Source organism: Anolis carolinensis, chromosome 5, assembly GCF_035594765.1.
Source record: "Anolis carolinensis isolate JA03-04 chromosome 5, rAnoCar3.1.pri, whole genome shotgun sequence".
Lineage (NCBI taxonomy): Eukaryota > Metazoa > Chordata > Lepidosauria > Squamata > Dactyloidae > Anolis > Anolis carolinensis.
In genome coordinates, this window is record NC_085845.1 from 121,129,911 (window position 1) to 121,201,999 (window position 72,089).

Genomic DNA, 72,089 nt, shown 5'->3' on the forward strand with positions numbered 1-72,089 from the left:
TTTTAGTTTCTTTTTCTCTTTCCCTTCCACTCCTTCAGGAAATACTTCTAAAATATTATTATTAATCATAGTAATCCCAGAAAACAAAAAGAGCATAATAATAATAATAATAATAATAATAATAATAATAATAATAAAACTTTATTTATATCCCGCCATGGGTACTCGGGGTGGCTTACATGGGGCAAAGCCCGACGACATCATTAAATAGAATAAACAGCAATATAAACACAATTTACAGTACAAAAAGATAAAAACAATAATATAATACAATACAATATAAAACGAGGATATTATAACAATAGTTAATATCAGTCAATCACCAAGCACAGTTCTATCATCTCTATGGGTGGGGAAACAAGGCAGCGGTGCAAAATAAAATGATGATTAAAGTGCATAAAAGGCAAGGACCTAATAAAATACAGGATAGATTATTAAAACCATCTGGAGCTGGTTATCTAATGACTGTTTCACCAAAGGCCAACCGGAACATCTAGGTCTTTAGTTGTTTCCTGAAGGAGGATAGAGTCCCTGGGGAGAGAGTTCCAGAGCCGGGGGGCCATGGCCGAGAAGCCTACCTCTCCTATAGAGTAGAAACTAGAAACAGCTTTAAGAAAGCAAAACCCCAAGCAGAAAGGAGAAAGTAGCTTTGGGAGGCAATTGAGGGGATTTTTAAGGTAGTCCAGGGAGGATAGCTTGACTGACCTTCAGGTCATTGCTCTTCCTTCCCTGGGCCTCCTTAAAATGCCTTGGAAAGGTTCTGGTGCTGGGAAAGAAGAAAGCATGCAAGCCTGTGGCTCTTCTACAGTAGAACAGCTTTAAGAAGCAGTAAGCCCAGTCTCCTCCTCTACAAACAGACAAGAAAGGATCCAGAACCTTAAGAGTGGTAACTCTGATGCTTTCTAAAATCCAGATCTTAATGAAGGATATGGAAGGGCAGTGAGGGGAAGAAAGGAAAGTCTCCTAGGGGAAATGGGGAACCTCGTAAGTTCCCCATTGCTGTCAATAAACTAAAATGTCTGGTTTTTTGGATGCTGAATGAAAACACCCTTTTGGAAGTTTGCCTGTTTTCTGTAGGTGCTGGAAAATGAATATGGGGGGCTTCTGATATCCAGCAAGCAGAAACAGATAGTGATTCACCCGAAATGCACAAGCCTACTGGTTTCTGTTCTGAAATATCCCTTCCCATCTGGACTAAGACAAAGACTGCCTGATTGCAAGGCAACTTTCATTAGGAGCAAGCCACTATTGTCAACCTCAATCCACTTGCTGAAATGTCTCTTCAAAAATCTTTTTTGCTTGTATTGACCTCCAAAATGATGTTGAATGTTGGCAGTTCTACAAAGAAAGGCAAGGAAACTTCATCTGTAGATAAACTACTAAAACAGGAGTTGCAGTACTGACAGGAAAATAAGCTTTAATACAATGTAGAACTTAGTTGTGACATAGGGATCATGTTAGACGCTGAGTATTATGTAAAGGCAGTAATTGCATGCTATCCTTTTCTGTCTTGTAAACAACCATGATATTGTTAGATCTAAAGTCCTGAAATTACAAGGCAATTGTTCTGAGTGTTATTTAGTAACTTCTAAATATTTGTGACATGCAATTTGTGTCACTGCTCAACACTTGCCTTTTAACAATTATGAAGCACTGGGGAGATTACATGGATGAATGAGAAGCCTTTGAAAATAGTCTGATATTTGAATATGAAGCATTATTCTGAACAAATGTAACCTGTACCTTTCAACATCTGATTATCCAATTAATGGTCAGTTCCAGCAGTCCCTTTTGTCAAACTACTGCTAGGATCCAGAAGTCTCATGAAAGTCTACCAAGTCAACTGTGCCACATATTGATTTTGCACTAACTTTCCAGAAAGACCAGGGACTACATAAAAAACTAAGCTGTGTCTATATTGGCTGGTAAATCTGAAGAGAGTATGAGCAAATGCTCTGGATTAGCCCCAGCATTGGCCACATGTACCTTTCTGAACCAGATGTGGTGGTCAGTTGGAGTCCACATGATTCTGCCAGGCTGAGACTATGTCAACCTTGCTGGAACATCATCTCAGCATTCATATTGTCATTGCCACTCCCAGCCAGCTACAAATCTTCATGTGAGCCCCTGGCCATTACCTAATACTAACAGAGACACTGTGAAACCAGTTAGAAAAATAGGGCTGATCTCCTCACTTTCTTCCTGGTCATGTGGGCACCTTTGCTGATGTCAGAGCAGGACACTCATGACAACATCAAGAACTCACAGAGAGCTCTATGGCTGGCTGGGATCAGTGACAGCAGTGACATGAGCACAATACACCCCCTTTCCCTGGACTATCCTATATGGTTAGAGCCCTGGTTCCCAACATGGGGAATATGCCCCACAGGGAGGCAATGTAATTTTTTTGGGGGGGGGGGGCATTTGAGAATGAGTTAGTAACAGTAAATTTTTGGCATTTCTTATGGTTCTAAAGGCCTCATATACTTCTTCCTTCTATGCTATTTTCCCAATGGCGGGGTTAGTATTGTGACTGTCATTTCAACAGGGCTTTGTTTTGGGTATCCTTTGGTCTCAAGTTGGCAGCATGCATGTCTTCATTGATGGTGTCCATCCATCCTTTTTTTGGCCATCCATGTGGTTGTCATCTTTAAATCTCCAAATGTACTGCTGTTTGTGCTACTGAAGCTGGTTCTCTTCTCATTTTTTCATGTCAGGAGCGACTTGAGAAACTGCAAGTTGCTTCTTGTGTGAGAGAATTGGCTGTCAGCAAAGATGTTGCCCAGGGGACACCTGGATGTTTTTACAATCCTTGTGGGAGGTTTTTCTCATGTCCCCGCATGGAGCTAGAGCTGATAGAGAGAGCTCATCCATGTTCTCCCTGGGTTGGATTTGAACAGGCAACCTTCAGGTCAGCAACCCAACCTTCAAGTCATCAGTCCTGCTGGCATAACCCACTGTGACACCAGGGGTTCCTTCTCTTCTAATAACATAGCCGTACCACCATAGTCTTGCTTCCTGCATTTTCTTGCTAATTGCTTTTATTCCTAGTTTTGCCGGATGTCATCATTTGGCACATGATCAAGAAGTGTCAAGCCAAGTGTCTAACTCAGCATTTTCATTTCCATTTTGTTAAGGGCTTGTTCATGTTTCTTTGTTGCTGGCCAGCACTCTGCCTCGTAGAGGGCTACTGAGTGAACAACTGTGTAGCTCTTAGCCTTGAATTGTTCAGGCATTTTTGAGTCTCACAGAATATCAGTAGTTTGCCACCATTTCCACCAGGATGCATTTATTCATGACCGTATGTCTGGCATTGCGTCACCATCTATGGAGACCAGTGACCCTAGGTTTTTAAACTGGGTGGCTTGTCCATTGATTTCAATTCGTTCATCCAGTTTGAAGGCCACATTCCAGATACTCTGTTTTGGGTATGTTCCAATGAAGTCCATTTTCACTGAGTCTATCACTCCATGTCTGCAGCTGTAGTTGGAGGGCTGCACTTTTTGGTGGCCGAGTACTATGTCATCTGCATAGAGGACTGTCCATGGATGCATAGTCTGCAAATATGCTATAGCAGTGACCATGCAGAGTATGAATAGTAATGGCGAGAGTGCTGATCCCTGATGCATGCTAACAGTGAAGTTGAAGGGTGGTGAAATCCCTGTAGAGCAGCAGACCACACTTGTTCTGCTTTATCTATGTCATATAGACTTCTGTTATTCCATGTGACCATAGTGCTTGCTAGATCAGGTCATGGGGAACCCGATCAAATCCTTTTTTATGATCAAGGAATGCAAAGTGCTGTGGTTTCTTCTTTTCATGATGTTTTCCCATGAGTAACCAGACAGCTGTCAGCTGTCTTTAACATTAAAAACAATACAAAATATATAAAATGTGAATGTAGCAAGAAATCTGTGAAAAAATCCAAAGCACAATTATTACTTTTGGTCAATTTTTATTACCTATTTAAACTTTCTTCATGAACTGCAATAAACTCAAGGCAGGGAGGGGTTGAACTGTGGTTTGGGCTTTTCCCATTTGCCATCTTTTTCCACTTTCTATCATGTCCCTACATCAGTTAACATTTTAAGGCCTTATGAACATGTGTATGCATTTGTATTGAAACACTATTTAATTTGCACTTTTGCCTAACATACATAATTTGCAAAAAATTAAGAAATAATTGTATATATTTCTTCCATAAATATAAAAATTATATTCTTTGGCTTTAGTTTCTGTTTAAAGAACTGGATCACAAAATTCAAACAATCTCAGATACAAAAAGGTCAACTTATTTGAACTTATTTGGATTTTGTGAAGCAGTTCTTTAAATCTGATAAAGACATGTGTTCCAGTTTACAAATTTGGAAGGCAAGAGGCTGAGTGTCTCTAATCTGAAATGTTTGAGAACAGAAGAGTTTTGGATTTCAGATTTTTTGAATTTTGGAATACGTGTAATTGCATAAGATACCTTGAAAATAGAATGCATATCTAAACATGAGTTTAATTTATGTTTCATATACACCTTTACACATAGTTGGAAGATAAAACATATTTTAAATAATTTTGTGCATGAAGCAAAGTTTGTGTACTCTGGACCATTAGAGAGCAAAAGTCTCACTATCTCAATCACTCATGTGAAGAATTTTGGAGTGTTTTGGATTTCAGAATTATGGGTAAGTGATGCTCAAACTGTAACTATCAAAAGTTAAATGGAACAAAATTATTTTCCAACTACATTCTACTTTCTGGTGACTGTACATATTATTCAAATGTGACTATAAGTTTGCATATCAATGTGTACCTAATTATGTCAGGCTGAGAAGCAGTCAAGGAAGTGTTTCTGTGTGTGGGTGCTTATCCGAAATGAATCATTTCATGTTTCCTTATTTTTTTAATCATGTTTAGTCTTTCCCTAAAATAAATTTCCCCTTCTTCTGTAACTTTATTGAATGGAATTTGATGCAGTAGCTTTCACACTCTTCAGGATAAGAGGTCTGTGTGCTCTTGAGCTGCATTACCTTTAGTGCTCTGATCTGTAATGGATCTTTGAGAGCCTAAGAAATGTCAAGGCTGCTGTCACCAAAAGTGGTCAGAGTTCTTGTTCTCTTGAATAAAATGGAAGAAAGTATAACTCTGAAGAAATATCTCTAAAGATTTCAGGGATGGGCTAACAAATCTGATTTCTATAATTCCACAATGTTCATATATCTAAGGCAAAGACATTAACCAGTCTAGTGAGTGTGTTAAGAGTCTATCCTTCCATCAAAGTAAAATCCCATGTGGAAACCTAAACATAATAATTCCCATTTCATGTGTTATATTCTCTCTCTCTCTCTCTCTCTCTCTCTCTCTCTCTCTCTCTCTCTCTTTTTAAAAGGGGGAATCTCACAAATTGTATGTACTTCAGGCAAATAGGCAGAGTCCTTTCAATGTGTCATCTATGAACGAAGAGGAGATTCATACCATTCTCAGGTACATGAAGACTTTTTCCTTGAATACAATAAAATATACCTAAATGTTTCAGTCAGACCCACATTGCTACCAATATTCATCTAAAGTGGAAACTGCAGCACATTTAAAGATCAATTCAAAGTGATGAACTAAAAATCCAGTGTAATTTCATAAGTTTCTATATGGGTTAATATTTCCATACATTATTTTGAGATTAGTAGCTCTTATCACTCAAACTAAGTTGCTCATGCTAACACAATTCTAGGCTCCTGTCACCCACCTTGCCCCTCTTTTTATTATTTGGGAACCCTAACATTACTACAACATGGCACAAATGAATACATTGAACTTTGGGTTGAATCTGTGTATGCATGAATTTAACCTCACTTTGTAGCATTCTGAATGCTGTAATTGGTTGTCTGTACAAACACTATAAAGTAACCTTTTGTTCTGTTCCCCTTCATATAAGCTAAATGAAAGCCAAAGATTAAACCTTACTATTCTCTTAGCAATCCGTGTAGACGATTTTGGATTATAGATTTCATAATTCTGGATAAGAAGTGTTTAACATGTATTTCTGGAATGTGCATGAGCTTATACGGTTCTACAACAAGTCAGATGAGGGGAAAATTATTCCACAACCGCAGACAATTCCCTATACCTAAAGTATGACTGTTACTGTACCACTGTATACATGTACAATGAAATTACATTCCACTCAACACATGCAAACTTAATTTTTGCCATATTTTACTCCTATGGTTTAATGAAGAGACAATACTTCACCATTTAAGGTCAGGTCACAGTTAGTTAATTTCATCACACTTACTGTTGTGATGGAGTCTTCAAGTAGAGATCCTACTAGTTGCATTAGAAGAGACAGGAAAACTGCTCGTGAGCAAGAGTCTGATGAGGAGCAACAAAGGAAGAGAATCCGGGAAATACTTATGGAGCCCTCTAATGATGATACCTTTGAGGGTTTTGAAGGGGATTGTGGGACTGGGAGTCAGGAGGATGGGATGTCAGACTCTGGGAGTGAGGTGATGGATTGGACTAAGGTTCAGTAGATCCGGGAGATTCTTGAGGAGCCCACAAGCAGTGGTACATTTGAGGGATGGCACGGAGAAGATACAGATGGATCCTGGGGAGTTATGGGTTTGGATAGAAGGTGGTCTGGCTGGAGAGATCGTAGAAGGGCTGCAGCTGGAGGTGGGGCATTGGGTGACTCCAGCTCTGATGAGGATTTGCAGCAACCAGCTGTGGATGGGGCGTTGGCTGGCTCAAGTTCAGAGGAGGACTTGTAGATAAAAGTAAGTTTGTTGCTAATGTAACTTTGCAATCGGCAAGGTGTTTTGTTGGGCGCTTTTCGGGATCTCTGTTTCAGAAGACATGTTTGGAAGACTGCTTTGGGACCTAAGTGTTAACCCGGGTTTTTAGTGGCAATGGGGGCTGCCATTGTGTGGGTTTGCGCTGGATTGTCTTGTGTTGGTTTTATGCATTAACTGCCGACTTGCCTCCGTCGCTTTGGCTCTCTGTGTTTACCTTGGACTGGAATTCGGTGACTGTGACTTCTTCCTGATGACCTGGACTGGAATTCGGTGAGTGTGACTTCTCCCTGATGACTTGGACTGGAACTCCACGCCTGTGACTTCTCCCTAATGATGCAGACCGGACGTGTCAGCTGTGACTTCTCCTTTACAATGTAGTTTTGCTTTAGCAACGTTTTGGGGCATTGTGTGGCCGTTGGTCACTGTGGGTTACTGCTGGTAGCTTTCCTGTGTTTGTTTAGCTCCAACCAGCAGGTGGAGCGAGTTTCCAGCCTTTTCAACTAAGTTTGTTTTAATCTGGATTATTTCCCAGGATAATCCAGATTATATTCCAAGTTTGGGTCTTTTGAGTTCTTTTTGGACATTGTTACCTCACACTGAAGAGAAAGTGTTTTGAGCCTCCTTTTGGTTGTTTCTTAGGCTCTTTTGTGTTGTTTTTGCAATAAACTGATATTGGCTGGCGTCTGACTCATAACACTATCTGAATTGAAATGGGTTTTTGAACTTAATTTTGAGAGGTTTGAAAGCATGTGGATAATGCAAGAAAGTTTGTTTTAAACTAGAATTGATTTCTTCTGTTTTGAAAGAGATATTTTAAAAGCATGTTGTAATTCATATTTAATGTTTGACAGAATGTTATTGAATGTAACTTGTCTTTCAAGAAAGGACATTGTAAAGCCTTTGCAAAAAATAGACTGGTGTTGGAAAAATGTGACCACCCTCATCCCCTGCTAGATTCCCTAAATTACCCATGAAAGTTACCAACCTATGAAACAGAAGGACAGATAGGCTACTCTTTTGTGGATACCATTCAAGCTTTCATGGAAACAGAAATGTCCTAATTTAAACCATTGACAGAAAGGGGTCTGCAAGCTTTTAAACAGGTCTGATTTTTGTCTTGATTGCAGCTTCTATGTTAAGAGAACACCTGACCATTTAAAGGTAGATTTGCCAGTTATGACTGAAGGAAGGCACCAATCCTATAATCTGCTCTCTAATCCTAGGTGGCTTTTGTTCGTGCCTTTAAAAAGTAAAGTTGAGATCAGTTCTTGTTCTTTGTACATTTTGTGAGATACGTTCTTTTTTCATCTAATTTAGAGATCACGCTTTTCAATCGTTAATGTAACAGTGGGATATATTTGGCAGCATTCTATGGAACAGAACCTTTATTGAAGTACTATATAAAATAATGTTTCTTTATATGAAAAGAATATATATATATATATATATATATATATATATATAACCAAGAAAAAAGATTTCAATCATATAGACATTTTCAGAACATTGCATTAAGGCACAGTCGCCTCCTAAAATAGTTATAAATAAATTTCACATCCCGAAAATAAAGGCTCAGTGTAAACTTCTGACATCTGAAATAATTCTGTTAATATAAAGAAATATTATGTTGAATAGTATTTCAATGAAGGCTCTGTTCCAATAAAGCTGGGAATACCATGCCATGTATGCGCATGTGTATATCTAGAACAAGACCTAAAATGGTTTATTTTATTTATATCCATGCCTATAACCAGGAGGTAGGGAACATGGAGCATTTCTGAGGTCTGCAGTCTGCAATCACTATGAAATCTCATGGCTGGTTAGGGCTTATGATGTTATGTTTTAGAATATGATTGATAGCAGGACCTTGAACCAGATATAGGATGTCCAGGTGCACAGTCTTCACAACATGTACAGCATGGTGAAGATAAAGAGTTTGATGGTATCTGGTGGGTTGGGGAAGACCTAGGCTATGTTTGATAAGTCAGACTTGTTTCTTTAAACAATATAGAAATACTTTTGTACTTCCCCGTGATAACCCTTTCCAGGAATAATACAAAAAACCGAAAGTACAAATAAAAGGAAAAGGAAAAGGTTATGAAAGCAGAACAACTCAAAATTAGCAAAATTTTAATGGGCAGATAAAAGCAATCAGCAGGACTAAAAGTAGACAAGGGAACAGAACAAAAAGAGAAAGCTCTCAACTGAAAAAGGAAATAAACCATCCCTTGGATTTGTCTTATCACTCTTAGGCCTTTGAGGCAGATTGAAACTTAAAACCTATCTAGTACATCTGTTTCCATCTCCTGTTCACCAATAATTGGCTTCTAAAACTAATATGTTACTATATCCAGTATCTTAAAAGTAGTTTTGACTTCAATTCAGTTGTCTGTCCCAACAGAAGTAAATGTATTTATGTAATTCAGCAATTGATTCAGTCCCAATTATAGTTGTGACTATTCACTGAAGTTAGGACTTGGCATGCATTCTACTTATATTTGATAACATCATTTTCAAAACACTGACATACTACACACCACTGTCTTGCAGTAGAAAACATATTCTCCTGACATCCACCTTGCTGACCTTGCTCAGCACTCACAAAAAACATGAAGCACATGATATGAACAGCATGAACCAGCAGATGAAACATACATTTTCCCTCTAACATTTACTTAATTGGTGCATCATAAATGTCATTGCATTACCCTTATTCGTTCCCAGTTACAATCCATTGTATTTTACCTGTATTACAGAGTGAGAAAATAAATTATGACGAGTAACTAATTTCTTCTAAACATGGTTTGTGGTTAATAATAGGAACTGACAGACAAAGATGACTATTTGCAATTTATGTCATCTAAGTCTAGTTTACATGTTAGTAGAATCCATAGATAATCTTCTATATGAATTATAGTAATATTGTGTTGAATGTCTTTCTTCAAATTTTCCCTTCCTATGGAAGAAGTTGTGAGACCTGGAACAAGACTTGAAACAAGACTTGGTAGCCTCTTTCCTTGGATACAAAGGAAAAAATAAAAACATGAAGGTTTGAGTCAGGAAGGGACCAGTTCTTAGAAATCAGCATTGCTATGTAGAGATTAGATTTATGCAAGGAAAGTGTGAGTTCAAGGAAACAAAACATTCTTAAGCTAAAAGCTGATTTGTCACTCCACAACAATCAATGAGGACATTCTGTCTTGGGGTGAGAGAAAGGAACAAAGCACTTTAGCTAAGAGGTTTGTTTTCTGCAGATATGAAAGACAGATATGATTTTGATGATGTTCAATTTTCCTGGTATAAACAGCTAAAGGCTGCATTTCTGTTCCACGAGCATTTGTTGTAAATGGAATTAATTCAAGAAAAATCCCACAAATTCACCAGTTCTTGAAGGCTCATTTGAAATCATAGCTGTTTGTTTCCCAGACAATCTTCTTATTGGAAGGTATGTTCATTAAAACATAATTTGATTTCCCATGTTGTGTCATGCAGTCAAAATTGGTGGTCAAACTTGGATCACACAAATGTCCATTTGTCCAAACTCAATTAAGTAATACATTCACGTTATACAATTATAGTACTATGATCTCACTTTAATAGCAGCATGGGAATTGCAGTTTAATGAGACACAATTAGAACTCTTAGCCAGAGAATTTGTGCCTCCTCTAGTGCCTGCCTATGACTAAACTACAGGCCCCATAGGATGTTATCATTGCAGTTAAAATGAAGTTGCAATGCTATAATTGTATAGTGTGAAAGGAACTCAGGGTCTACACATAGAGTGGAATGAATTGCCCTACTTCAAGTTACACACTATTTGAAACCAGCACTTAGTCCCCTCTGTGTCTGAACTGAGAAATATATTCATCAAACAGTTATATTAGGTTGTAAAAACAGCCAGGAAATGCTAAGACGATAAACCTGCCACATAAAACATAGATCTGTAGACGGATAGTCATTGTCACACTATTTCTGGAGTGCAAACATGAGCAACAGAATCTTTTTTTGTAGTTTGTGAAGAGCTGAGCTGCAGAATAATGTCTCTTTATATTATGCAGCATAGTTAAACATCTTCTGCCCCTGTAATATAGAACACTTGAATCATATGCAGGCTTTGCATACCTAATGCAGAAAGTGGAAATCCAAAATCCAAAATAGTCCACATGGGTGGCTGAGATAGTAACAGCTTGTTGTTGTTTTTTTTACAGTTCAGTGTACATAATCTTTGTTTCATGTATAAAATTGGCTCTCATTGGCAAGAAAATTCATTATGTATGTGCAAGTATTCAAAAAAAATTTTTTAAAAAGTATCCAAACTCCAAAAAAACTTCTGGTTCCAAGCATTTAAGTGAGAAAACGATATTTCTCTAATATTTTGGATAGTTGATTTCCATAAGATGCCTTTAACTTAGACATCATTTAGATCGGTAGGACATTTAAGCAACCCTGAATCAAATTTTGCTTTATAATCTATGTAGAACTACATACACATGGTTTACACCAGTGTCAACTGAACAGTGGTAAACAATGACCCCCATCTGGCACATTATTTTAAAAGAAAACAAACAAAATTGTTGTGATAACGTGGTACTATAAAATCCCTTGTCTTTGTGTTGGTAACATACATGAATTGACTGACTGGATGAACTGACTGATTGTAAAAGGCGAGCTGACAACAACTGCAAACAAATGTTCTATTTTATGTAAACATGTATTTTCTTGCTCTAGGGAGAAATGGGAAACATGAATTCAGACAAGAGAGACATAGTACTGGCTTGGGGAAGGGCGGAGGAGAGATCATTAGTTTGGACTAAATTCTTGATTTCTGCGTGAATGTATATAAAAGAAGAATGTTTATGCAGAACCCAACCACTTGATCAAAAACTCTGGCTCACATTAGACTTCTCTAGAGCATCAGAAGTTATTCTTAAAAATAGTTTTAAATTATACCGAATGATCCTTGTATCTGCAGAGGATATTCTCAAACGTTGCATGGATATATCAAATCGTGGATAATACCAAGCCCTAATGAAATAAAGGATATCTGGCCCAAGAATATCAAAGAGTCATGCCTACAGATTATGTATTTTGTTAAAAAAAAAAAGCTACGGACAATGCGATTGCTGTTGCCCACTTTTGGTCTAAAACTATTTAGCTGTTTGTGATTCCTTTATTTTATCGCTTTTAAACTTACTTATTATGCAATGCTTTAGACACAAAATTTTTTAAAAATGTATTTTGTTGGATGTGGATAAAAAAAACCACAAATCCCAGTCCCTTGTATATGGGAATCATACAGTAATGCCAAAACTAACACCCTCAAAGTAATCATTTACCATTGTAGTGTTTCTTTTCAAAAGTATTTTTCCATTTCATAAAAAATAACTAAATTAATATTAATTAGTAACTTTTTCAAAGAAATTAAACCCTTAAAAGCTTCTGACCCATGAAAACAACAACAACAAAAAAACCAAACCCATCTATCTATATTACACAAATGACCCTGCCACTTGGACATATGCAACAGAACTTGAGACAGCAGCAGAAGGCACAAAATAAGATATCCCTGGAATTATGTGAGCTTTCTCCTGAACCTTTTAGTGAGGTCACATACCTTTAAAATAGCTAACAATTTTCAGTAAAATAACAAAACATTTTTCCTAATTAATTTACAGCCGCAATGTAACATAACTTCACTACAAGGATTTAATGGAAAATACTTCATCAACTGTAACTAGTTATTTCTAAGTGCTGGAACTTTCAGACACCGAGCTGTGGATGAGACCATGTTGTTTGATTCTTAACATTTAGTTGAAGCATTATTTATTCTTTTTTTAAAGCACACTCCTTTAATAAGCCCTCAATTTTATATCCATGTTTCAATTATAAGCTGATATAGAGTGTCACTGAAGTGGGAACAAGTGTCGTTTATATAAATGAGATTGGAATATAAGTGGATAAGAGCAATTGCTGAAAAACGTGGGTTAATTAATATAGCCTGATATTAAAATCTATTCTTTATGTGCAAGCTGCATGAAAGATATTTGACTGTTTTCTGTGTGAGTAACAGCATCATGTGGGATGTTCAGTGAAATACTCCAGTTTGGAAGAATGAGATTGCTTTATAATTATATCTTAATTGCATCCCATAAAAGACAACATTCATCTACCTGATTTGTTCACTGTTGATGACCAGTTCCTTTAGAAGTTACAAATTATGCAAGTGAAATGTTTTTAGTCTTTACTGTGGTTGGTGATTTCCACATTGATAAGGCAATTTATCTACATGGGATGTTACTTTAAACCATGAAATAACAATCTAAGTTTCTTAACCGTGTGTGTGTGTGTGTGTGTGCGTGCACACACTTACACAAACGTTTGAGGGTTCAGCACCTTGGATAGCTCCATTACAGGTCAAAGTAAAACTGGAATCAGATTCATCATCTTCCTGACATGGGAGCCACCAACTGCTGCTGATCTTACAAATATATTCTGATTTTCCTTGAAACTAATCTGATTAACCTGGAAAGAAAGCCCCTTATTTCCTCACAATACTAGTAGGTGTGGCTGAAATTAGAATGCTGAAGTCTCCCATGCCTTCCTTTTGAGTCAGCTACATAGTTCCATTTGTTCTAGTCTGTGTTATTATGACACCAATGGCAACCAGTGCTACAAACACCTTTAGAAACTTAGACATACCATGACATCAGATTTGCAGGCCTGCACAACCTGCAGGCCTTCGGGTGGTTGGATACATAAAGCTTGCCCAGAAACCCTAGCTTGCTTCTTCAATGGTCAGGAATTCTGGAAGTTGATGTCCAAAATATCTGGAGGGTCACAGGTTCTGCAGGTCTGCATCAGAGGAATCAGTCAATGGAATTGCGAGGTAGAATATTCTGCTCTCAACTCTAGAACAGAATCCAAAGTGCCAATCTGAAGTCCAGGAATCAGGACATATCCAAAATCATTAACATTCCCAGGGCCCTTCCAGACAGGTCCTATATTCCAGGATTATCTGGCAGTGCAGACTCATATAATTCAGTTAACCTGGGATCAGATCCTGGGATATCGGGCCTGTCTGGATGGGGGCCCAGACTCATAAATCCAAGGTTGATAAGAGCCCTGAGTTGTCAAGAAGTGAGCTGACATTGTATCAAGCAGTTTGCCTGAAGGAAATTCCTTGCTTAAAAAGACATTCAGCCAACAACTCATTCAAGGCATACGTTTCACAGCTGTATTCAAGAGTACGTTTCACAGCTGTATTCTTCTTCGTGCCTGGATTGTAGACTTTTGCCCCATCTGTGGGAAATTGTCTGTCAGGTGGCAAATTCTACAACTTTATTGGTAATGGGGAGGAGGAGCTCTCCTGCAGTTCCTCTTCCTGCTCTGAACCTTTGTGAATGGAAGGAGGACTAGGTTGGCTCTCAGATACAGTATCTGCACCAATTCTAATATTTGTTTAGTTTTCTGGGGAAGTGCTTTATATTCACATCTAAACATCTAAGGTGATCTTTTTGAACTACAGAGCCCAACCATAACATTGAACCTCACAGACCAGAAATAGTATGTACATAAAACATTTGTTTATTATGCAGCTTTCTTGCTTTTTATGGGTTAACCAAGGATGGTGATGGCACAGTGTGTTAAAGCACTGAGCTGCTGAACTTGCAGACCGAAAGGTCCCAGGTTCAAATCCTGGAAGCGGAATGAGCGCCCGCTGTTAACCCCAGCTCCTGCCAACCTAGCAGTTCAAAAACATGCAAATGTGAGTAGATCAATAGGTGGGAAGGTAACGGCACTCCATGCAGTCATGCCGCCCACATGACCTTGGAGGTGTCTACGGACAACGCTGGCTCTTGGGCTTAGAAATGGAGATGAGCACCAACCCCCAGAGTCGGTCACGACTGAACTTAACGTCAGGGGAAAACCTTTACCTAAGGATGGGTTCATAAAACTTGTATACTGTGTGGCCCCAAGGCCACTTCTACAACTCCCACAGAATTCAAAGAATGTGGAATTGTAGAATTAGATGGTATGAAACAAGAGCAACTCTCTGACATTTTCTAAGAATCCATTGAAGTATGAAAGAATTATAAAAAAAACCAAGAAGACTTTTAGAAACCAGAATGGATTTATTTTGAGAGTTGCTGTGACTCAAGAAGGCCCTAGTCCTTGAAAGAAGTATCCCTCAGAATGTCCCACTTTGCCCATTGCTGAATTACCATTCAGAAAAGAATGAGGAGAGCCTCTAAAGATGCCAGCCATAGATGCATGCAAAATGTTAGAAGAAAATGCTGCTGGATCATGGCCATAGAGCCTGAAAAACTCATAGCAACCCAATGAGCAATGGATTCAAAGCTCAATATGATAGCCAATCACTTGTCACATTACTTGGATCTGGCTATACAGAATAGTCATGAAAGTTACTTCTATGAGTTTTAAAAATATGCAACATTATCAGCAAATATTTCTCCCAATCAGAAGTTCTATCCTTCCTCTACTAATTCAGGCTTTGAACCTCAATTGTGTCTAGGAAAAAACACCTGACTTGGGCATATCTCAAAGGCCAATTGTTTCACCTTTTAGTGGACCGAGTTCAGGAAAGTAATTAGCAGATAATAAAATGCACAATTAATCTCTATTTGATAACACTTGGTCAACAAGAAGACAGTCTGGGAAGGAGTCCACTGGAGTATTTGCTATTAACATCAGACCTGCAGTTCACCACATGGCAAAAGTTTAATGAATGCCTTATTTTAAGAAATTGCTTTGAGGTGATGTCTTAGTTTACAAAAGCTTTTTAATCATCCAGACACACATTTGAAGAGGACATGGGTTGTAAGGTTTATCCATCAATCTTTACTTAAATCTTGCATTCGCTAGTTGCAAGAATAGTTTCTTCCCTGGAGCAAGAGAACATTTTGTCCTTTGCCAAATCTTTGTGAAGCAAATGCCATTGTCCACATCCACACCATCGGGATTACGGTGATGTATAGCCTCTTATAATCCTTAATGGCAGCTTGGATGCTAAGATGCATCTCACATCAACATTTGCAAGCATTAACCAATTGAATTCACTGCTTGGAATCTTTTTAAAAGAGTTTTTTCTCTGTGTTTTGAGTTTGATATTACTGTTCTCCACCCGCAGGTACCTCACTGTATTCAGGGATGAGTGCAACAATTAAATTCATTCTAATTCTCAGTATTTTCTTTTATGTTTTTTTCAGCTCTTTCAAATCTGACTTCAGCTGTTTTTCATCTACATCCACAAAACAATTTTGAATTTTTCAACCTTGTGCATTTTTATTTGAATATTTGAACCCTTTTTAGACTATTAAAATGTATCTCAAAATTATCAAAATGTAAAAAAAAAAAGAAACCTATAGGAGCTCTACCCCCTGCATAACCAAGCAATGTCCCTGGCTACTGAGTTGATCATAAAAGTCCTGGTTTGTGTTTAAATTCAGAAAAAAAGTAAATAATTTCTCATATAAAAACACATTTTGGTAATAAAGACATAGGCCAAATATATGCAGAATACAGAGCTATAATCTTAGACACGTATCCATTTGAAAATTCAAGATCCACAGATAAGTAATGTATGTCATGTGTCTTCAAGTCCTTTCTGACTTATGACAACCCAATGGAGGACCTGATATAGGATTTTCTTGTCAAAAATTGTGGGAGTTGTCTTTGCATTCTTTTGAGATTGAAAAAATATGACTTGTACAATCAATTCCTTTTATTAGATTAATTATACTAGATTTACAACTTTTTGTTGTTGTTTATTTGTTCAGTCTCTTCCAACTCTTTGTGACCTCATGAACTAGTCCATGCCAGAGCTTCCTGTCGGCTGTCACCACCCCCAGCTCCTTCAAGATCAAGCCAGTCACTTCAAGGATTCACCTTGCCCTTGGTCGGCCCCTCTTCCTTTTTCCTTCCATTTTTCCCAGCATCATTCTCTTCTCCAAGCTTTCCTGTCTTCTCATTATGTGGCCAAAGTACTTCATCTTTTGCCTCTAATATCCTTCCCTCCAGAGAGCAACCGGGCATTATTTCCAGGAGTATGGACTGGTTGGATCTTCTTGCGTTCCAAGGCACTCTTAGAATTTTCCTCCAACATCACAGTTCAAAAGTGTCTATCTTCCTTCGCTCAGCCTTCCTTATGGTCCAGCTCTCACATCTACAGGTTACTATGGGGAATACCATTGCTTTACCTATGCGGACCTTCGTTGCCAGTGTGATGTCTCTACTCTTCACTATTTTATCAAGGTTGATCATTACTCTCCTCCCAAGAAGTAAATGTCTTCTGATTTTCTGGCTGCAGTCTGCATCTGCAGTAATCTTTTTGCCTAGAAATATAAAGTTACAACTTTTAGATCAACTATAAATTCCTAAAATGCTCAGACATTCTAGGTTGGCTAAGCCTTTCCGAGGAAGCTGCTTCACACAGCCAATTTAGGAATTTTGTGAAGGAGTGGCAAATAATTTTAAATGTCTTGTTTTTTAGAAGAGAGTGTCACTTGAAGAATTTTCTACTCACAATCTTGTCCATCTATGCATTTCAACTAGAAATAGGAGCAACATTTCCATTTCCAACATAGACAGGAAAACATTGTTTTGGCTATGTTTTTTGGTCCACATGTCTAAAGACATGGGCAATGAGGAGAAAGGCCAAAGTCTTGGAAAATGGTCTGTTTTCCTCCTGTTAGTCAGGAAAATTGATCTATGCTAAATAGGCAATTGTTGAATAAGTGAATAAAGTGGACAGCAGATAGATATAGAGTTTTTCAGCAATGCATAACACTACCTGCAATCTCTGTGGCATCCAGACAGTATTTTCTGGTGTGAGAACAGGGATGCTATTAGTCCACAAGCATGCTATTATTTTATTTGTAAAATCAATTCTGTTCATAGGGAGGGGGTGATATTTGTTGCAGTTTATGTGGAATATAGTCCATCAAAGACACAGCAGCTTGAAAGAGGAAACATAAATTTACTCTTATTCAGCCAAAAACATAAACTTGTGGCATTGCATCAAAAATAAATCCTACAGAGTAACAAAACTTACATAGTCCTTATATTCATCACATAAACACAGAGAGCATGGCTTCTTCAACTCTGAAAGGAGAGAGCAAGCATGTATCCAAAACATACCCAGTTAGACCCAATTGGCAGGGCTGTAGCCAGGGTGGGGTGGGGGGTGGAGATTTAAGGGTTCAACCCCCCCAAACCTGGTAAGCCAATTTATGAGTAAACCAGGTTTTTTTTAACCTGACACATTTCAGGTGGGTTTTGAACTTTTCACCCCCCCCCCCCCCCCCCCGCTACGGCCTTGTCCACCAGGTATGGTCCAGACTTACTGGCCTTAATAAGCACCTGCATATAATGACCACCAGAATGAGTTTTTTTTTTCTTTACTCCAATCTTGGTGTTGATGTTTGCAAAACTCACCCCATTTTCAATATACTGTAACAGTATTCACAAGCAGCTCATACACGATTGTAGCACAAAATACTTTGATTTAGATTTCTTTGTGGATGTTGGTGATTATGAGTAAGGGGCATTAGGATATGAAGATCATTTTATTTATTTATTTTCAATATAGTAACTGCCCAGGAAAGATTCTCGAGAAGATCATTAAATAGAGACACTGTAAGCACTTAGAAAAGGAACATCATACTCACAAAAAGTCTACATGAGTTTCTCAAAAATAAGTAATGTCAGACAAAACTTATCCCTTTTTTATAGAGTTACAAGATGAAGGAAATGCTGTGGATGTAGAATACAGTAGAGTCTCACTTATCCAAGCCTTGCTTATCCAAGCTTCTGGATTATCCAAGCCATTTTTGTAGTCAATGTTTTCAATATATCATGATATTTTGGTGCTAAATTCATAAATACAGTAATTACAACATAACATTACTGCGTATTGAACTACCTTTTCTGTCAAATTTGTTGTATAGCATAATGTTTTGGTGCTTACTTTGTAAAATCATAACCGAATTTGATGTTTAATAGGCTTTTCCTTAATCCCTCCTTATTATCCAAGATATTCGCTTATCCAAGCTTCTGCCGGCCCATTTAGCTTGGATAAGTGAGACTCTACTGTATATCAATTCCAGTAAGATTTTTTAACAAGGTCCCCCCATGATATTCTCACAAAGAAGCTAGTAAAATGTGGGCTAGACAATGCTACTGTTGATTGAGAATTGGTTAAATGGCTGGACCCCCCCAAAAAGTGCTTACAAATGGCTCCTCTTTAGTTGTTTTTCTTAACACTGTTAAAGTTTAATTCTATTTTGATGTTTGTATATTTCGGGTTTTAACACAGGCAATTATTGAAATAGGGCCTTTTCTATACTTGACTCCGTCACATGTGCCGATGGAATGAAGGCATCTCAATGCGTCCTGGCAACAATCACGCAGAGGGCATGAAGACCTGTCACCCCATGCCCCGCTCAGTTGTGACTTCCCTCACTAACACATGTGAGGAAGCCTTTTACTGATGGATTGACCCATCTTGCTGTCTTGCCACTTTCTCCAGCCAAATCATGCACAGATCCCTAAGCTGTTCCACATAGGCCATGTTTTCCAGTGTTTTTATCATTTTGGTTACTCTCCTCTGTACATGTTCCAGCTTGACTATGTATTTCTTGAATTTGTAGAACTGGACATAGTATTGCATGTGAGGTCATACCAAAGTCATATTTCTTCCCCCAATCTAGACACTATGCTGTATTGATGTAGTCAAGGATCACACATTCTTGAAAATGGTTCTTCTGGTTCTGGAGGACTGGATTAATTCAATACTTAGGTATTCTTCTCTATGTATTTTGAGTTGCATTTCTGGTATCACATCATCTTTTCCATTTTCACTTGGTTGAGAATTGTTTTTGTTTCAGTACAAGACTGAGACAATGAAGACACTGACTAGTTCAGCCTTTTCTCTACCCACTGTTAGCATTTCATGCAGTGGTCCTACTGTTTCTTTATTCTTCCTTTTGCTCTAGACACACACAAAAAAACTCTTTTGATTGTTTTTAATATTTCTCACAAACCTAAGGTCATTCTGTGATTTAGGGTTTTTTATTTTCTTCTTAAATTTGTCGACTATCTGTGATATCTCTTTATTTCTTCTCAATTTTCTCTTTAAATTCTTAGCTCAGTTGAAAGTTGCCTAGACATTTTTCCTGGTTTCCTTAGACACCTCCCATTTTCCTCCTCATTGGAACTGGTTGAAATTACGTCTTCAGTAGTTCACTTGAAAACCTTCCACTGTTCATAAAGGAGCCCCCGGTGGCGTAGTGGATTAAAGCCTTGTGACTTGAAGGTTGGATTGCTGATCTGAAAGCTGCCAGGTTCGAATCCCACCCGGGAAGAGTGCAGATGAGATCCCTCTATCAGCTCCAGGTCTATGCAGGGACATGAGAGAAGCCTCCCACAAGGATGATAAAAACATCAAAACATCCGGGCATCCCCTGGGCAACGTCCTTGCAGACAGCCAATTCTCTCACACCAGAAGTGACTTGCAGTTTCTCAAGTTGCTCCTGACACGAAAAAAAAACCCTGTTCTTAAACACCCTTCTTTTTAGTATTCCTGACCATAGGATCAGACCCTCTTCTCTGTTGCCATTAGTGAAATCAGCTTTCATGAATTCTTCAAGGCATACCTGACTATGCTTGACTTCCTTTTTCTACTGTATAACAAACTCTAGGAGAAGATGATCATTCCCATCTAAAGATCTTACTATTTCCATCACATAACCAGGTCACTTCTGTTGGTTATATGAGATCTAAAATAGAATTTGACAAATATCAAGATAGTTTAAACATATAATTACTACTACATCTTTTATTTCTACATCTTTGGTGATTTATTCCAGGAAGCCATCAATGTAGCTCATCATTGCTGTTTTATTCATGGAGCAGCATTGAAGTCTGCACTTATATTGTGAAACAGTATAATGCATACAAAATATTGCCTTTCAGCAGAAATGGAACAAGAAGACTAAGGTTTGAACCTGAAAGCTCAGGTTATTCTAGTAACTAGTGACACACCCCTCTGATAAGCTCTTTGCCTTCTTTGAGAATGATAGCTATTTAAGGGGAAATAGCTGTCCCATGGAGAGGTAACATGAAAATGTCAGAAAGATGTGGAAAAATAATGTGTCAGAATACATACTCACTCTGTTTGCAGACCTGAATAAAGCTCATGCTGGCTAAATTGGAAACATAAATAGTGTTTGCTTTGCAGGCATTTCATTTGGAGAGGAGTAAATACATGCCTATGGTTTTCAGCCATTTAGGTCAGGGTGCTTTTTGCTCTTAATGGGTATGGATAAACACTCACCCCCTGCATAAAAAATGCATGAAGTGAAGACAAACTTTTAAAATTGCAGATGGAAACTATTACTCATCAAGATACTGACTTTAAGTGACTCGCTTCTGGCCAACTTTTTGGAAAGGGTTTGTTTTAAAACATCTTCTGTCTAAAGAGAAAAACAAAACAAAGAAAGATGACACCTTGTGGATAAGCATAGGCTTTTTTTAAAAAAATCTGAAAACACAAATCTAACATTCATTTATAAATGGCGTCATAACAGTCATAGATCCAATGCTATGTGTCCTAGTGCAGTAAAAATATCTAGGTCTGAGACAGGGGGTGCATGCAGTTTGACCACACTTTAGCTGCTATAATTAAATTCTATTGGATCCTGGGAGCTGTAGTTGGTCAAGGTCTTTAGCCTTTTTAGCAAAATAATGTTAGTGCCTCACTAAACTCCAAATATCAGGATTCCATTGCATTGAGCCATGGCAGCTAAAGTAATGACAAACTGCATTAATTTTACACTGTAAATGCACCCCTGTCTCCTCATGAATACTGTGTGTTCCTAACTGGAGTCATTCCAAATTATTCTAAATGATAGCCCACATCCATATCCACGTATATTGCTACCACAATACTTAAAGAGGGCTTTGAGACACTAAACCCTATGTATTCTTATACCATTTTATATTGCTAGACTCTAAATCCACTATTAAACCATAGCCTGAAGAGCTATGATTAAGGCTGGTTGAAGCCTTATGATTATGCTTGGATCCATGTTTTCATGCAGACATGCTTGGATCCATGTTTTGTGCAGATGCTGTGTTTTTTTGGGTGTGGTTTCCACTCTACTGCCAGGAGGGAAAGCCCAAAGGTAAAGCACTTTCCCATCTGACTACTGCTGCTGCTGTGCTTTTCCTATCTGGGCTCTACCTGCGGAACTGCGGAGAAAACATCCAACATTCCTGCCTCCTTCAGATGCATGCCCACCGCCTGACTCAATAGATTCCACAATTGCTCATGTTCTGCTTTTGGCTAGGCTATATCTTTTTGGATGAGAGAAGAGTTTATTCTATTTTAGCAGAGTTTTATGCTGTTACGTGTATGGAAATTCCTATCAGTTCATTTGGGTGGAAGCCAACTGTTATGGGATTGATGCCAAAGTTGGCAGTGAGAGTGCCAGCTGAAAGATTGGAGAGCTACCTAGAACCATCTAGTTGGCTCTAAGGCATCACCCTATTGTTTCTAGGGTTCTGCCATACTAATCCATACATTGACTGGTAGAATGTGTTAAGTGCCTTTGTTTTGTTACTGTCTTGTTTGTTTTCATGCCTTCTCCCATATAATCTGCCCCATACACTTAGCTCCTCTAGGGGTATGCTTACTTCAAGCAGCCGAAACTTGACTGGCAATCGTCACATAGAGGGCCTTTCCATTGACCTCCCCATGACTGTTGAATGATTTTCCAGAAGAGATTCAACAGCTAAATTAACTGCCAGAATCTAAAACAGAATTAAAACCTATCTCTTCCAACAGGACTACCCAGTCAATTTTAACCTATGAAATTAAACTTATATTTTACTAGCTGTGCCCGGCCACACGTTGCTGTGGCATCGACCTAAGTGGGTTTTTGTTTGTGGAGGCAAGTATGAATGTTGTAATTAGTCACCTTGATTAGCACTGAATCTCTTGCAGCTTCAAAGCCTGGTTGTTTCCTCCCTGGGGGAATCCTTTGTTGGGAGGTGAGCTGGCCCTGATTGTTTCCTGCCTGGAATTGCCCTGTTTTCTGAGTGTTGTTCTTTATTTACTGTCCTGGTTGTAGTGTTTTGTAATGCTGGGTGGTTGGTTTTGTTCATGTTCATGGTTCACAGCAACCTAATAATAATAATAATAATAATAATAATAATAATAATAATAATAATAATAACTCTGAGGTGGAGGGTGTCCAAAGAAAGAAGGCAACTGAAAGGATGAATAATCCCTCTGAGGAGCATTTTAAAGTGCTGGGTCTGTTTACTTACAGAATGAAGGTTGAAAGGAGATATGAGAGCCATGTATAGATACCATCTGCTGCTCTCCCTCCTGAGAACAATCCCTTACAGCAATAGTATAGCCATTTTTCTCTCAGTGTGAACTCCCTCTCTTCTGAGGGGGAAAGGGGGTGGGGTTGCCAGCCAAAAGCCTCACCCACCATGGCAATGTTTTGAGACAGTGGGGTTAGGCTATCTGGGCAGCTGCAAGGTCCTCTGGGTAATGTAGTTTATTCATTTGGGGGGGGCTGCACATGCGTGGTAAGCAATTGTGAGGTTTTGGCAGTTTTGTTATTTGGTCTTTATTTTTCTAAGTTTATTTGATTTAAAGACATAGATTGTCTGACTATGTTTTTTGTGGCCAAATTTGGTGTGATTTGGTCCCGTGGTTTTGTTGTTTACTCCACCGGAAAAACACACATTACATTTTTATATATATAGATTGGTACAAATGATTTTAATGTGTTTTAATCTTACTTTTTATTTATGTATTTTAAGTGCATCATACCCTGCTGTTGTTATTGTTGTTGTCTGTAACTATATTTTGAGGCTGAGAAATACATGCCTCTCTCTGCTAGAAGTTATTGAAATGCAGTTTCTATTGTTCCTCATCACTGGCTCTGCAAGCTAGAGTTCTGAAGAACTGTACAATCCCCACCTCAGATTTAGATAATGGAATTTGGTCGTCTGAATATAAAAAATGTAACAATTCAAAGGATCCTTCCTTTTATTACCAGATGTGACTTTTACATGTGCCCTTCAATCTCCAACAACCATTTCAGCTTTTTCTCATCTTGAATTGAATCTGATACAAGATCCCTATGAGTCAGTTCCCAGAATATGCCAGCGGCTGACTTGCATTAAAAAACTGTTCATGCGAGCTGTCTATTTGTGCAGGCAATATAATGCAGGAGACATGAACTCACACAAAATCCTCTTCCTTTCAGATAGCGCTTATATCAGCAAAGCAGCTTCTTTAAACTCTTTCAGAAATAGCACATATTTATAACGCAAGGGCAGGCTTTAAATGACATGTTTTTCTTATGAATGCCTTCCTTAGCATACCCCTGCCTCTCCCTTTATCGTCTCTATATGTAATCACTTTCCTATCACACTTACGGATACATTTAGAAAGTAGTCTCCTCTGGGCATGGGCTTGTCTTATTTTGAAAGACACTAAAATGCTGTACACAATGATGGCACTATGCAGAAGATCTCATCTCTCTTCTCAGCTATCAGCCATTTTCCAGCATTCATTATATTGAATGAGTGGGTAAATGTGGCCAAAAGGCCACATTTGGGCCAGGAGGATGATGATGGGAGACACACACCAGTCACTCTCCCTTTTGCCATATTCCTCTTGCACACATACCAACACAATTTAAAAACATGCAATGGCTCTTCGTGCACACCTCAACACTCCCATATAAACATACTCATTCCTATACCTCTGCATGCCAGTCACACACTTAGAAGGTAGAAATTGTGAAGAAGGAAAATTTCAGAACCTCAGTAATTCCAACCACTCTGCCACTACCACACAACTCAACCATAATGTAATCTTTCTTCTCTTCAGCCAAGACATAGCTTTCTTTCTCAATCACTTTTCACACAAGAGGTTTGGAGATCTAGACCAAAACTGACAAAAAGAATTTTCTTAGAGAGAAATGTAAGGTACTAAACTTAGGCAGGGTAAAAAAATATGAAATGAACTGATATAGAATGTATGGCACTGAGTTTGACAACAATATCTCTGAAAGGGATATAGGAATCTCAGTAGGTCACAAGCTGAAAATTTGTTAACAGTGTGATGCAACAGCTAAAAAGAACCCAATGTGATTCTTGTATCACTAAAGTATTGTGTCTTGATTGAGGGAAATAATATGGTAGTACCACTACAGTCTGGTTTGCTCAGAAATCACCTAGAATACTGGGTCCACTTCTTGGCACCATCATTCAAGAAGGATAGTAGAAAGCCAAAATGTTTTCATAGGAGGGTGACAAAAATGGTCAAGGACCTTGAAACCATTTTTCATGAAGAGCAACTTAGGGAGCTGGGCTGGTTTAGCCTGGAAAAGAGAAGGTAGAACATGGAATAATGGGCCCAAACTACAGGGCCCATTATGATTCTATGGGAAAGAACCTCCTGAACCTCCTCCAGAGCTCTTTGACCATGGAATACATGGTAGTCTTCTACTTCAGAAGTTTTAATAGAGTTGCTTTGATGTGCTACATGGCAAAGTATGGAACTGGATGGACCTTATGGTCTTTTCCATATAAATAAAGTTATTTTATTGTATGACAAAGCAAACAAGATAGATATGCTGGATTTTGTATCACAAAATCACAAGTTGAACACTTCCCAAGTGTCTAGGACTGTGCGATGTATTTTCGGATGATGCGTGCAGATCCCAGTAGGGTGGCCTTTTGCAGTTGACAGATCATAATTTTGTCAATGTCTGTTGTTTCCAAATGCCAGCTGAGATCTTTTGGCACGGCACCCAGTGTGCCCATCACCACCGGGACCACCTGCACTGGTTTCTGCCAGAGTCTTTGAAGTTCAATCTTGAGGTCCTGATAGCGGCTGAGTTTTTCCTGTTGTTTTTCGTCAATGCGACTGTCACCTGGGATGGCGACATCAATGATCCAAACCTTTTTCTTTTCCACAACTGTGATGTCTGGTGTGTTGTGTTCCAGAACTTTGTCAGTCTGGATTCGGAAGTCCCACAGTATCTTTGCGTGCTCATTTTCCAATACTTTTGCAGGTTTGTGATCCCACCAGTTCTTTACTGCTGGCAGGTGGTACTTGAGGCATAAGTTCCAATGAATCATTTGGGCCACATAGTTGTGCCTCTGTTTGTAGTCTGCAATTTTCTTACAGCAGCTGAGGATATGATCAATGGTTTTGTCGGTTTCAGGCCTTCTGTCTCCTTCTTCAGGGTCCCATTCGTGAGCCATAGCCAGGTCTTCTCCTTATCAGCTTTTCCTTCAATTTTGTCAAGGAACTTTCCATGCAATGTTTTGTTGTGCCAGCTGTCAGCTCTAGTTTGTAGTGCGGTTTTCTTGTACTGGTTTTTTGTCTGCTGTGCTTTGAGGAGTTTCTGATTGTTGACTTCAATCAAAGCAGGTTCTTCACTTTGCTTTACATATTCTGCCAGGGCATGTTCTTCTTTGACTGCTTGTTTTATTTGTAAGTTATTATTATTATTATTATTATTATTATTATTATTATTATTATTTCCACAATTCTAAGATAACAAAGTACTTTTATAAGTGGTGATTCACTACGTAAGTCGAGGAGTTGAATCAGCATTTGGGAACCACTGCATTAGGTATAGTCTGGCATCAGCACCAAATGCACCCATTTTCCCACTCCCTTTTTCTTGGGTTATTTGAGTGGGTCTTCTCCTGGAATTTCATGGAACAGATCGGAAGGCTAGACAATCCAAAATGGATGTATTGGTCTTAAGTTCTTGGATTTAGCATGTCAATGACGTTGATCAAATAGATTTCTATGTTCCTGAACTCACTGTGACTCCATAAACATTATTCCTGGGGGACATTAACCTGATTCTAGATTTGCAATCTAGTATTGCATTTCATAGCCAATGAGCTCACTCTAAGATTTGCAGTTGCCCTATGAAGTATGAGATATGCCATATTTGGGGAATTAAATGTAGATTGTATATTGAGATAATATAGAGCATTACATATTTTTCAAGTGGAATTCTTAGCTCTACTCTGCTCAAAGAGAAAAAGATAGAGAAGAAATAGCAGGTGCCACTTGTTTTTGGATACCAACAACTGAGTACTTGATATGTAGCAAAATTATATACCAAATTTGTGTGTGTACTCTTTGTCCTCTCTTTGTCGGCCAAATAGGAATGGACATTGCTCTCATAATGTAAATTTCTAATATTTTGGTAGTGAATGCTATTGCTAGTGTTTGCTAGAATTTCTAGGTTCTGCAAAATTAGAAATCATGTGAAAGGCCCTCCTCTCAGGCACGGGTTGTAAATGTCTGATTCATGTGTTCTCAGGCAGTGTTGTACAAGACAGCTATTCTGCAATAGGGATTTTTTGCCTTTGGAAGTGACTTTTGACAGGATGGCAGCAGGCCAGATTAGTTAAGAAAAAATACATGTATGTTTTTATATTTATTCATTTTAAAGGTCACTTCCTGAGTTCTGCACAGATGCTGGCAGATGAAGTGTGAAGAAAATTGATTCTGAAATGCTGGGGAAGCCCTTTTTCAAAGCATTTGAGAATTACATCAGTGGAAGACTATATAATAATATTGTCTCAACTCTGTGTTTTTATGAATGCCTGTTATATATTTTTATTCCACTCCTTGGAAGGATTCCTCTATAAGAACATTATAGAGGAATATATTCTACAGTCATATATCAGGCAAATATTAAAAAATATATCCATATTGCTAAGCAGGTTTAAGCAAATAAAATTCACATAATTATAGAACCATAGATTTGGAAGCGACCGTATGGGTCATCTAGTCCAAACCCCTCCCATGCTAGGAAATTTGCTGACTATGCATATTAAATAATAATAATAGTTTTATTATTTTCGAACTTGGTACAAAGGTAGCTCAATGTAAAGCACATTGCAAAAGTCCAACTTTGAGGCTACCAGTGCATTAAAGACATCAGGAATTTGAGGACTTTGAGGTGTGGTCTGGGGTGCAAAACCGCTCCCTTGCCACCTCTTCTTGTGGAGGAGAAGTGTTTTGGAGACAAAAAGCTGTTTTGGGGGTCTGATGCTAGCAGAAAACTTATTTTAGGTATAAAAGACACGGGAGTATTATCAACGTGAGCCATTAATCTGTCTTAAGTGATCATCTGCTGTTATCATCTTAGCCTCTCTGTGAAGATTTCCTCAACTCTAAGTTGAAAAACTCCAGATAAAATGCCCTTCTATAGAAACTATAAATCAACATTAATGAAGGGCAAACATTTAGAACCTCCTTAAAGTAAGGCAAGTTTTGTACTTCTCACACATAACTTTTTATATTCAGTTAGAAGCTTTAAGAGCCAGTTGGTTGTTTGGAGAAGATATCCTTTTGATGTTGTAACTCTTCTAGTCAGGTTGTCGGGGGGGGGGGGGGGGGGGCAAAGCTCCAAGTTGAAAATAATGTATTACTTATTGGACAATACTTTTGTACAAACCCCAAAACTAAGATACTCTGAACTATAAGCTATAAAAGACTGTAATTATTAGTTAGCATTCCAAGAGGAGATAAATTCATTGCAACAAATGCTGGTGGAAGGTAAATATTTACTATCTGTGCAAGACCAAACTATTTTAATAGCAAGTAATTTATGTTTGCTGTTTGTTAGAAAGACTGTAATTAACTCTTTGTTATATGTCTGCTGCCCCGAGATGTCAAAGCTTGAGGTCTTGGAAAGGTTACTGGAATTAAAAAAAACTTTCTCAAATAGAAAAAGATTCAAGCAGGATCTTAAAGATATTATATTGAAGCTAAACAAATTTCAACAACCAAAATTCAACTACAGAAAAACAAGAACCAGATTGTTCAAGGATTACCAGATGAATAGCCCATAAAGAAGAGCGAACATTTGAACAACCTAGTTTCCATAAATAGGCTTTGTATGAACACAAGTGAATACAAATTCACCATAATGAGGGAAAACAAAGTATACCATACAACAGTGTTTCTCAAACTTTGCTCCTCCCGGTGTTTTGGATTTCAGCTCCCAGAAATCCCAGTTTATCAGCTGTTAGGAATTGTGGGAGCTGAATTCCAAAACATCTGGGGGAGCACAGTTTGAGAAACTAGGACATACAATATTACAGGGGGGAAGATGTTCATGTTTTACCAAAAGAAACTGAGAAAACCTGTAAAACAAGAAAAATTACATAGAGGAAGCCTGTGTGGACCCTTTGAAGGGCAATTTCAATGGGAAAAGCATGTTAAAATTAAATTGACATATTGCTACCTTAAGGATGCCTTGACTTACATGAAAAACACTGAGACTGGACTTGGATAAACAAATGGAAAACTGTGAAAATATTAAAATAAATCAACAATTATTTTGTAGAAAGGGATGGATTTATGAAATAAGTAAATAGGAAATGAAATCATAGAATCATAGAATCATAGAATCATAGAATAGTAGAGTTGGAAGAGACCACATGGGCCATCTAGTCCAACCCCCTGCTAAGAAGCAGGAAATCGCATTCAAAGCACCCCCGACAGATGGCCATCCAGCCTCTGCTTAAAAGCCTCCAAGGAAGGAGCCTCCACCACGGCCCCGGGGAGAGAGTTCCACTGTCGAACAGCCCTCACAGTGAGGAAGTTCTTCCTGATGTTCAGGTGGAATCTCCTTTCCTGTAGTTTGAAGCCATTGTTCCGTGTCCTAGTCTGCAGGGCAGCAGAAAACAAGCTTGCTCCCTCTTCCCTATGACTTCCCTTCACATATTTGTACATGGCTATCATGTCTCCTCTCAGCCTTCTCTTCTGCAGGCTAAACATGCCCAGCTCTTTAAGCCAGCTCTTAAATAAGTGAATGGGAGATGAAATTAGAAGAACTGATTTTTAAACAAAATGTTTAAACTGCTTGTATTAATATCTATGGGTGGGTGGAACATTTAAAATGAAGAAATATAACAAAATATGATATTAAAATGTTAAAATAAAATAAGAGCAAGTTAAATTAAAAGGAAAATGGAGGAATATGTAAGAAAGATATGATTATTTTAAATTTAAAAAAGAATAAAATTTGGGGAGATATTAAGTCAATAATCTAAAGATGAATGTTCTAAAATTGTAATAAAATTGGAATTTTAGTCAAAATGGACACATTGTTGATTTTGATATTGCTTGTTATGTATTAATTTTAAATATAGTGAGGGTTTTTTTTCATCAGAAGTTTGAATACAGTTAAGTAATATAGGAAGTATATGTAATAGTTTGATAGTTGCCTTTGCTTGAGGAAGGAAAACGTCAGCTGTGTTTTCAATGTTGTTATTATTGCTGTTTATTTTTATTCTGTGTTGGTAGGTATGGGAGTGAATTATGGGCTGTGGAATTATGGGTTTCATTTGTTTGTTTTAGAGTTCACATTTTGTGTGTGTTTTTTTTTTTTGCTTTACTTTTAGCTGAATTTAATGAAAATTAAATTTTAAAGGAATTTTAGATTTTTTGTATTGCTGTTTTGAAAACCTAGCAACCCCAGTTGAGGTTCATGGATCTGACCTGATAGAAGGTGGCTACACAATAAATTAGAAAGGAATATAGAAGAACAGTTTTCAACTAGAAGATACCAGGAGAGCGGATCTGTGTTTGTAGCATGTTGAATGCGAATGTGGAGAAATATTACTTTAATTTGAGTTAAAGGTGCAATTTGGGGGACAGGACAGGAATGGATTAAGACATACAGAGACCCTAATGTAAGTTAGTTTCAAATAATGTTGCTCTTATTATTGCCAAAAAATGTGTATTATTCCAATGTGGTGGTGGTGGTGGTGGTGGTAGTGTTGTTGTTGATGATGATGATGATGATGATGATGATGATATTGTTGTAATTGATACCTCATAATCTAAACTGAAATTTACTTAGGTTTTTTGCATAAGAGAAGTACTAAGGACTGCAATATCAATCTGTGGTCCTATCAATATTTGGAGACAAATTCTGCTTGTGAGGATGTAATTTGCTGTGAGATTTGTTTCTTTTAAGAGATTTGTTTCTTTTTCTTCCTGCTGAGAAAACTGTTTTTGAAAAGACTTCTTCTGTACAATATTCACATGTGGAATTGTTGTGCAGAAAACATGATTCTCTATGAAGCAAACAGCATTTTCTTTTAAGGTTGTAGAAATAAATAGAAGCTTTACCAGAGTTTCTGAATCAAGATAAACCCTGCATTATAATAAAATGTCAGTCAGGCTTGTGTAACAAGTAACATTATCTTTACTTCAAACGTTCAAACAGGGCAACAATATATACAACAGTCTTTCTGAATTCACACAGAGAACATAGAGAATAAACAGTCCCTTTAAACAGTCTTATTACATATGCCTCATTTGCCTTATAAATAATCAGGCTTCGGAGAGTATGGCAGCCATTGCATCCCTGACCATTTCCAATCAGCTGCTCTCCTCCCTCTCCAAAATGAAAGTGGCAGTTAAAGTCGTTTGCCTCAGCACAAAGCTAGAGACAGCAGCCAATCGGAATTCTGGCTCCAGGCTGGCTCAGCCAATCAGCTGTCAACACATGCCCTTTCCAGTTAACTCACCACATCATGGTGCCTCTTTTACAAATCCTCACAGAAAACATGATTCTCTATGAAGGAAACAGCATTTTCTCTGGATGAACTGAAAATGCAGTTTGAAGCATAAATTCATAGTGCAAATTTTGTGCAAGATACATCTCAAGCTGTGAACATTTTCAGAATCCTCCACATCAACATGTCCTGATAATGGAGAAACAATTTCCAAGCATTTTATATATTTTCATTTTTTATTCCAAAGTGTGTGTGATTCTGTTCTAAGGACTTTCCAAGAAACGTTTCTCAGTTCTAGACTGTTCATCTAGCTAGCAATTATTTCCCTTATCAGAAGGAAAAGGATAATTCTTTATTTACATTCTAAGGGGGAATGAGCCATTTGAAGAGCATTAAGAATGCCTCGAAAGGGAATTATTCACCCAAACATCTTTTCCTGAGAGCTTAGGGGTATATTGCCTGTTTGAAAAGCTCCCAATGAAATGCCACGATGCTGTAAAATCTCTTCTTTGATATTAAGTGAAGTGGAAATATGCTTTTGAGAATCCGTAGGTAACTCAGTCCAGCAATTTCCTTTGACATCCCTAGATAGTTTTATAAAAGAGCAAATGTCATTTGCATTACATTTCAGTAGCATTGTCATGTTAGAGAATGTTAGCATGCCGTCTTTCACTATGTCCCTGAGCCACACAGCTGGCTGAATGAGTTGATGCACATGTTTAAATCTCTGTGCGGCTGGGTTTCTTTTCCTCATTGTGCCTTCTGACCATGAAAGGTGTAAGTGTTCATCATAAAGGCCTTATGGTGGCTGCTGCTCATTTAGACATGCCTATTGTTATGGAAAATCTAATGGGATGATACAGTGACTGCTTACAATGAAGCTGCCAAAGCAGTGCAGAGAGTTACTGAATTGCCCTGTAAATTGAAGCCTTAAAAGCCTCAGTGTCAGGCACTTGATTTTATCCTAGCTGATGCATTATTGTCAACGTATTTTTGCAATGGTGAGCAGAGGCAAAGAGAAAGAATGTGTCCAAGGATTAGGGTTTTTAAACATGTCTCAAAGTGAATATGCAAGATAGAGGAAGGCTCTTGGGTCAGTGGATGCCCCAGACTGACCAATTTTTCTACTACGGAACTAGGAGCCTCCGGTGGCCTAGGGGATAAAAGCCTCGCGACTTGAAGATTGGATTGCAGACTTGAAGACTGCCAGGTTCAAATCCCACCCGGGGAGAATGCGGATGAGTTCCCTCTATCAGCTCCAGCTCCATGCGGGGACATGAGAGAAGCTTCCCACAAGGATGGTAAAACATCAAAACATCCGGGTGTCCCCTGGGCAACGTCCTTGCAGACGGCCAATTCTCTCGCTCCAGAAGCAACTCCGGTTGCTCCTGACACGTTAAAAAAAACTACGGAACTAGAAACCTTCCAGCTTTAGTTTTTGCCTTTTTAAAACCGCAGGCCTGTAGCCCGGGGGGGGGGGGAGTTAGGGGTTCAACCCCCCCCCCCCCCCCCCCCGAAATTTTTCAGTTAAAAAAAACATGGTTTACTTATGGATTTGAAATTAGCTGGTTAACCAAATCCCCATGCTAAGTCTATGAGACGCAAAAAATTAAGAGTCCCTCCAGGCACTATCTCAAGTACCCTCCAGGCACTATCTCAAGGCCCGGGCTGTGGCGCAGGCGGGAGAGCAAGCCAGCTGCAATTAACTGCTATGAATCACTGACCAGGAGGTCATGAGTTCGAGCCCCGCTCGGAGCCTATGTTTGTCTTGTCTTTGTTCTATGTTAAAAGGCATTGAATGTTTGCCTATATGTGTAATGTGATCCGCCCTGAGTCCCCTTCGGGGTGAGAAGGGCGGAATATAAATGCTGTAAATAATAATAAATAATGAAATTATTTTAATCACAAATATGAAGGAACTTGCAAATTGCTGGAGTAGAGGTTCCCCTCAATAAAGATGCAAAAATATTTGAAAAATAATCCTAATTTATTTATTATGTCAGAAGCAAGTTGAGAATAAATCTATAATTTATAAAAAAAACCCACAAAGTTAAAAACTTGGCATTATGCTAAATTTCCTTTGACCTGAAGCTAGCCACTTCAAGTGCCTCTGGTGTTGCTGTAAGAAGGTCTTGCACTGTAGTAAGTGGTCTGTGGTTTGCTCTTCTCCACCCCTACATGTTGTGGACTCCACTTTATAGCCCCATTTCTTAAGATTGGCTCTGTATCTCGTAGTACTAGAGCATAGCCCATTCAGCACCTTCCAAGTTGCCCAATTTTCTGTGTGCCCAGGAGGGAGTTTCTCAGCTGATATCAGACACTAATTGAGGTTCTGAGTTTTTACCTGCCACTTTTGGACTCTTGCTTGCTGAGGTGTTCCTGAGAGTATCTCTGTAGATCGTAGAAGCTTTGTCAAGATTTAAGTCATTAGCATGCTGGCTTATATCCAAGCAAAGAATGGGCCGGAGATGTCAATGCCTTGGTCCTTTCATTGCTGGCTGCTACTTCCCAGTGGATATCGGGTGGTGCAATACCAGCTAAACAGTATGATTTCTCCAGTGTTGTTGGGTGTAGACATCCTGTGATAATGTGGCAGGTCTCATTAAGAGCCACATCCACAGTTTTAATGTGGTGACATGTATTCCATACTGGGCATGCTTACTCAAACTCAGTAAGAGAATAGCAAAGCACAAGGGCAGGTGTCTTCACTGTAACTGGCTCAGATCCCCAGGTTGTGCCAGTCAGCTTTAGTATAATATTATTTCTAGCACCCACTTTTTGCTTGATAGTTAAGCAGTGCTTCTTATAAGTCAGAGCATGGTTTAGAGTGACTCCAAAGTATTTTGGTGTGCTGCAATACTCTAGTGTGATTCTTTCCTATGTGATCCTCAGAGCTCGAGATGTTTGCCTGTTCTTAAGATGAAAAGCACACATCTATGTTTTAGATGTATTAGGAATCATCTGGTTTTCTCTGCAATAGGCAGTAAGAGCACCTAAAGCTTCAGATAGCTTCTGTTCAACCATTTCAAAGCTACCTGCTTTAGCAGTGATGGCACAATCATCAGCATAGATGAAACTCTCTATGCTTTCTGGCAATAATCCTGATGAGACTAGACTATTAATAATCTTCTCACTCTAGGGCTGTTGAATATTTTGGGACTTATGCTACTTTGAACATTAAACAACAACATTTCAATGGAAGAAAACAATAAGTCTAAGCAGAAGTATTATTTTAGATGCAAATAATTATGTGCCCCACACAGAAAATGTTTAAGTTAGAGGTTATTATGTGCAAAATTCATACAAAACTAGCATTTTCAGCACAGGAAACAGCATTTCCTACACAGAAAATCTCTCAACAGAAGAAAGCTGTTTTTCTGAGTGAAGTTCGTGCATAATATTTCTCAAAACTGTGTGTTTTTAATATTAGTTTTTATAAAGTTTTAAAATCATTACAATTACAAAGATCTGAAACAAAAAAAGTCAGGAAATACCATAAAATAAGAGTCCAAGAGCAAGAAAAAAGAGCAACAAAGAAAAAGATAAGAAAAAGAGATAGAAAAGCAACTTTTAATCTTCATTTTTACAGTTATATATGCATGTCTCCCTCATCAACATTTACACATAATCTCCTCTTGCAATAACCTAGTCTTTCTAATTATCAAAATCAAACATTTCCAGGTCATTTTCTTTGTTTCTTTTTCATAAAAAAAATCTATAAAGAGTTTCCAGTCTTTGAAAAAAATGGAAATGACCTTTCTTTTATCAAACCAGACAAATTCTCCATATCTGATAAATCTATCAATAAAGCTGTGTGGCTTTTGAAGACTTTCTTACAAGAGGAAATAAATTGCTAAATTTACTTATTGTTTTCTTTGAGAAAATAATTAGTGAATAGTTATATCAGAGCACTCGTATGTGCAGAAATGACTTCTAATTTTCTCCAAAACTTTTGTTGTGCAGATCTGCTTTTACTATAGTGTAAGCTTTTAGGTTGACTAAGATTTCTTCCCAACCTTTTCCTGCATGGGTTATTGTTTACCTTGTTGTTGTTGTTGTTGTTGTTGTTGTTGTTGTTGTTGTTGTTGTTTATTTCTTATTATGTTTATTTATACCCTGCTTTTTCTCTCCACAAGAAGACTAATAATTTTACAAAATCTGGGCAGGACAATTGACGACTAGGAATCTTGTCTTTTATTCAGAGGGCCACTATACATTGTTGCTGCTAATTTCACAAAAAATAACAGCAATGATAAACCCTGTTATTTTAGGAAACTTGGGATAGTGGTGTCAGGTGGTATTTTACATTAACAGGTAATGTAAGGAGAAAACCTATTTGTACCTATAGGCACCATTTGAGTAAAGTTTTAGGAGTGAGAAGTGGAATATTCTTAAGAATTTTAATCATGAGATGCAGAAGAATATGTTCACCAGGAGGGCCTTCCATTAACCTGGATTGGTTGGACAAGAACCCAATATGTTTGGACTGTTTCTGGGCTCAGGTGCTTCACCCATGAGCAGCTTAATAGATAGTTTAGAGTAATTTCTGCTTCACCAGATCCCAAATTTAGCAACTTAATTAAGTTTAAATGGTTATATAAAGTGGTCCGATTCAACTCGAGTTTTGTATGTGGTCGCATTTTTTCCAGAATGGAGTAGCAGCACATGCTTTTATGATTTGATTTGAATCTCTACCTCCAGAAGTGTCTTACTCATGCCATAGTCTCATTGGAATGTACTCAAGAGTATCATTCCCCTGCTATTGAGTATTTTTTCTGTTTTCTTATGCTTGAGGAAAAGTAGAAAATTATAGTCTTCAGCTTTGTGTACAAGCTCTCCATGATATTTTATCCCCATCCAAATGAATATAGAATTCAACTTAACAGCATAATAAAACATTCAAAGATAGTTATATTTCCATATCCATAAATATAAATGTGCAGAAATACCATTTAATGTATCAGTGCCATAAGAATACTTGCTTGGGGCACACTCACTTTGGATCAAATTGTTTTATTACACACCACAATAAGTGCCCACATAAAAGCTGCCTGTATTATTTGATATTGCCCTGTGGACCTTAGCTATAACCCTGAGACACAATGATGCAGTTATAAATGTATCAACACCAAGGAAAACTACTTCAGGAAAATGATGTTTTTAACTGTATCTGACTTTTAACTGCTTCAGACAACTGTGCTTGAGATGATATCATATGGAATCTCACAATAGGTTTAACTACAAGATTATACACACACAGAAACTTTGTCTGAAGAGTCTCTCGGGGCATTGTTTCTGAAAAAGGAACAGGGAGAATGGGAGGAATGTGCTCTTGAGATAAGCAGGTGTTTTTATTGTTTTTGTTTCTTATACACTCTTGATGGTAATAGAATTTAGGCTATACTAAGGATACCATAGTGATAGTTTAAGTTTTTTAGACGCATATTATGGTCACCAAGGGGATATATAATATGAAGATGAGTTGTCTTTCTGTATAGCAGTTTAATAGTGTTGGTCAAATAAATTCTTGGAGTATAGTATTGTATACATACAGGCAGAGAGATGAAAGAAATATTTTGCTTCTATTACTCCACACCAGCACCTTGAATTTGACAACATCAGTATACCAAGATTGCCTAAATCAGCCCCATTGACCAATTTTCACTAGGGCAAAAGACTAAAGTACATAAGCTTTTATCATTATCCTATCTGTAGTTTGTACAAATTATGAATTTAATTTGTACAGAAAGTATAACTGACAAAAGTAAGAATAGGCTTCTTTCATATTATATGCAAAATATATCAATTACTAGCTAGTAGGCATGTCTGATCGATGAAAAAAATGTTTCAGTTCTCGTTTCTAAAGTAGGGGGCACTGGCGCTTCGATATAGAAAGTATTTTCGAATTTTTCACCCAAAAATTTCGGATATTTCCAAAAATTTGTAATGATTCAAAAAGTTTCTAAAATGGTGGACACGCATGCGCAATTGCCAAAAAAAAAAAAAAAAAGGAACCCCTGGGGGGGGGGACTTTTACAGGGCTCTCTTGCCCTCATTTCTTGAGCTATCCTGATCAAATTTGCAATGCCCTTGCAAGTTGTGCAAAGATACTTTGAAAACTAGAAATTCCCTCGCTATATTTGTAAGCAAGAAGGACACTGGAAATCAATGTTGTCTCTGGCTATGTGATCCCAGAAGCCTCAACTCAATGCCTTCAATTAGAAATGGACCAGTGACCACCATACCAAGCAATGCCTTGGCAAGGAGTGCAAAGATACTTTGAAAACTAGAAATTCCCTTGCTGTATTTGTAAGCAAGAAGGACACTGGAAATCAATGGTGTCTCTGGCTATGTCATCCCACAAGCCTCAACCCAATGCCTTCAATTAGAAATTGACCAGTGACCACCACGCCAAGCAATGCCCTGGCAAGGTGTGCAAAGATACTGTGAAAACTAGAAATTCCCTTGCTTGCTCTCCGTTTGCAGACCACCACCCTCTCTGCGCAAAGCCCAGCCCAGAATGGCTCGCTGGGGCTACACAACGGGCTTTTATGGCAATCTTCCACATGGATGCAGAGGACCCTAGCCCCCACCTTTGCGTCCATCATGGAAGCTTCTGATTGGCCGGGGAGTGGCAGCCATGTTAGGCTGCGCTAAGCTCCCATTCAAGGTAGGTTGCAGAAACAAAACAAAAATTAAAAATATTTTTAAAAATACAGTAGAGTCTCACTTATCCAAGCCTCGCTTATCCAAGCTTCTGGATAATCAAAGCCATTTTTGTAGTCAATGTTTTCAATATCTTGTGATAGTTTGGTGATAAATTCATAAATACAGTAATTACAACATAACATTACTGCATATTGAACTACTTTTTCTGTCAAATTTGTTGTATAACATGATGTTTTGGTGCTTAATTTGTAAAATCACAACCTAATTTGATGTTTAATAGGCTTTTCCTTAATCCCTCCTTATTATGCAAGATATTCACTTATCCAAGCTTCTGCCAGCCCGTTTAGCTTGGATAAGTGAGACTCTACTGTATATTAAAAAAAAATTGGGAAAAAATTAATGAAACATTAAGAGACAATTAGAGAATGGGCCAACGATGGTTCAAAATACATTGCCGGTTGCGCCATGAGACAACGTATTGGAATGCGTCTCAGAAAGCGAGAACAATCCGATATCAATCCGATATAAGATTCAAAACGATTTTTTTGACATACCTACTAGCTAGTTTGCAGAGTCAACAAAGCAACACACATCTTTCCCAATACCACATGTTTGTTAAGTATGTAGAAAGTAAGTTATGCAATTCATTAACTTTTTCTCAGGGAAAAAAATCGCTGCCTTATAGTAAGGGGGAAAATTTGTTCTCCCAAAAACTTGGTTTTCAATCGTTTGCATCCTGACAGGCCTTTCAGATAGGACCATGCTTTCCTATATGGGAGAATAGAATTCTATAGCCACCCCAGGTTCCTTGGTTGTCTAAATTTGTCTACCAAGAAGTTGAAATGATTTTTTTCACATGTCAGTTATGTGTTTTTCACACAGAAACTGGATCCTCTTCTGTTGGGAGTGTTTTGATTGTCTATTCCTGCATGGCAGGGGATTGGACTGAATGGTCTTTGTGGTCTCTTCCATCTTTATGATTCTGTTATCTTTTTTGTCTGGGGTAATGGAAGTTGCCATTAGTCTGTTTGGTCAACTTGCGAATATATTGTTTCACTGCAACATCCTATCTCATCTTGGATATACAAATGAGAAAAAAAGCTTATTAACTCATCCCAAAGGAATATAAATTCACATTGGAGCTCAGGATGAATTGCTGGATTTTTTTTCATTTTTAAATCAGAAGATTTAAACCCAAGCTGGAATGTCAGAGAGACAACTGGTAAATGCTCTGTCCGAAGGTCAAAAAAGAAACAGACACAACAGAGCCAAGTTATATGAAACCTTTATTCTGCTCACTCGAATCTGTGCAAGGAGCTATACATGTTCATCATGACACTTCAATTCTCATAACATATCTAATGACAACAGCCTCAGGTAAACTATCACTCCTTTTCACCTATAGATGCCAGAGAAGCAGTTCTGCACCCAAAGTGTTGTCTGAAGTCAGTGATGGACTGGATGAGGGTGAACAAGTTGAAGCTTAATCCAGACAAGACGGAAATACTGCTGGACTCGTGGAAGTTGGATTTGAGAATAAGGTTTCAACCTGAGCTGGATGGGGTTACACTCCCCCTGAAATCTCAGGTTTGCAGTTTGGGGGTCATCCTAGACTCAGTTTTAAACCTGGAAGCCCAGGGGGTGGCGGTGACAAGGGCGGCCATCGCACAATTTAAACTTGTAAGCCAACTGCGCCCATTCCTGGAGAGATTGGACCACAGCAGTACATGCAATGGTTACATCCAGAATGAATGGTTACAATGTGCTCTACATAGGTCTGCCCTTGAAAAGCGTTTGGCCACAGATCTTTGTACGAGTTGTAGTTTCCAAACGCTTTTCAAGGGCAGACCTATGTAGAGCACATTGTAATCATTCATTCTGTATGTAACCATTGCATGTATAGGGGGACATGGAGTTCCAGGTAGGCTGGACCAAAGCCGTAAAGGGCTTTTAAAGTAAGAACCAGCACCTTGAATTGGGCCCAGAAATGAATAGGCAGCTAGTGGAGCTGTCTCAGGAGCAGTGTAGTATGTTCCCTTTGATCAGCTCCCTTAGAAGTCTGGCCACAGATCTTTGTACGAGTTGTAGTTTCCAGACTTCTAATGGGAGCTGATCAAAGGGAGCATACTACACTGCTCCTGAGACAGCTCCACTAGCTGCCTATTCATTTCCGGGCCCAATTCAAAGTGCTGGTTCTTACTTTAAAAGCCCTTTACGGCTTTGTTCCAGCCTACCTGGAACTCCATGTCCCCTATACACTCCAGGTCGAGTGTTGAGATCTAGCAGACAGACCATAGAATCATAGAATAGTAGAGTTGGAAGAGACTTCATGGGCCATCTAGTCCAACCCCCCGCAAATATATTGCTAATCAAGTTGCTAATCAAGTTCTTTCCTCATTGCTAATCAAGTCCTTTCCAACATGTACTTGTGTAGAAACAGAGAAGGCTCCTTCCCAGGAGCAGCACAAGTACTTTGGAATTCCTTCCCAGAAGAATTAAGAGCTGGCACATTCCTATTAAGCTCCCAGAAAGTGGTAAAGACCTTTCTATTTAAGAAGGATTTTAACTGAATCACTGGAGGATAGGGTGGAGTTTTATGGTTTAATGTCTGTATGTAGGGGGGCTTGTTCGAGGGAGGCAGTAACTGATTTTATGGAATATATGCTTTTACTTTTGTATTTATATTTTAATGTTTGGATTGTGCATTTACATGTTGGGTCCACTTGAGGAGAAAGGCCGGGTACAAATATCTTTAATAAACAAACAAATAAACAACTGGCCGGTGGCCAGATTCTAAGATTCTAGCCAATCCTTACTTCAAAGGCACCAGGATCAAGGGGAAACAGAATGAATTTCTGTATATCAAGAAACGAAAGGAACCTAGACTTACAAGAATAATTACATTCAAAATTATATGCACTTAGACAATTTATTTAAATAGGAACACTTAGTTCGCCAATTTATGTACTAGACCATTAAAACTGTCACTTCTGTTTTAATTTTAGAAAATTGTTTTATAAGATGTATGGTAGCAAAAAGATTTTAGAGAAGATAATTATTATAAAAATATCTGCTTCTGATAATTATGTTAGGCTAACAGAGTACACTGGTAATGAGGAATAGTTATGTGTGCAAGTGTGTGTGTATCCTCACAAGGTGAGGATGAAACTACACATGATAGGTGTATATATGTGTGTCAAAATTCAAATGGGTACTTTTTGGGGGGAGGGGAGAAAAAGATGCTGAGCTGAGGAATTGCCATAGTTTTGAGCATCCTTCCTTTATCCTTTCCTATTGCCATTCCTCCATCCATATTTCTCCTTGAGACTGGCTGCATGTTTAGACATCTAGACCAGATTGTTTGCAATGGAAAGGAATGCATCAGCCTCGCCACAGCCTGAGATTAGCTGGAAAGCGGGAGACCTCTGAAGAAAAGAGAAATGCATTTTTGGGTTGCTTTTAAAACTGTGCGTTGAGAGACATATCTTTGTCAAAGCAAATTCTCGCTTCATCAGAGTGGATGTCTATGTCTTCCTGCCTTAGATATTCTCCTGTTCCTTGATCTTTGTAACCTGTGGACCTTTGTTCTTTTGGGAAATGGACTCTTGTTTTTGCCTATAGACTATTGGATTTACTGACTCTTGTTTTGCCTATAGACTATTGGATTTACTGACTCTTTTTACAACTACTTTGGGAACTTTATTTCTGCCTGCTTGGATATATATATATATGTATATGTATGTGTATATATATATATATATATATATATATATATATATATAGTAGAGTCTCACTTATCCAACACTTGCTTATCCAACGTTCTGGATTATCACTTTTTGTAGTCAATGTTTTCAATACATTGTGATATTTTGGTGCTAAATTCATAAATACAGTAATTACTACATAGCACTACTGCGTATTGAACTACTTTTTCTGACAAATTTGTTGTATAACATGATGTTTGGTGCTTAATTTGTAAAATCATAACCTAATTTGATGTTTAATAGTCTTTTCTTTAATCCCTCCTTACTATCCAACATATTCGCTTATCCAACGTTTTGCCGGCCCTGTGTCTCTTTTCCTGGACCCCCTTGATGAGGGAACCCCTGTACAGGCCATCGGGTGAGACACGGGTTTCGCAGTCTCCTTGTTTCAGTCCGCTAGAGAAGAGGGAGCAATTCCTATACTTCTTATTGGTGGTATACGTCACTGCCATTCTCCTCCTGTGCCTCGATCCAGAGTCTTCCTGCCTAGCCACCTCCTCCTGTTGGACTCCACTCGTGCTTGGCCCTGGGGAGCTTGGAGAGGGCATGGGGTCTTCCCAGCAGGGTTTCTTTGGATGTTTTTTGGGGAGAGGCTGGGATTGTGAAGGGGCATCCTGGACCCCTCTTCCCCCCCTTCCTCCTTCGCCTCTTCTTCGTTCCCCTCCTCCCTGGGCCACTTCTCTCAATGAGATGGCTGGGTCATCTGGGGACTCTCCGGTGGGTGGCTTTCTGAAGCCCCGGCAGGAGGCTCTTCATTCTTCGGGGTCCCCACCACCTCATTGCAATGCTGTTCAGCCACCGTGGACAGGAATTGCTTGGACCCCTCCAAGTAGCCCTCCAGAAGCACCAGGACATTTTATTGCAACATCTAGAAGGAGAACTGTGCAGTAGCCAGGTGGGAGCACTGCTTCTCCTGGATGAGGGTCTGGAACAATTCCCTCTTTTCCAGACTCCTCTGACTTTGGGCCTGTATGTCTTGAAGGCTCTCTTGGCCCAGTTCCATTTTGAATGTTTGATTGAAGTAACGACCTCGACTTCTGAGATTCTTTTATTGATATCTTCTAATTTCTCAGCTTCTGCTGGGAACTCCTCCCTCATAGTGTTGAAAAGGAGGAGGGCACTCTTCAGAGGCATCCACTTTTCCAACGAATCGATGTCCCAATCTTTTTTTTCAATTCTGGAAAGAAGCTGAATGCTTCTTACTTTTAGCAGTAGATCTGGGTCTAGGTTGGTAGATCTAGGCACCATGTAAATGATGCGGTAAAAGTACTGGAAGTCTTCGCTCCTCCCTTCGTTGAAGGCCTTCACCACCTGCTGAAGAAATGCACAACCCAGCGAGTCACCCTCTTCAAACAGGATGCTGTTTCCTGAGATGCCGTCACTGTTTGTAGGAACTTCTTGGAGAGCTTCTTGTTCTGTTTTTCCTGTAGGATGGCAGCCGTATCCCGGGAGCGGTCATACCAGGCCTGGACGCTGTTGAGGTGCTTCTTCCGGTTGTGGAGGTTGTCCTGGAAGGCGCACTCTCCAGAGTCGCAGAAGGACCGCTTCTAGAGGAGCAGTGCCAACACAGAGATGAGTCAGTCCATTATCCTACATTGATCAGTACACGGAAAAGGTGATAGCATTCATCATCTGTCTTCTATGGCAGGAAAAGACTGTGGAGATGTAGCTTTCGGAGGTCACACTTAGATGTTGGCCTAAAAACCTGGTCATCGCCAGACTGGCCTTTCTACATGCCTGTTCCCGGTGATTGAATAAATAAGGTCTCAATAAGATTTCTGCTATTTCTGGGATATAACTTCAGAAGACGACTATGCACTTCTTCTCATTCCCCAAAATGTTTTGTGAAAAAGATGAGGGAGGTTTATTGGACAATTGAGAAAATATCCTGGCTAGTTACCTTTAGTATTTAGGCCTTAAATATCAAAGAGCCTTCACTTTTGTTCATTTTACTGTTTCATGATGAGACCTCTTGAAAGGGAAAGATGTATTCCTTATTCCCACCAGTTCTAACCTTTTCAACTGGGTATAGTTGAAACAACTGAAAATTTGTTTTTCTAGTCCATATAATGAAGTTGCATACACACATGTAGTGCACGGATGTGTACTCTTTTCCTATTATTTCTTTTTGCAGGTATTCCATGTAGATTTTTATCCTAGCTTTTAAAATAAAATTCATCAATCAATTGTAAAGTGTTAAAACTTTATAATTTAGCATATTCTATCAATAATTAACTTGTTAAAACATCTTAGTAATCTTATCAGTACCAGCAGTACCTGTCAGGGTGCAACAAAGAACAGCATCATCAAAGCTGGTCTTTTTGCAACCTGACTACAAGAGGACAGAGGAAGGAGACCATTTGGCGGGATAGGCTGATTTATGACAGGGTCTGGTCTTCAAACGTGGGAAAGGACAAAAGGAAAGGGAGGTGTGGATGGAGAAGGAGGAGGGGGGAGGCAACAACCCCATATACTGAGGGAAAAAGCGGAAGAGGGTCAGTAAAAGCTTTTGCAGTCATCTTGGCAAGGCGGATTCAATAAAGTTTTCCATTGCGACCAGCGGTGTGAGCCTATTTCTTGGGTCCTACACCTTCCAGGAATGGACATTAAGCTTTTACTCTCTTTTTTTTCCGGCTCATCCTGTGAGGAAAGGTCTCTCCGGTGAGAGCATGAACCCTGATGGAGGAGAAACCATGAAGAAATTCCTCTTCCTGGAAGAAGAACAGGCGAACCCTCGAGGTGCCGAGGAGTTGAGAGAGGAAAGGAACCCATCGCCCGCGTTGAGCGAAGGGGGGGCAGACCCCTCGGACCCGTCGTGGAAGCCGCTGACCTCCACCCAGTTACCCGCAGGCAGGGGAGTGACGGTGAGACGGAAGATCCAGATGGGAGGCGATGGGCAGCGAGACGGAGAGGGAGCCCCGGAGATGAGATGGATGGAGAGGAGATTAGATGCGATGGAGAAAATGTTTGAAACTTTCTCGCGACAGATGGATCTGATGCAGCGGCAGGTAAACGAGTCCTGGAGGGCGACAGTCGAGCAACGGGAGCAGAGGAGAGGGCTGCCCAGGAGAGGCACTGAACCCCGTCCCTTTGCCGGGGAGGGTCCACAGGACTATGAGGATGAGCTGCCTCAGCAGGGGACATCAGTTTTCCCCACCGGCCTGTCGGGAAGGAGCCAAATGCCTGGGAAGGGAGAATTTCGGGTGAAGTTCAACGGGGACCCCAAACAGCTGTCTTATTTCATTACAAACGTAAGACACTTCATGGAGGATTTTGGGGACCACTTCCCTTCAGAAAGCGCAAAAATCCACACGGTGGGGGCAAACTTGAAAGAAGCAGCTGCAGACTGGCTAATGCAGATGTATGATACTGGTGCCCGGGAGCTAGCCTGCCTGGAGGATTTCCTAAGAGCCCTCCGTGAGAGATTCGAAGACCCTTTGGCAGAGGAGAGGGCGAAGGCCCAACTCAAAAGGATATACCAGGGAGGAAGGACAGTGTCAGAATACGCCCTGGAATTTAAAGCCACAGCGGGGAAGATTAGGGACTGGTCCGACACCACCAAACTGGAATATTTCAGGGCTGGTTTACGCTCTGAGGTGCTCGAGTGGGCTTTACACAGAGGAAATCCAAGAGACTTGGAGGACTGGATTTTGCTAGCGGGGCGCGTGGAGGTGGACCAACAGCAAATCTCTCGTCGTCCAAGGGAGAGCAACAGAATCAAACCCCCGACAGCAGCAACACGGCGCTTCTCCCCTCGTCGCGGAAGGTCGACCAGCAGGGAGAGGAGAGCAGGGAGGGGGGCCTGCTTCGCTTGCGGGCGCGAGGGACATCGAGCAGCACAGTGTCCGAAAGGGACAGGCGGGGAGACAAAAGGAGAGAGGCTTCACAGCCAGAAGCCACCCCACCAGAGCTCCAAACTAGCAAAAGGGAAAGCTGCCATGGCAACGGAAACGGCTTTAGCCCCAGGGCAGCTTCAGGCAGAAGAGATGGAGGAAGCGGAGGACCTGGAGTTACCGGGAAACGACCGGGATCTGTTTTGAACGCCCGGAAACAGATCGAACCACCAGAGGGCGACGGGGGTGAGTTGAGAAGAGTAAATTGTGACATTGTGAGAGTCAGAGTGAGGCTGTTGAACCCAGAGACAGGGATTCAGGTAGAGGCAGATGCTATGTTGGACTGTGGGTGCACGAGATGCCTAATTACTCCCGAACTAGCAAACAGGTTGGGGGTGGAGCCAAACCCACTAAAGACACCAGTAGTCTTCGCACAATTGGATGGAAGCCCAGCATACGGAGTCCCAGTAACAGAAAAAACAGGGTTTTTAAGAATGACTATGGGTTCTCATGCTGAGACATTGCAATTTGTGATTTCAACAATGGCACATCAGCCAGTCATTTTGGGCGTTCCTTGGCTGAGATGGCAAAACCCTCAGATTGACTGGAAAAGGGAGACATTTACTTTCTGGGATGGAAATTGCAATTTTGAGAGTACCCCGAAAGACATAGAGGTACTGGAGCCAGAGGGGGCGATAGCAGCCACGTCACAGGGGGTACCATTGGAAAGCGTTCCCAGAGTCTACCATGAATTCGCAGAGGTGTTCAGTGAGAAGGAGTGTGACCAGTTGCCCCCTCATAGGAAGACGGACTGTGCAATTGAAATAGACCCCAATGCCAAACTACCTAAGCCAAAACTCTATGCAATGTCGGAACCAGAGAAAAGGGCACTCAGAGAATTTATTGACAAAAATATAGAGAGAGGCTTCATCGAGCCATCTCAGTCCCCCATGGCAGCGCCAGTATTTTTCAGGCCAAAAGCAGACGGCCTAAGATTGGTCGTGGATTATAGAGGTCTTAACGCAATATCCACCACAAACCAATACCCGCTTCCCCTAATGTCAGAGATGTTGGCGCAATTGGGCGAGGCACGCATCTTTACCAAACTGGACTTGCGGGAGGCTTTTTATAGGATTCGAATCAAAGATGAAGACTGTTGGAAGACGGCTTTTAATTGTCACCTTGGGCAGTACCATTTTAAAGTTTTACCTTTTGGCTTGTGCGGAGGTCCAAAGGTGTTCATGCAGTTCATAAATGAGACCTTTCGTGACATGCTATATAAGGGGGTTATTATATATCTCGATGACATTCTTTTGTACAGTAAATCACTGTCTGAACACATTAGGCTGACTCGAGAAGTCTTGCGGAGATTAAAGGAGAATCAGCTTTATGCTAAACTCTCCAAGTGTGAATTCCACAAAACGGAGTTAGACTACTTGGGGTTCCGCATTTCCACAAAAGGCATAGCTATGGACCCCGCCAAGGTGCAGGATGTATTGGCATGGGAGCCTCCAAGGACTCGAAGACAGCTGCAGGGATTTCTAGGCTTTGCAAATTTCTATAGACAGTTCATCAAAGACTTTGCCAAGCTGTCTCTGCCTTTGACAGAATTACTAAAGACTAAGGGAGTGGGGGAGACTCGTAAGACTAAGACGCCGGGTGCGAAACTGAACTGGACGCCTGAGTGCCAAGAGGCGTTTGAGGAATTAAAAAGGAGGTTCACAAGTCAACCCATATTAGTTCATGCCCAACGGGACAAACCTTTCGTGGTTCATTGTGATGCATCAGAGGCGGCCTATGGAGCAATACTGTTGCAGGCCGATGATGAGGGTGCTCTAAGACCGTGTGCTTATTTATCAAGAAAGTTCACGGAAACGGAACGGAATTGGCGGGTGTGGGAGAAGGAGGCCTTCGCAGTGAAGGCTGCCCTATCCCATTGGAGGCATTTCTTGGAGGGAACCGAGGCCCAATTTGAGGTATGGACTGATCACAAGAATCTGCAAGCTTTACGTACCCCTCAAAGGCTGAATGCAAAACAACTGCGATGGGCACAGTTCTTTAACCGTTTCAATTTTAAGCTGAAGTTCTTTCCGGGGACCCAGAACAGGATGGCAGATGCCCTATCTCGAATGCCCGATGCAAACTATTCGGCCTTGGGGGAAGTCGGAACTGTGTTCACGAAAGAACAACTGGGTTTGATGGTGCAGACAAGGGCCACAGCGAAGGAAAAGCCCCCACCTAGTGGTCAACCACACGAACTGTCCCAGGAATTGAGGCTAGCTGCAGATGCAGACCCCTGGCTCCAGTCTCATAGGGATGAACTGTCTCAAACAGGGGGATTGTGGACTCACGGTTCCAAATACTATGTGCCGGAGGAACTTCGGGGGAGGGTGCTGGCCCAAGCACACGACTCCAAGCTCGCTGGTCATTTTGGGTTTACAAAAACTCTGAAACTGTTGAATAGACAATTCTGGTGGCCAACCATACGCAAGGATGTAAAGGGTTATTTGCAGGAATGCCCAGTGTGCGCTATGGCAAAACAAAAGGTGGGCAGACCGGAAGGATTGTTGCAATCAGTAGCAGACCCCTCGAGACCGTGGACGGATATAGCTATGGACTTTGTGGTAGACCTGCCCAACAGCAACGGTTTCAACACAATCTGGACTATAATTGACCTGTTCTCCAAACAAGCTCACTTCGTGGCCCTTAAGAGACTTCCAACGGCACCCGAGTTGGCCAAATTGTTTCTGCAATACGTGTTCCGCCTGCACGGGTGTCCCAAGTGGATCATAAGTGACAGGGGCTCTCAGTTCACATCGAGGTTTTGGAAGTCTTTCCTGGGGATTTTAGGAACTGAAAGGGCCCTGAGCACAGCCTTCCATCCAGAAACAGACGGAGCCACCGAACGGGTTCAGAAGACCCTTCAGCAGTTTCTCCGTTGCTACAGCACGTACCAGCAAGATCAATGGTCCTCGATGCTACCACTTGCCGAATATTGCATTAACAATTCGGATCACGCGTCCACTGGGGTCTCTCCGTTTAAAGTTGTGAACGGCAGAGATTTTCCGCCATTCCCCGCACTGCAAAAGGAGTTGCCTTCTGACGAGAAGCCAGGGAATTGGGGCGAGAAGATCGCTGCCGCTTGGCCTTCGGTTCAGGAGGCCTTGCGCACCGCCAAAGTGGATTACAAGAAATATGCAGATAGAAAGAGAACAGCACCACCGGACTACAAAGTGGGGGAGTTAGTGTACTTGTCGACAAAGCACCTGAAATCCACACAACCATCCCGGAAGCTGAGCCCACGATATGTTGGTCCCTTTCCCATTTCGGCCGTTGTGAACCCAGTGACAGTACGGTTACAATTGCCTCATAGATGGCGCAAGGTGCACCCAGTGTTTCACGTTAGCCTGCTGAAACCAGCGCCAAACACTCACAGATGGAGTAAACCGGGGGCAGATCCGGTCCCCATTATGGTGGGGGCACACACCCATTTTGAAATCAAGGATATCCTAGACTCCAAGAAGTCTCGGGGGAAACTGTACTACTTGGTCCAATGGTCTTCACAGACCTTACACCCGCAAAGGGTAGCAGCAGAGCATGTTAAAGCCCCAAAGTTGAGAAAACAGTTTCACACAAAGTTTCCCCATAAACCTGGACCATGATCCCGAAAAGGGGGGGGAGGGTTGGACTCTCTCTCTCCTTCTTCTTTCCTTCTCCTGGCTTATTCTGTTGCTGTTGTTCTTAGATTGTCGGAACTTTGTCTCTCCCCGCAGGGTCGTCGTCCGAAGGGGGGAGTCATGTCAGGGTGCAACAAAGAACAGCATCATCAAAGCTGGTCTTTTCGCAACCTGACTATAAGAGGACAGAGGAAGGAGACCATTTAGCGGGATAGGCTGATTTATGACAGGGTCTGGTCTTCAAACGTGGGAAAGGACAAAAGGAAAGGGAGGTGTGGATGGAGAAGGAGGAGGGGGGAGGCAACAACCCCATATACTGAGGGAAAAAGCGGAAGAGGGTCAGTAAAAGCTTTTGCAGTCATCTTGGCAAGGCGGATTCAATAAAGTTTTCCATTGCGACCAGCGGTGTGAGCCTATTTCTTGGGTCCTACACCTTCCAGGAACGGACAGTACCACAGGCATGAGCAAACTTCAGCCCTCCACATGCTTTGAACTTCAACTCTCCCGATTCCTAACAGCTGGAGTTGCCCATGCTTGCCCTAGTAGGTTCCTTACTGAAGATAGTTATAAACATTATAATTCATCATGGAGCTAGTGTATCCATGAATTGCACTACTGCACAACTGAATATGCAGATAAATGTGAAATGTTTGGTTGTAGTGATCAATGCACATCTACACAATGAAATTGCATGCACAATTTTGCTTTTGCAAACAAAATGTCCAACTATGGGGGGAACCTGCCCAACACCTCCCTAAATTTTATAGCATTGGATAGGTGACAAATTTGGGTCATTACAGCCAGTTGGTGTTTTAGGAGTGGTAGAAATTTTAGAACTTGTGAGGAGAAGTAAAGCAAGGGCTGGATTCACTCACGGGAATGTGAGGAAGAATGCCTACTAGGAGTGTGCAAATCTTCATTTTTAAATTGTAAGTTGTATCTATTTCATAAGTTTTGAATATGCAAACATATTAAGAAACACGGGTGAGGGTGGTGCAAAAAACGTAGGAATCAAAACTCATCCAATGCTTTTTCATTTAAATTCTGTAATGTTTAGAAGTTGTTGTTGTTGTTGTTGTTGTTCGTATTACCCCCACTTTATCTCTCTCCTATCTTCAGCCACCAACCTCCAACCCTCATAATCTCAACACAGGATTACTACAAATTTAGAGGCAACGGTCTCCTCAGCTAACACACCCCAATTACAGTGAATCTGTGGTTAATCCTGAGACATTGATTCTGTTAACACTTAAAAAATGCTGAGTAATTTACACATTCTGACAGTGTTCTTGCTTGAGCTATAGAACCCCATTTTTCTTGCTCTGTATGACTTATCTATAAGATCAATGCAGTAGGTTTTGCTTCCTGACCTGAAGGACAAAATAGGCAGTCTTCCATTTTATCTCTATCAAAACTCATTGGGCTGACAGTTGAGCCTTAATTCAACACTGACCTTGAGATGAGGTCCTCCATGATACCCGAGGAGGCTTAGCAAGTGCATGGCATGCTCAGTATATCAAACTGCAAGTCCCATCAGCAGAGGAGAAAGGTCAGAAAGCTAAAGTAAGAACAGCTGGGATGGGAAAGCTGCAATCTGAGATGCTTGACTTACTCTGCTCTAGTTGTAGTGCCAGGCCAACTTTGCTTATCTGAGAGTATGACACTCGACACACTGGCTCCGGATCTATCACCTTTTTATTTTCAGGAAGCTTTAACATAAGATGCATTGTCATTCTTTATAAAACATGGGCATTAAATATATAGTGCATGCTGATGTACAGCAAGCTCAAAATATATGGTTCTCAATGATCACTCCCCCCAACCCTTTCAACAAGAGAAGAGAAAATAACAGTGGTACCCAGAAGAAAAATATAGTTTTCTGTATAGAGAAGATTCTTGAAATGTTGATGTCAAGATAACACAGGAGATACGTTCTACTCAGGATTATTACTATTACCAGCTGAGAGGAGGGAGAAATACTATAACGTTATATTCCTAGGCAAGTAATGCAATAAAGATTTGCTTTTCAGGAAATGACTTCAGTTATATTGCAACATTGCTATATCTGAAAGGTAGAGGAAAGAGGAAAATATTGATTCCTATTTTCAGAGTTTACAGGAGCAATATGTGCAGGATCTAATCTTCATATAAGTATGCTGAAAAGAGATTTCTTTAACTAAATACACACATATACACACACTTTAAACAAGTTTTTACAAACCCTGGAACAGGGAAAACTATTACCACAATGATATTTAATTGTATATCAGCTTGCTTGTAAACATCTATACAGACTCTGGAAATAGGTTGCTTTTAGTATACATCTGAAGCATTACTGCTTGACAGAGTTATCTGAGATAAGTCTACAAAATAAAAATCAAGTCATAATAATCTAGTACTGGACTAAATCATTTTTATTTTATTTTATTTTATTTTATTTTTAGCCTGCATTTCAGGATCAGACAGAGAACCTTCAAAGCAGTAAAAAAGTTTGCTAATTCTTACATTTATCCTTTTGGCATTTCTCCCTACTCTACAATTTAAGGAGGAAAAATAACAAGCCCTCAACTGGATATGAAACTATGTATTACTATTTTCTAATGTTAGCCTACAAGAAGCCAGGTTTAAGAAATGATAGCAGATGAAAATGCCATCATAGGATCATTGGGCTTGTCTTTTGTGTGTAATGATCCTAACAAGTTAGAGCGGAAGGAATCTTTCCTTGGATAGTCAAGTTTTAATTATAACTTGCTCTTACAAGTGAGGAATTTACAACAGTAGCAAATTACTTAGGAAATTAAAAACACATAAATGTCTTGGGAATTATTATTATTATTATTATTATTATTATTATTATTATTATTATTATTATCCGCTTTATCTCTCCTGAAGGAGACTCAAAGCAGCTTAACATAAAAGCATTAGCATGCAATTTAAAATATACCATTATGCAAACATTAAAAAGGACTAAATGTAAACAGTATTAAAATTTTTAATTACAAACCATTAACACATATTCAAAGTTACAAACCACAGCACCCTCTAGATTGATCTTAAAAACCGTCTTCTTTAAAAGCCTGTCTGAATAAAAAGATTTTAGCCTTAAAAAAACAGAAAGATAGAAGAAAGTATATTAATTTAACAAAGTTCTTATTCCTAAATACAGATGTATAAATTATCCAAATCTAGAACTAGAAATGTATTCTCCAAGCCAAAGTTTGAAATATCAGTGACTATTATAGAGAATGCAGCATACAGTAAATATTGCTCTTTTGACGAAGTGAAAGCAAAGGATTCAGAGACTTTAGGAGCAGCATTTCTCAACCTGGTGGTCGGGACCCCTGGGGGAGCGGACGTGAGGGGGGTTTCAGGGGTTTCACCAAAAGACCATCAGAAAATACATATTTCTGATTGTCTTGGGAACCCAAATCCCTCCAGTATTTTCTGTTGGTCATGGGGGTTCTGTGCGGGAAGTTCGACCCAATTCCATCATTGGTGGGGTTCAATTACAACTCTCAAATTTCAAGGTCTGTTTTCTCCAAATTCCACCAGTGTTCAAATTTGGGCATATTGAGTATGCGGGCCAAGTTTGGTCCAGAGCCATCATTGTTTGGAGTCCACAGTGCTCTCTGGATGTAGGTGAACTACAATTCCAAAGCTCAAGGTCAAGGCCTACCAAACCCTTCCAGTATTTTCTTTTGGTCATGGGAGTTCTGTGTGCCAAGTTTGGTTCAATTCTATCTTTGGTAAAGTTCATAGTGCTCTTTGATTTTAGGTGAACTATAAATCCCAGCAACTACAGCTTCCAAATGACAAAATTAATCCTCCTTCAACCCCACCAGTATTCAAATTTGTGTGTATCAGATATTTGTGCCAAATTTGGTCCAGTGAATGAAAATGCATCCTACATATCAGATATTTACATTACAATTCATGACAGTAGCAAAATTACACTCATGAAGTAGCAACAAAAATAATTTTATGGTTGGGGGTCACCACAACATAAGAAACTGTATTAAGGGGCCATTGCATTAGGAAGATTGAGAACCACTGCTTTAGATTGTTTATCAGTCACAGGGTCATCGTTCTATCACCACTTGGATCAAAATGGAATTGTTTGTGCAGCGTTATAAGAACCCAAGTCTAAACACAAAATTCATTTATACACATAGCCTGAAGCCAATCTTAGACATAATATTTTTTTTATAATTTTATGAATGACACAAACATTTCTGTATGTGAAACCATCAGAAAGCAAAAGTGCCACTATCTCAGCCAGTCATGTTGACAATTTTGAATTTTGGAACATTCTGAATTTTGCTTTCTTGACTATTCTAAAGCCTTCAACTGTGTGGATCATAATAAACTATGGCATGTTCTTGGTGGTATGGGGATACCAAGTCACCTTGTCTGTCTCCTGAGAAATCTGTATAAAGACCAAGTAGCCACAGTAAGAACAGATCACGGAACAACAGACTGGTTCAAGATTGGGAAAGGAGTACGGCAGGGCTGCATACTTTCACCCTCCCTATTCAACTTGTATGCAGAACACATCATGCGACATGCAGGGCTTGAGGAATCCAAGGCTGGAGTTAAAATTGCTGGAAGAAATATTAACAACCTTAGATATGCAGATGATACCACTCTGATGGCTGAAAGTGAGGAAAAGCTAAGGAGCCTTATCACCAAGGTTAAAGAAGAAAGTGCAAAAACTGGATTGCAGTTAAATGTCAAGAAAACCAAGATCATGACAACTACACCTATTGATAACTGACAAATAGAAGGAGAAAACATGGAGGCAGTGACAGACTTTATATTTCTAGGCACGAAGATCACTGAAGATGCAGACTGTAGCCAGGAAATCAGAAGACGTTTACTTCTTGGGAGGAGAGCAATGGCCAACCTTGACAAAATAGTGAAGAGCAGAGACATCACACTGGCAACGAAGGTCCGCATAGTGAAAGCAATGGTATTCCCCATAGTAACCTATGGCTGCGAGAGCTGGATCATAAGGAAGGCTGAGCGAAGGAAGATAGACGCTTTTGAACTCTGGTGCTGGAGGAAAATCCTGAGAGTGCCTTGGACCACAAAAAGATCCAACCAGTCCATCCTCCAGGAAATAATGCTCACTGGAGGGAAGGATAGTAGAGGCAAATTTTGGCCACATCATGAGGAGACAGGAAAGTTTGGAAAAGATCATGATGCTGGGGAAAATGGAAGAAAAAGGGAAGAGAGGCTGGCCAAGGGCAAGATGGATGGACGGTATCCTTGAAGTGACTGGCTTGACCTTGAAGGAACTGGGGGCAGTGACGGCCGACAGGGAGCTCTGGCGTGGACTGGTCCATGAAGTCACGAAGAGTCGGAGACGACTAAATGACTGAGCAGCAGCAGCAGTATTAGGGATGCTGAACCTATATATAAAGAGTGGGATACAGGACTAGTTACAAGGGAAAGCAGATGTGATATCAGACATTTCATAAAACTACCAGAAAGTGCACATGTTTGTGTGTGCACTCCCATACACACACACATTTCTATGGTGGTCTGACAAATTGTTAAAGCTATCATTGGTTTTTGCTCAGTGACTGCTTTCTCTCATGATTTGCTCCTCATCTACACAAACCCCTGCAATCTATATTGTCTAAGCTTGGCATTCTGTTCAATGAACTGATGTTAAGTTTTAATACTTGGCTGCATTGATGCCCTTGGGTCTCGCAATCACAAACTTCTTCTTTCCTTATAATTTGGCTGCCTCGATGATGCTGACAATCGCAAATAAAAATGGTAATGGGCAATGGAAAGAACATGATGGAATCTCAGAGCAGGCTATATTTCGAAGTGATGATACCCTGAATTGATAGCGAAAGATTGTACATCTCATAATGAGTTTACAGCATACAGTGCTATCTTGGTCAGAAATAGTAGTTTCCCCCCCTTTCCTGGCTAAACAAAACAAATCTAAGTGAAAATAGCTGCATGTTAGGAGGAGATGCTCAATCTTTGCTGTCTTTCACTGCCCACATGCCTCTATATTATTTCCAGGTCCTGGCTTGTTTTTCCATGCTTTAGCAATGATTACTTTATTTGTAGTATGAACTGCTATCAGTGGGGGAGGAGAACGACCTGGTAATAGAGTATGGAATCTTTTCTCTATATAAACCCTTTCTTACACAAGCTCCAATTTAGGTGGAGAAGAATGTAGATGAAAAGAAAGTGAAGATAATGGAGTTCTTGGAAACCACAAGAACAGGGCATGACTTGCAAGAGTTTCCCAGTTACCAGTTGCTTTTCAATTGTAATCATATGAGAGGGATAATTTGGTGGTGCTTTCTTTTCCTGGTGATGCTACTTAAAGTAATCAAAAAGTCATTATGCTTGACCAAAAACCTCAGGATATAGCCTTATTTTGTCAAAATAATGTCAACATCCACATTACTGCAATGATATAAAATGTGTGTGTGTGGGAGGGGGTGAGGGGTTGGAGGAAGGGAGCATTCACTAATGTAAGTTTCAACCTGCATGTTGCACTGTTACATCAGAAAGCAATAACTACTACCTTAATAATATGTTTAGGAACATATATGTAAGCTAAACTCCTTGGGTAAACATCCTCTCAGCTATTCCTTGTGCTATGAACTATTAATTCAAATTAGATGCCTGAAAAGTGGCAGGTGTGACAATATTAGCTCAATTTAGAAATCCTAATTTTTATTAGTATTAATAATAAGTCCAGAGAGAAGAGAAGTCAAAGGTAACAGCGGTGACTCAAAATTTACATGCAAATAGGGTGTTAAATTTGTGCCTTGTCTTTGTATGACCTTTAAAAGAGTTATCCAAAATGCTAAAATTATTTTGAGAATAGAGCAACACATCCTAGATAGATCCTTTAAAGAAAAGATAGTACAAAGCAATTTCAGTATTTCCTCACATGATAATTACTAACCACCGGTGATGGTCAAAAAGGCAAAGATAGCGGTTTGTTAAAAAGTGGAAATCTAGAGATTTTATAGAAAGGATGGGGGACATGTTGTTCTGCAAATATGCTTAGGCTGCAGCTACCATCGAGATTGCATGGTGTCATGGTTTAAGTGGTGGACTAGGGTTTGAATCCCTGCTTGACCATGGAAATTCACAGGGTGACCTTGGTCAAATCACATTCTCAGCATCAGACAAAGACAAAGGCAAATTCACTCTGATCAAACTTGCCATATTTATGCCCAACAAATATGTATTGCAAGAATACTTTAATGTGTTATTTATTTATTTACCTTATTTTTATCCCTCCTTTCTTCTAATATAGGGTCTCAAGGTTGTTTATAGCATACATGACACATTAAATTTAAACAACATAAATGCTTTAAAATATGAGTATAAAAATAATTGAATAATTTCCGTCATTCAACATAAAATTAATAAAATACATTTAAAAACTAAAACACATGTCTTAGGAGGGGAGATATCTCTTGCCAGAGTCTGAACTTCTTGTAAGAGGCATTCTGGCAGGGTAGGATGTGAGAACTGGGGTCTCTGGCAATCTCGGAAAAAGTCAAACTTCATTTATAGTACAAACTGGAATTTTCCTTCAAAACCCTCTTTCTCATGTTGATAATGAAATGTGCTCATTGTTGCATTCAGTGCTTAACTGTCTTGTTTACTTCTAGAGAATGGAGAACCTGCCAAGTACAGAGCAGACAAGTACATCCCCAATTGTAAGATATTTTGCAGTTGACAGAAGTGACAGAATCTTATTTGTATCTGAACCAAAGCAAATGTCAATACCTATTTTCATCATGCAACTCCATTATTTTAATCTCCCAAGACCATCCAAGAGTTGTTACCAGTTCCCAGAGGGTGACAGACTACCCTTTGTGCACAATGCATAAGTGTTGCACTCTTCACTTTAACCACATGGAGCTTTTTTTTTTAAAAAAAAAATCCCCACAGAATAACATTAAGATAATATATTGCCCTTCACTCCAGTTGTTGGTCACAAAGTTAGAAATGGGTTAAATATAGACAAAGGGACAAAAAAACCCCACAGACTCCCCAAAGAGCTCAGAGAAACAGAGAGGGAGAATCAATGGAGAAAAGCAAGAGGGAATCAGTAAAAGCTCCATAGAGGGAGGCAGACTCTCTGGAGGAGTCCCCAAAAATGGAGAGAGAAAAAATCTTCACAGGATTTTCTTCAGTTAGTCCACTTCATCAAGAGAACATGATTCCTTGCCTTCTCAGTTGACCATGCTCCCGCTACATATTCAGACATCCAGATTACCTATACTCCTCTTTCCATCAGAGTGTGAGAAAAAAAATACATGTGTCTTAGTCTGTTCTTTTTCCCATGTCAGGAGCAACCTGAGTTGCTTCTGGAGTGCAAGAATTGACCATCTGCAAGGACGTTGCCCAGGGGATGCCTGGATGTTTTGATGTTTTACCATCCTTGTGGGAGGCTTCTCTCATGTCCCCGCATGGAGCTGGAGCTGATAGAAGGAGCTCATCCGTGCTCTCCCCGGGTGGGATTCGAACCTGGCAGCCTTCAGGTCAGCAACCCAACCTTCAAGTCACAAGGCTTTTATCCCCTAGGCCACCGGAGGCTAACTCCGGTTGCTCCTGACACAAAAAAAAAAGTCTTAGTCTGTAGTCCCTTAAGTTTAGCTAAAACTCTCTAACCGCTTTAGATCATTCAGGAGTATATTTCTTTTAGGAATTCCTATTTTCCCCCATTTTTTCCTATGAGAAACAGCTTTCACTGAACACAGACTGTTCTGTTGTTTTAATACTGCTTTCTTTTTGTTGTTTTAATAAAGAAACCTTAACTCCACTTTCTTTCAGCCTGACTTTTTTCTTTGACTATTTTGCTTGATTTTCCATTTTTAAAACTTTTATCTTATAAGTTTCTGTAGCAGGGCTACTACTCCCTGTTAAAAGGCATATTTAAAATATCATTTTCCTATATAGGAGTTTAATCAGAACAAAAATAGCTTACACATAAGTAAATAAATAAGTAAATAAACAAGTCCGCAAGTTCAGCAGCTCAGCGCTTTAACGCACTGTGCCACCAGAGGCCCCTTAATAATAAGAACAATAATAATAATCAGAAATTCTACTCGATGTGTATGTGTTAATCCTAATATAGAATAAGTATTCATTGTGAAGCGATTCCTTAAATATGCCTTTCTCACAAAATATTATTTTATTAAGGCGTTAAGGAAGATGGAGAACTTTTTTTTATAATATGTGTGGTTCATTCAGCCAAATGCGAATAGAACAATGTGAATTTCCCAAAATAGCTAGTCCAAATAGAACCAATAACATTATGACATGTATATAAGAGAGGCCCTCAGAGTCTTGAACTGTATAAAGCTGTTCTCTGGGGATGCTATGAACCCTCTTAGGGATCACTTGAGTTGGAATACTATTGTTATAAGCCCAGATATTCACTGTTCTTATACTCTAGGGAACTTTTATGAGCCACTCTGTTGAAATAGGTTCTGTCCCAGGAGTACCAGATCCCAATATTCAGACAGGGCCCAAACATAATGGGAATGGAGGGGGAAAGGAAGAGTAAAATGACGCCTCTGTCCTCCTCCCAGAAAAACTCCACAATTTCCTATCCCATATATCATATTAGTCATGAACAAACGTTTATCATTTTTCTTTTAATTCTGGTATGGCATTTCTTATATTGCTTAAATGTAGCCCACATTGAAAGGAGCTCCGGATGGTGCAGTGGGTTAAACTACTGAGCTGCAGAAATTGCTGACCAAAAGGCCAGCAGTTCGAATCCGGGGAGCAGAGTAATCTCCTGCTGTCAGCTCCAGCTTCTGCCAACCTAGCAGTTTGAAAGCATGCAAATGTGAGTAGATCAATACGTACCACTCCAGCGGGAAGGTAATGGCACTTCGGCTCTTCGGCTTAGAAATGGAAGTGAGCACCAACCCACAGAGTCAGACACAACTAGACTTAATGTCAGGGGAAAACCTTTACCTTTACCTTAGCCCACATTAGGGCTTTTTTGCTATAACGCCAAGTACTTTCCATTCCCTCCTTTTTAAACACAAAAACAGGACGAAACAAATCCCATCACACACAATAAGAGTTTTACAAAGGTTCATAATAAAGTTTCTATTCTGTCAATTTTTTTGTATGTATGTGTTTTTCAATCGTAATGCACCAGCATATCTAAAGATTTACTACGGTAAGATTGTTTATGATACCTTAATCCCCCCCCCCCCTGCATGAATTGATGAGTGTGAATTTGCAAAATAATTTGATGTGGGAGAAATAATGCATGGTTTTCTAGTGAAAAGGCTCACATAGATAAAGTTGTAAAATAAATAAATACATATAAAGAGAATAATTAAGGATTTGTAAACAATCTTGCCCCATAGTTAATCTCCTGCAATTTTGATAAATTCTACATTGCTAAAACGTCTTTCAGCTTCTACCACAAGCAGGATGCAAAATATATGCTCTTACCAATGAAAATTAGTCCCTCTTAAAATTTGCCTTCGCATTGGCTGAGACTTCTTCCTGACATGACCGACCAAGGAGAGAGACAGAAAGAACAACTGGGATTGGTGGGGCTCAAAATTAAAGGTCTGATGTTTTGCCAGACTCCAGACTGAAAAGAATGGGTATAGCACTAATGAACTTTGGAAGCTTGGAATAATCTCTACACAAAGAGTAAGGCTTGGGAAACTGGAAAGTCAATCAAGTTGGTAAACAATGTCCTTGATGTGTCCTGGGAGCTGCTGGCAATCAGTTTCTCAGCAGGAAATTCACTGGAAAAATCTATGTTGTTTCCCAAGACAGCTACATAGTCCAAAGTCACATAAGCACTACATGATATAAATTATGATATTTGATAACCTTGAGTCGAATGGATCTTGCACTGGTCCACTGTACAGAAAGGGCTCAATTGTATGTGTGTGTGTGTGTGTGTGGGGGGGGGGACAGGATTACGGCAATTTTATCATTTTATTTTTATTCATCTTGAGGCTGGGGTGGGGTGGGGGGTCAGGAGGTGAGAGAAAATTTAATTCTGAGGTGTTGAAGTCTTAACAGATAAGAGGGGAAAAGAGGGAGGGGAAGAAGATAATGGCCTGACCTAAGAAGTTTCCAGCCAAACCAGTTTTGGGCTTGATAAATAATCATATCGATCCTCCCAGGAATGTTTAGGGCTGTGCTGGGGCTAAGCTCTGTAAAAATAGCTAAAATCTGTAAAATATTTAATAAATGTATAGTTATTATTTTCATTAGAGGAGGCTGATCAATTTTTGATAACATAATTTATTGTTTTAACTATACAATCAACACTTTTCCTCTCTTCTGAAGAAGAATGTAGGCCTGCTGTTCATGTTTCAACATGCTACTTGCTTAGCTCTAACATTCTTTTTAATGTTCTAACATTCTTTTAAATGGTTCATGAGACTGCAGATCAGTTATCCACAATGAAGACTATCCTTGGAAATTGAAAGCTTTCTGGCTTTTGTAGCCAAACAGCCAATGGCTTGGTCACTGGGATTTAAGACTATGCATAAGGTACTGGCTCTTCTGCTCTTATTTGGATCACTGCTTCTGAGCAAAGATAGAGGTCTCTCCTTAGCATCCATCTGTTTTTCTTGAAGTAGGGTCTCACCATCCAGAAAGTCTTCGCAGATGGTATCTGCATATGATTGACCAACTCTGCGGATGATAAGAGTAGTGCACTGAGGTTACTTTGAGAGAAAAACTTTCCCAAGTATTCACTCTCTGGAGGACCATACATGAAAGGTTTTTTAAAAAGTCAATTAATTGAAATAGTTCGGGGGGGGGGGGGCATATTGGGTTGAGGACAAGCTGATTTTGAAACAAAAACAATACAGAATACAGAAAACAATAGGAATAGAAATCCAAATGAATGGTAGATGTTCACTACAGAATTGCCCAGGTGCTGGAAAATGTAACAGTGAGAATTGTACCAGTCTAAGCTAGTTTGCCAAGGTCTCAATTCAGTGGAAGTAAATAAAATAGTTAAGCATGGATCACGCTCTTGGTCTCACGCAACAGTGAGACCATTTCCTTGTGAACAGAAGAGAGAGAGAGTTTTGAAGGGAAATTCCAGTTTGTACTTTAAAATGAGACTTGCTTTCTTCCAAGCTAGCCAGGGATCCAGGATACCATTTCCTACATTGGAAGAGACCTCTTACAGATTATGGTAAGAGGCAGATGCCTTCCTCAATACAGGCACTCCCCAAGTTAAAAACATCCAACTGACCCATTACAAATGACTCATAGTTAAGAACAGGGATGAGACAGCAGAAAGTGAGAGAAATCTACCTTTCAGAAGGAAAATTCACTCCTTAAAGAGTTATCATGGGGAAAAGGGATCTCCACAGAAGCTTTCTCACCAATCCTTGTTTCCACAACAATTCAATTTTTTCAAAATTCAATTATCACAGGAACAGAAAGTGACATGGAATCTTCTGCATAGACAGCAAAACAAACACCACAAGGATTTTAACCCTTCCCTATGCTACCCTGTTTCCCCTAAAATAAGACATCCCCAGAAAATAAGACCTAGTAGAGGTTTTGATGAATTGCTAAATATAAGGCCTCCCGTGAAAGTAAGACCTAGCAAAGTTTTTGTTTGGAAGCATGTCCGCTGAACAGAACACCAGAGCATGCAGGATCGGTAAATGTATGTACCATAGATAGTTGTACATGGAAATAGTGGTAGTAACAAGAAATTCTTGATAGGATTCACATTTTCTCTGGTTATGCTGGTTTGTGATGACAATTACTGTACAGTATATAATAAATGTTCATTTTTTGTTCAACAATAAATGTGAATTCTTTTTCATGGAAAACTAAGACATCCCCTGAAAATAAGACCTAGCGCATCTTTGGGAGCAAAAATTAATATAAGACACTGTCTTATTTTCGGGGAAACACGGTATCAAAAGCTTAAAAAACCTACAGAACCAATCTTGTTCATAATTTGAGGACTGCCTGTACTTGTTTCCAAAACATATTTATGGAGCATAATTTGCAACAAGGAGGTACTACTTTCTAGAGCTGTAGGGACTCTTCCTGGCCTGACTGATCTGAGACAGATTTCTCAGATTCTACAAGTCAGTTATAGCACAACTTTCCCATAAATAAAGGTCTATAAATAAATCAAATGAATACTGTATTAGGGATTTCACTGATGTGGAGCTTGCAATTGTGCTCACCCAAATTTCATAACATCCCTCTACACACCATCCCTACCAACATGGACAATGGAGAAGGCAGGACCGGAGACATCAGCCTTGGCACTCTCTGTATGTGATTTGAACATATTTAGAAAGAGTTGCTTCAAGAACTGGGTTTGAAATAGTTGACCTATGTAGATGTTAAGTGTCAAATCATGCAGGAGGAACAAATGAAGACTTAAAAACTCAAATAATGTATTAAAAACTCTGAAATCCAAACTTGAAGAGTTATATATTGGAATACAAAGGTTTGAAAGGAAAGTTTTAGAAGCTGTTGCTCACAGATGGAGAACAGGATGAAGTTGTTTTGATTAGGGTGGGGCAAGGAAAAATACTCTGCAGGGACTGAGCAAACTAACAGTAAGCAAGTCCACATCACATAATTAGGAATCCAGTGCAATTAAGAATTGCCAGGAGGAATTGAGCAATTAAGCTGAATAACTAATTAAGTAATTATGAAGCCTGTGAGTGCCTCACTGTATCATGTATTGAAATGTGTATTGCTGCATAAGAGCTTCAAAGCAAAATATTTATTTATTTATTGTGTTTATTAAGCACTTTTTTACCTACCAGGGTCCCCAATGTAATGAAAAAAATGAGGGTTACTGCTTAGTTTTTGGCAGGGAATAAGAAAATATTTGCTTTAAGATTCCTTTCAATTTTATGATTCAATATCTTCTCTTTAAAAGATGGCCAAGAAGATACCGTGCCTCTTTTTATATACATTGCTGGTGTTTGGTTCGCAAGAGAGGGGAGAAATGGCCTACATATGAATGCAGATAGTGATGCTGCGGGAGAAGAATACAGGGGTGCATGTTTCCAGTACAGTAGAGTCTCACTTATCCAACACTCGCTTATCCAATGTTCTGGATTATCCAATGCATTTTTGTAGTCAATGTTTTCAATATATCGTGATATTTTGGTGCTAAATTCGTAAATACAGTCATTGCTACATAGCATTACTGCGTATTGAACTACTTTTTCTGTCAAATTTGTTGTATAACATGATGTTTTGGTGCTTAATTTGTAAAATCATAACCTATTTTGATATTTAATGGGCTTTTTCTTAATCCCTCCTTATTATCCAACATATTCACTTATCCAATGTTCTGCCGGCCAGTTTATGTTGGATAAGTGAGACTCTACTGTACTTCTTAAAAGAACCTGTAATTACAAAAGCACCCCTTGTTCTGACATGTCACTGAAGTATTATTATTATTATTATTATTATTATTATTATTATTATTATTATTATTGTGCTTATTTATTCCTCTCTTTTTCTTTCCACAAAGGAAACTCAAATAAGGGAGATGTTGACAAACTGAAATGTATCCAGAGGAGGGTGACTAAAATGATCAAGGGTCTGGAGAACAAGTACTATGAGGAGCAGCTTAAAGAGCTGGGCATGTTTAGCCTGCAGAAGAGAAGGCTGAGAGGAGACATGATTACCATGTATAAATATGTGAGGGGAAGTCATAGGGAGGATTCAGTGTAGATCTACAAATCCAGGTTAAATATAAAACATAGTGAGAACTTAAAAACAACCAGGGAAATGAACATAAATATCCCTAGCATGCCTAGCTAGACAGTCCCCCTCTGCTTTGGTTACCAAGAAAAATGTTTGGTGTTCCCTTGTGTGCTAGTCCATAGATAAAATGATGTAGTTCGGGATTAGCAGCATTCTCCTTCTATTATAGAAGAAGAGCAGCATGATCCTAAATTATGGAACTTGGAACTCCCTTCCAAATTAAGTTAGAATGACCTCTTCTGTGATGTTTTACTATCAATATGGAAAGCCTTTTTATAAAATGAAAGAAAATAACAATTCTGACAGGGTTTTGAGAACTGAATGTGTTTTTTTCTAAATAGTATTTATTTAATTTTTGGTTTTACATAAAATAGAATTAGAAACATTTTACTGAGAAATAGCAATAGGAAAAGGATATAGAAAGGGGCTCAAATGGGAAAGGGAAGAGGAAGGAAAAAGAGAGGAAGAAAGAGAGGTAGGGGAGGGGAGGGAAAGGGGGTAGATATACCTGTTTCCCCAAAAATAAGACAGTGTCTTATATTAATTTTTGCTTCCAAAGATGCGCTAGGTCTTATTTTCAGGGGATGTCTTATTTTTCCATGAAGAATTCACATTTATTGCTGAACAAAAAATGAACATTTATTATATACTGTACAGTAGTTGTTATCACAAACCAGAATAACTAGACAAACTGTGAATCCTATCAATAATTTCTTGTTACTACCAATATTTCCATGTACAACACTCTATGGTACATACATTTTCCGATCCTGCATGCTCTGGTGTTCTGTTCAGCAGGCATGCTTCCAAACAAAAGCTTTGCTAGGTCTTACTTTCGGGGGAGGCCTTATATTTAGCAATTCAGCAAAACCTCTACTAGGTCTTATTTTCTGGGAATGTCTTATTTTAGGGGAAACAGGGTAGTAGAAGTCCTTATGTACAACTTCCGATCTTCATCGTGTTCATGTTTCTTCTTTTCCATCTTTGTCTTATTCATTTAAATATGCTTCTCCTTTTCTTAATGCCTATCTTCAGATAGTCTTTCTCGTTTGCTTTGTCTATGTGATCATTTTTTCCTTCTTGTTAATCAGGTAATCCCTGTCTGGGCTCCAGTTTGTCTCTTTTCTGGCCAATCTTAGATTTCTTTTCATTAGATGGGTTAATTCATCCATATTCTTTATCTCCAATATCTTGACTTCCCATTGCTGTATTGATGGCATTTCTTTGACTCTCCAGTTCCTCGAATAGACAATCCTTGCTATGGTTGTCAAATAGTTTAATAGTACTTCTTTATTCTTTTCCAACTTTATATTTGTGATTCCCAATAAATATGTTTCTGGTGACATTTGAATTTTTATATTTAATATATTTTGTGTTTCTTCATGTATTCTTCTCCAATATTCTTTGGCTTTAATGCACATGCACCACATGTGGTAGAAAGTGCCTTCTTGTTCTTCAAATTTCCAACATTTTGTCTGCATGTCCTTGTTGAATCTTCCTAATTTCTGAGGTGTGATGTACCATCAGTACATCATTTTAAACCAATTATTTTTGAGGTCATTTGCATATGTAAATTTCAACTTTCTGTTCCACATATCTTCCCATTCTTCAAGTTTGAGGAATATGTCTTCCAATATTTGTGGCCCATTTGATCATGCATTCTTTAATCTGCTCTATTTCAGTATTTTATTCTAATAATTCCTTATAGATCTTTTTAATTGTTTTTAAAGATATAGCTCTTAAAATGCTTCTGTACTGTTTTGATAATACTGTTTAAAAACAGTAATTATTTTAGTTAGATGTTTTAAATTGCTTTTAATGTCATTGACAGTTTGTTTTTTCAATAATTTCTATTAAAGTTACAAATTGCAAACATACTACAAATAAGATCTATAAAAACAGAAAACAAAATACACCATTACGATTGCAAGAAAACTGTATATCATCTCTTGAAAAGAATGGGGAAACGTAATAGTAAACTAAGCCAATGCATGTCTCTAAATGTGGTCATGAGAAGTATAGGGACAATAAAAGTCTGTATCTTCTTTAAAAAAAAAAAGAAATCAAAGTGAATTATGTTTCCTCAAATGGATCATTTTGACTTCTATTTTGTCAAACCTAGTGGGTCAGGGTTTTTTTTTTTTTCTGGAACAGCTAAATGACAAGTATAATGTTATCACTGAGCCCAAGACAATGTCATGGTTATTTTCCAATTCTTGGTTATTTCTTGCTTGGTGGCAAGCAAAGGAAATCTGAGGAGATCTTTATAGGTGTCAAGACACTGCTTCAGTGACTTGGCAGATTCGGCAGACAGCATACAGTTAGGCACAGAAAGAGTGTCTTTAGATATTTAAAGCAACAGGGAATGTCAAAATCAGTCTGAAATCAATGTACAGGAAGTCCACTGACTAATCCAAAAGCAGTCTAAGATCATTCACAAAAGGCAGTCCAAACACAGTATCAGGCAGAACACATCATCCAAGAATTCCGTTCAAGGACAAACACAGCTCACTCAAACTCCATGTAGCATAATGCAGGTCCAAAGATCCAAGTCACTAGCTGAAGGCATCCAACAAAATTATGCTTCCAGCAATATTCTGTTCTCAACGTCATTCTTTTATGCTCCCTCTCTAACCACTCTACAGCCGGTCTTCCCTCTGTTGAGCCAATCTCTTTGACCGGCGCAGCTGGATCGAGTTTACTCTCATCTTCTGCCGAGTGGAGTGCATCACATCCTGCCCTCCTTCCTGGAGATCTTCACCCTGCAGTGCCTCAATTGTTCCAATAGATACCTGCTCCTGCACAGCAGTATTGTTCTCAGACAGGTCAAACTGTTCCTCCTCCATAGGTTCTGCTTCGCCCCTGGGAGGCAACATCCCTCCTCCTCCTCTTGGCCCATGGTCCTGACAATTGGGTATCTTCAACTTAGAACCTTGAAATATATTTAGAAGTGCCTGACATGGTGTAATTCCCTGTTGATGCTGATCTTTTGTATATGTCTATTCTTTTGATTTGCTTTGAAATTGGTAAACTAATTTGAGTCCTAGCAAATCAAGGTATAAAAATGATAGCATCCTTTTTAGGAGGATGAAAGTATTGGTGAGGTTCACCAAGACATCTATTCTGGTAGACCATTAGTATAAATGGACCTTGACAACTATCAGTTACTACTGATAAGTCTTCATTTAGCATGCCTTCAAGAAAAACCTTTAAATCTTCTGCAGCAACTTTTAAGAGTCAAGACATGTTGGTCTTTAGGCATCCCATGAGGATCTACACTGCAGAAAGTATGAGATCCAAACATGTTACACCCATCTTATTGTTTTTAGTTCTTCATGCTCAATGTCAAAACTCCTCGCAATGGATATCTCAGCATGCATTTACCCAGCTTTTACTAGCCAATGAATGTGCTAATAATGGGTTTAGTCTTATCCAACAAGTGCTCAAGAATAATGACAGTTAAGGCACTACTTAATTGAAAAAAATATATAAAGGGGACCTATTAGGAGTTGCTATTATAAAGCCATCATCATGTTTCTACCCAAGCATTCAAAGAAGCCTTTTCCCCATAGTTCCTTTTTTTGATCAAAGTATTAACTCTGGTCAAAAATGTGCCATCCCCTCCTCTCTCCCATCTAAGAACCAACCAAACCTTAAAAAGTGACTTTTGATTCATCCTGTCTGTTGTTTTTAATTACCTTTTTATGTTAGCTATTGTTCTTCTTGTGGTTCTTGTCTTTCTTCCAATAATGAGACCCGGTAAGATGGATACATCATATTTAAAAATAATACAAATTAAAATTATACACAATATCCATGGATGTTTGAATAGAAGTTATTTTGGTGAATTTTATTTTTTAAAAAATGAAATTTAAAACATTAAAATCAATTAAAAGGGTATATAGCACAGCACACACTTAATAGCCCAAATATTCCCCCAAACAATTTTACTTTGAATATGAAAAAAGGAATCAATATATTATTGAGAGTAAAATAAAATGCAGCCAAGAATCTAATTAATAAGAAGGCAAAGGGGTAAGCAGTACAGATGGAGTATCCCTTATCCAAAAGTGTTTTAAGACATTATCTCATGAGGATCTAAAAACAGGTTCTGGCTTTGCAAACTTATCTTGCTGTGAGCTGAAATATGTAAGGATAGACCCTTTTCTTATTGCATCATTCAATTCTTAAGCACTTTGAGCTTTCTACAACTGCTGGGATGTAACTCTTCCCAATCCATGCAGTGCTCAATTTCATCCATCCTGTCACTTTTTGCTTTTTCATTTTTCAGAAGTATTGTGCAACTGGTCACAAAAAGACCAAAGGTATTTATTATTTTTATGTATTACTTCCAAACGGTGATGTCAATTTGCTGATGAATACCACATGAACAAATTATATAGGTGTGACTGTTTTTATATTTCATTTAACCTGGTTGTTTAAAATACAAAAATGAATCTCTGTGCATGATAAATATAATGTGAAAATCAGCCTAATCAGAGGGTTGGCTCGGAAACTATAAGCTACATCCATTAATAAATGAGAGTCAGTATCAATAGATCTTACATATTTGAAAATCAAATACAAAGGATCATTTCCTTGAATGCTTTTCACTAACCCAACACATGCTAGACACTGAAGCTTTGCCCACATTAAGCTTTTGAGCAATTAAATTAAAATAGATTATATGTCACGAATGTCATGAATTATCTTCTGTACTTCTACAGTAATTCATTTAATTGGCTTCAATGATCAACTCTGAGCTTTCTGATCTCTAGTGAATTTGTTCTGCCCAGAAGCAGACTTCTCAGGAGGTTTATCAATTCTGAATTCTTCCCCACCCTGCTGCTCACTTCACCCCAGGTTCTCAAGTAACTATATGACACCCATGAACTCTCAGCAACAGCCACCAGAAAACATTTCCCAAAGAATTCTACAAGTATCTCTTTCTGACAAGTGTTCTCTGAGTCACTTCCGATATCAAAATGTATTTAAACGCTGATTACTCACTAAATAGAGTTACAGTAGAGTCTCACTTATCCAACATAAATGGGCTGGCAGAACATTGGATAAGAGAATATGTTGGATAATAAGTAGGGATTAAGGAAAAGCCTATTAAACATCAAATTACATTATGATTTTACAAATTAAGCACCAAAACATCATGTTTTACAACCAATTTGACAGAAAAACCAGTTCAATATGCGGTAATGCTATATAGTAATTACTGTATTTATTTATTTATTTATTTATTTTTCAAACTTATATGCCGCCACTCCCCTAGGGCTCGGGGCAGTTTACAAGAACCGGCTAAAATCAACAATTTAAAAACGTCTTAAAAACATCTTAAAAACATCCTAAAAGCACCTTTTAAAACATCAATAACAGAACTCAAAAGCCTGCCGAACAGGTGTGTCTTACATGCCCTGCGGAAGGCCGACAAGTCCCGCAAGGCACGAACTTCAGGTGGCAAGGTGTTCCACAGAGATGGCGCCACTGCTGAAAAGGTTCTGCGTCTAGTTGCTGTTAGACACAAGGTCTTAAAACTGGGGACTTCCAACAGGTCTTGGTCCTCAGAACGGAGGGATCTCTGGGGTTTGTAGGGAGTGAGGCGGTCCCTCAGGTACATTGGCCCTAGACCATGTAAGGCCTTAAAGGTAAGTACCATCACTTTGAAAGTGATCCGGTGCTCAATTGGTAACCAGTGCAGCTGCAGTAAGATTGGTGTTATGTGGCATCTCATCGGGACTCCCGCAAGGAGCCGGGCGGCTGCATTTTGCACCAATTTGAGCTTCCGGATCACCGACACAGGAAGGCCAATGTAAAGGGCATTACAGTAGTCCAGTCTCGAGATGACCGTAGCCTGGATCACCGTAGCCAGGTTGTCCCTAGACAGATAGGGGGCTAGCCGTCTAGCCTGCCGAAGATGAAAAAAGGCGGTTTTGCTAACAGCGTAGACCTGGGCCTCCATCGTCAGTACAGATGGAGTACAGTCCTGGGCCTCCATCATCAGTACAGATGGAGTACAGTACAGTCCAAGAGGACTCCCAGACTCTTTACTAGTGAAGACAGGCGTAGCGCTTCACCATCCAGGGTTGGCAACTGGATATCCCCACTGCCCAGTCGGCCCAGCCATAGGATCTCCGTCTTTGCTGGATTCACCCTCAGCCTACTGGAACACAACCATCCAATAATGGCCTTGAGGCACTGATGAAAATTGTCGGGTACAAAATCCAGTCGGCTTTCCATCTTTAACACAAGCTGAGTGTCGTCAGCATATTGATAACACTCGAGCCCGAAATCTCGGACCAGCTGAGCAAGTGGTCGCATATAGATGTTAAACAACAGAGGGGAGAGAATAGCCCCTTGAGGCACCCCACAAAGTAGAGGGGACCTTTCAGAGACCAGGTCTCCCCTCTCCACTCGCTGTCCACGGTTGTGAAGAAAGGAGGCCAGCCAGTTTAAAGCTGTCCCCCTGACTCCAACAACGGCAAGGTGGTGGGTCAAAAGATTATAATCGACTGTGTCAAATGCTGCAGTGAGGTCCAATAACACGAGCAGCACTGACCCGCCCTGATCAAGCTGGCATCGAAGATGATCCATGATGGAGACCAGCACAGTCTCTGTCCCATGCCCCGCACGAAAGCTGGACTGGAAGGGATCTAATCCGGCTGTGTTGTCTAGGAACTGTTGCAACTGCTCCGCTACTGCCCTCTCAATCACCTTGCCCAGGAACGAGAGGTTCAAAACTGGGTGATAGCTGGAGGGAACCGAACAATCTAAATATGGTTTCTTCAGCAGGGGAAAGACCACCGCCTCTTTTAAATCTTCTGGAAAGACTCCTTGCTCAAGGGAGCTGTTTATTATCTTCAACAGAGGGTCACGTAATCCCTCCAAGCAGGATTTTACCAACCAGGAGGGAATTTAGCACCAAAACATCACAATGAATTGAAACCTTGACTACAAAAACGTTGACTACTAAAAGGCAGACTGTGTTGGATAATCCCGAATGTTGGATAAGTGAATGTTGGATAAGTGAGACTCTACTGTACATATAGCATACATATTGAAAGGATATAAGAAATTCTTGCATGGGTCACCACTAGATTGGTTCCCTATTTGCCCTGCCCATAATATAGCCAATGGAAGAATAAGACCACTATACAAATGCAGATGTCTATATAGAGAGGTCCTGCACTAAAGAAGGCATCTATCACATGGGACTTACATATGTGGAAGATTGGCAAGGAGTTTAGTTATTGGGATTCTCATCTCTCACCAATATTTATTATAGCTACATGTATACAGTATATCTCTCTTAGGCAAGGATGCAATATCTACAGTTTCACTTTCCCAAGCTCCAAAAGTATTTCCACACAGAAGCGTTTATAGGTCTTCTAGACCAAATATAGTCAAAGTATATGCTTCATTATTATTCATGGACTCTAGTATCGATGGTGTGTATGTCTGTGTCTTGGCATGTATCCCCCACAGGGAATGTATGCACCACAGATATGGAGGCCATACTGTATATGCTAACTAGCTTTACAGTTCATATTTGACAGTTCCATAGTATCAATGCACTCTGTTCAAGTTGCTTAATAAAGAGATAGCGCCTCCGGTGGCCTAGGGGATAAAAGCCTTGTGACTTGAAGGTTGGGTTTGCTGACCTGAAGGCTGCCAGGTTCGAATCCCACCCGGGGAGAGTGTGGATGAGCTCCCTCTATCAGCTCCAGCTCCATGCGGGAACATGAGAGAAGCCTCCCACAAGGATGGTAAAACATCAAAACATCCGGGCGTCCCCTGGACAACGGCCAATTCTCTCACTCCAGAAGCAACTCAGGTTGCTCCTGACATGAAAAAAATAAAAATAAAATAAAGAGAGCTTAAACTTAAATAAAAATGTGGGCAGAGTGATCCTGGTGCTGATAATAAGTACTGATCATTACAGCAGGAATTTCTCAGAAGAAAATGAAGAAGAGT

General features: G+C 39.5%; 1 protein-coding gene and 1 long non-coding RNA gene across 2 annotated transcripts; both read left to right on the forward strand.

The window, feature by feature from the left end:
* The first annotated feature begins 4,508 nt into the window (after window positions 1-4,508).
* On the forward strand, window positions 4,509-43,608 carry LOC107983305 (uncharacterized). The gene is made up of 2 exons (XR_010006629.1): window positions 4,509-5,475; window positions 43,264-43,608. It is a non-coding gene; the product is annotated as an uncharacterized LOC107983305 (long non-coding RNA).
* Window positions 43,609-44,495: 887 nt separating this feature from the next.
* On the forward strand, window positions 44,496-45,873 carry LOC134299420 (uncharacterized). Its single transcript, XM_062982203.1, has 2 exons — window positions 44,496-44,697; window positions 44,821-45,873. Exons 1-2 carry the CDS (start codon window positions 44,503-44,505, stop codon window positions 45,871-45,873), a joined length of 1,248 nt encoding a protein of 415 aa, XP_062838273.1. The 5' UTR covers window positions 44,496-44,502.
* Window positions 45,874-72,089: the final 26,216 nt, after the last annotated feature.

Bases quoted from the DNA above. Each gene is read 5' to 3' on its own strand.
- LOC134299420 (XM_062982203.1), top strand. From the start codon at position 44,503: ATGAACCCTGATGGAGGAGAAACCATGAAGAAATTCCTCTTCCTGGAA. The intron at 44,698-44,820 runs GTGAGACGGAAG...TTCTCGCGACAG, and splicing joins CCGCAGGCAGGGGAGTGACG to ATGGATCTGATGCAGCGGCA.